Raw genomic sequence first — 72,089 nt, forward strand, 5'->3', positions numbered from 1 at the left:
TCCTAGGGATTCCAAATTGCTATTAGTAAATACCAATATATGTATACAGCGCTCCAAAAACAATATACCAGCAATAACTTTACCCACACAGAGAAATATAGCAATCAGAATATAAATGCAGGGGAGTCGGAGAGTTCGGCTCACATTCCACACATGCATACTACGGGCTGGGACAAATTGGCTGCTAAGCATTACAGGCAGTGGTGGCAAAAACACCCAGCAGGCCAGATAAATGTCCTCGGAGGGCTGCATGTGGCCCACGGACCACAGTTTGAGGACCCCTGTGGGACTAGAGGACACTAGAATTTATTCTTCCAATCTCGCTCTACTTTAGTAGCCATTAAGAAAAATCTGACCATCTTTTTTCCTTGACTTGCTTACCCACATCTGATAACTGTTATTCTACTCTACTTTTCTGAGATTAACTTTCTTAGTTTCTGCATGTGAGTGAGAACATGTAGCATTTATCTGTCTGTGCTTGGCTTATTTCACTTAATATAATGTCTTCCAAATTCACTAATGTTGTCGCAAATGACTGGATTTCATTCTCTTTTTTTTTTATGGCTAAGTCAATTCAATCATGTATATAAACCATAATTCCTGTAGCCATTCAATTCCTGAATATTTAGTGATTCAGTATCTTAGCTATTGTAAATAGTGCTGCAATAAGTGTAGGAGTACATACATCTCTTTGACATACTAAATTCAATTCCATTGGATATACACCCAGTAGTGGGATTGCTGGATCATATCATAGTACTATTTTCAGATTTTTGGGGAATCACCCCATCATTTTGCATGATGGCTGTATTAATTTACATTTCCACCAACAGTGTATAAAGGTAACCCTTTCTGCACATCCTCACAAGCATTTCTCATGACTTTAACACTTCTTTTCATGCACTGTTCTTAATTTGTTCATTGATCCTTGGTCATTCATGAACATACTGTTTAATTTCTATTTATTTGTGCAATTTTTAAAGTACCTCTTCTTTTTTATTTCCAGTTTTATTCTGTTGTGGTCAGAAAAGATAGTTAACATAACTTCTTTTTTCTTTAGTTTTTTAAGACTTGCTTTGTGGCTTAGCATCTATCAGAAGAAATTATTTGACACATGTGCTTCCACGTGCTGAGGAATGGTATGTGTATTCTGTAGTTTTTAGATGAAACATTTTGTAAGGCTATCAGGTCTATTTGTTCTAAAATTCAGTTAAATTAAATCTAATGTTTCTTTGTTGATTTTCTGTCTAGATGATCTGTGTAATGCTGAGAGTAAGGTGCTGAAGTTCCTAGCTATTATAACATTGGCGTTTACCTCTCTCTTTAGACTTACTATCATTTAGTTTATATGTATCTGGCTGCTCCAGATACATGTTGAATGCATGTATATTTATAATTGCTATATTAACTTGTTGAATTGCTCTCTTTATCATTCTTTAATGACCATCTTTAACACTTTTTGACTTATGGGTATTTTTTATCTGATATAAATATAGATACTCTCACTTATCGCTTATGTTTCTTATTATGGAATATCTTTCCCAATCACTTCACTTTCAGTCTATGTGTCTCTATATGTGAATTGAGAATCTTGGAATCAGCATATAGTTGGATCATGATTTTGTTGTTCTTTTGGGTTTTAGTCATTTCATCTATATCTTTTATGTGTGGAATTTAACCTTTTTGCATTCAAGGTTATTATTAAAAGAAAGAATTTACTCTTGCCATTTTGTTAATTTTTTTCTTATTTTGTATGCCTTTGCTATGTTCTCTTATTTTATATCATTGCAATTTGGTGGATTCCTGAAGTGCAAAATTTTGATTTTATTCTCTTTCTCTTGTATATATCTGTTCTACCAGTCAGTTTTATACATTTATGTGTTTTCATGGAAATGATCATCATTCATTTGTTTTCACTCCCTAGGTTATTTGTTATAAGGCTAGCCTACTGGTGGTAAAGTCCCAGTTTTGCTTCTCTGAAAAAGAATTTATTTCTCACTCATTTCTGAAAGATATATTGCTGGTTATAATATTATTATTATAATACTCTTCCTGGAAAGTTCTTCCTTGCAGCACTTTGAGTATACCATTTTTTTCTCTCCAGGTCTGCTCAGTTGGGTTGATAATCTTGCTGGGAGTCTAATGGAGATTTACTTATATGGGACTTGATGTTGCTGTTTTTAGAATCTCACTTTGTCTTTAATTTTTTGACAATTTGACTATAATGTACCTTGAGGAGGGCAAATTTGTGTTTAATCTTTTGGTGATTTTGAGTTTCTGGCATCTGGATGTCCATACCCTTCTCAAGACAGGAATTTTTTAAACTATGATCTTCTTAAAAGTTTTATATATGTTGTCCTTTCTCTTCTCTTTCTATACACATTTATTTACTTAACTGTGTCCTATAACTCTTGTAGGTTTTCATATCACTTTATATTTTCATTTTTATTTCTTCCACTTCCTGGGTTATTTCAAATAGTAGCATCTTCAAATTCAGATATTCTTCTGCTTAATCAAGTCTTCTTTTAATTTAATTTATTGAATACTTCAGTTTTTTTTAAGATTTCTGAATGGTTTCTGTGTTTTCTTATACCTCTCTAAGATTTCTTAAAATCAGTTTTTTAAATTTCTTTTCTGGCAACTTATTGATTTTCTTTTTGTTGGGTCCTCATACTAGAAAGTTATGTTTTGGAATGATGTTGTATTTCCTTGCTTTTTATTGCATTTGGTGTTAATTTATATGCATCTGGTAGAGAAATTAATTACTTCTTAAACTTCCTAGATTGGCTTTTATAGAGAAAGACTTTCATTTGCTGCTGGATTTTTGTGTTTTGGTTAGGAATAATGTGATTACTATTGGCACAGCTCCAAACCATCATCATACTTGATAAACTTTTCTCCTTCTGGACAGGAGCCTCTGTGGAAAGCTGGCTCCAGTTGGCCATCTTGCCTCCTCCCCCATATTCAACTTTACTAGTGTTAGAGATTTTTAGCATTGCTGATATCACTAAGTATTATGCATGTAAAGCAAAGAACATATAGTTGATCTTACAGGCAATGTTATTTTCTGTTTTAGCATTATAAATAAAATATACTTGCTATTCTTCTGTTGTCTATTAAAGTAAACAGATATGTATTTCAATATAAGTACAAAAAAGGGCACTACTATAGACAACAATATTGCATATTCAGCTAATTTTTCATAGGCAAATCTATGAGGCATGCTTCATAGCAAGCAGGGTTTAAAATATTTCCAGCTTATGGTTAAAAATTGTCTTGACCATATGATTATATGAACTATACCGAGAAAGTCTGATTTGATAACAATACACATGCAGCAAATCATAATATTATATAATAGCTTATCCTTATGCTTGCCATGTATATTTTGCTTAGTTATGTCTTGATGCTAAAATCTACTTTTCAAACATATTTTTATAGAGAAGTGGAAAATTCCCTGATGATATTTCTGTAGGTTGAAAAAAACACTGGTAGTCCTTTTACCAAAGCATTAAATGAATACAATAGTTTAATAATTTGAATTTCTCTGTTATCTCTTAAGTGCATAGCAAAGGTAAAACAGATAAATTCGATAAACAGATTGTTACATAATTATTTCTTTATGCTGGAATATACAACTATAATGTGTAAGGTCAAATATGAAGCAAAGTTTAAATATGTGTGTGTGTACATACACATATACATTACACACACACACACGTACACGCACATTTCTTTCTGTCATTCAGTATGGAGTAAAATAGCACAGTCATAGCTCACTGAAGCTTTGAACTCCTGGGCTCAAGTGATTCTTGCATCTCAGCCTCCCATGTAGCTAGGACTATAGACCCGCATGACCATGCCTGGCTATATTTTTTTAAATATGTTTTTGAGAGAGTTTCACTATATTGCCCAGGTTTGTTTCAAACTCCTGGCCTCAAACAATCCTCATGTCTTACCCTTTCAAAGTGCTTGGATTATAGACATGAGCCACTGTGCCCAGCCAAATGTTTACTGATGAGTCCAACATAAACAATTTATCTACTCACAATAATTTGTCTGTATGAATCCACTGCAGTAAATATAAAGGAACATAATGTTTTAGGGATCAATTAGCCATATTTAAGACTAAACAATTTGCAAAATTTTAAAATCTACTCGTAGAAGTTATTGCGATAGGTTTATTTAGAGATGCAATGTATAATAGATTTAAGAAATGGAATAGAGTACTTTATTTAAAGTAAAACTGTTATAAATTATTTAAACTTTTGTGTTAAATAGAAGTTCTGTGTTTTAAACTTTTTAGGCAAAAATAAATTTCAATATATGCAGATAAGTTGTTTAACATAAGTAAAGAATAAAAGAAAAGCAATTAAAGCAAGACTGAGAGAAATAATGAAAATCTCTTTAATTTTAACATTCTTAAAATAATTTTTTCAACTTCAAGTAGTAGAATTCTCAGGCCAATTATTTTTATGGAAACAAAATAGGGGGAAAAAGATTTTTACATCCTTATATATCCAAGGTATTTCTATGCAGATTCTCAACTCTAGATTACTTTAAACTTCAATTTTGAATTTATCTATATTACTTTCAACTTCAATTTTAAATTCATTTTTCATAACCTAATTACTCCAGGCTTTGATAGTGCAACAAATAAGTACTTAGCATATTGAAAATTTAAGTCAATCCATTTATAGCCTTACCTTGAATATCTTTCTTTACTTTCATTTTTAGAACAGAAGAGAAAGATTTCAAGTGCTTCTATTTTTTGCATAATGCATATATTCTTTTTTTAAATTTATAAAATCTGCAATACTCATATATGGTCACTGCAACCATATTGATTTTTGGTATACATACAAACATGAGGCAGACATGGATTTGAAATATTTTATTTGCTAATATTTTTATTACTAAAAGGAGGAAGATACCACCTCAAGTCTCCTAGGTAGGGGGTACATGGCTATAGTAGAGTTTGTAAGTATTCTGCTCACACCCCATTCCATGTCTATGAGGACAAATTTTGAATGATAGCATCTGCATTATTCTTTTGTTCGATATCTTTCTGGCTCTCAAAATCCACTTTACTAGTTTGTAGGGGAGCTCAGAATTAAAGATCCTCATTCCCAAATGACTGATAGCAGCTAAAGAATAAATATCCAAACTCCTGTACCATTCTGGTGACATAGCTGTCAACCATATTTTTACACATTGCTCTGAATTCCTTAGTGGGATTATACTCCAGTTTCCCAGGAGCTAACTTTTTTATTGGCTTATTTTCCTTTGCTTTCTTATCTCTCGGCTCACAATTGTTTCTTGGAATAACCACTGAGATAAATTGGACACTCCTCATCTCAGAGCCTGTTTCAGGGAAAACATGAAGGTAGAAATATTATCTTTAGACCAAATTGGCATTTTCCTCATGGATAGAATGAGAAAGAATAAACTCACCCTGAACAAAAAAAAATACAATTTAGGGCAAAATGCCGGTATTCATTTAAATCATTGAGAAATGCCCAGAGAAGTATTCTCTAAAAAGTATCCCTAGAAGATTGATTGGTGAACAAGATGTAAATATGAAGGAGTGGCTGATGCTGGAAATGTTCTGCTTTTGATTGTCAGCTACCTCCTAGCAGTGCAATGTTTGGACTATTTCAAGTACCTCACTAGGTTCTTGTGTGAAATTCATTCTCTATGTCTCTCAGTTTTGATGCCGAAATATTTTCCCTAAAGCTTTGGAGATCATAACTTCACGTTCAGTCCCAACATGAACATGCAATAGAGTTAATGGCTCTGGGGATTCCTTCAATTAAATAGTGTTAGGCATTAGTGAAAAAATGCTTCAATCCCCTACCACTACCTAGACAATTCCAGAGGGCTCTTCAGCGGATTCTGAGAAGGAATGGGCTCTCTCTTGCCCACAGTTAGTTACCTATTAATCCTTTCTTCCATCTGATTTTCCCATTTCCTTATTCATGCTTTCTGAGATCCTCTCTTAAATAAACTTCTTGAGCTCAAGTTCTTGTTCTGGCTCTGATTTTGAGAAAAAAAATTACAACAATGGACCAAAAAAAAAAAAAATCTGCTTACATAAGTGATGCCAAAATGTCCAATTAGAAAACAAATGGTCTAGAAAAGTACTGAAAATCTGGGTGGCGCCTGTGGCTCAGTGAGTAGGGCGCCGGCCCCATATACCGAGGGTGGCGGGTTCAAACCCAGCCCCGGCCAAATTGCAACCAAAAAATAGCCGGGCGTTGTGGCGGGCGCCTGTAGTCCCAGCTGCTCGGGAAGCTGAGGCAAGAGAATCGCGTAAGCCCAAGACTTAGAGGTTGCTGTGAGCCGTGTGATGCCACGGCACTCTACCAAGAGCGGTACAGTGAGACTCTGTCTCTACAAAAAAAAAAAAAAAAAAAGTACTGAAAATCAATGGTATGTGAGTTGGGAGTGGAGTAATGAAAGCTCACATTTTTGAAGTCCATGTATTATTCAGAAGTAAGATAATTTTATAAATTAATGATAGTAACGCTATAATGTAGTTTAGATTGATAACAAATGAATTAACAAAGTGTGTAATTATACTTGAATAACAATGTGAAATAAGGGAAAATAATTTTTAAAAACTTAATAAGAAAAGATACACAAAATAAATTCAAGGGAAATATATTTTTATTTTTTATTTTATTATATATTTAAAAAATATATACAAAATAAATACAAGTTACAAAAAAGGCCAAATATTTCAAAAATCATACAAAATATAATAGGACTTAACATCTTGGTTAATAAGGTAGTTATTACATTAGAAAATTTCACTCAATATTATTTATGAAATACACACCTAAAATACAAAAAAAATCACAGAATGATTGAAAGGCAAATCATGTACAAAGATAGACAAGGCAAAAATTAATATCAATCTGATGGTTATATTTTTAATAGTGAAATAGGCTTCAAGGCAAAGAAACTTCCCCCAATGCTTATAAAGATGATTACAATACAATGATAAAAGTTTCTTTTAAGGAAATGAGAAGATACAGCAATCCAAAATATCATGTCATTAATACAGTCTTAAATATAATACAAATTTATAGAGCATTAGGTGGAATTGATAAATTGTTATGAGTATGAATGAAGTAAGGAATAAAAATGATAAAGTAAATTAGAAAGAAATGTTATATAAATACCTATGTAGAAAGAATAAATAAGTAAATACGTATGGAGAAATTTGATAATTAAAAGGTATTAAAGAAAAAATAAGCATCATGTTCTTAGATTAAAAGAACATCATGAGATGTGAATTCTTTGCTAATTATCTATAGATCAATACACTTGCAATAAAAATCTTAAAAGGTTTTTTAATTTTGTTTTTATATTTATAGAACTTGAGTAAGGTGGAACTACCTGTCTAGATCTAAAGACATATTCAGAGCTATGGCAATTAAAATGCTCTGCCCTACACCTATGGAACATAAAGCAGATAAGCAAAACTTAAAAACTCTCAAAAAGAGTGAGATGTGAGTTTATGGAAAGTACCAGATAAAGAAACTTTTATGTAAAATCAGTTTTATGACATTGTTAGAAGACAATGTATGGGATTATATTTGTGGCTTTGAGATAGCCCTAATGCTTTAAAAAAAGGATAGCAAATGTACTGAAATTCATTAAGAAAATCTATTGACAAAACATGAAAAAGAAGAAAAACATAAGTAAGATATTGGTATGATATGTCAACAATATAACTGGCAAAATAGTAATATACAAAATATATAGAGGATGCCAAAAATTTGTACATATTTTAAGAAACAAAAATACTGTATTAAAATTATAAGTCTCTATACAGTGATAACAAAAGGTGAATGCAAGCCACCCTGGAGCACCTCTTGGGATTGCAGAAGTCAAATGGGATGTAAGTATTACAGTTTTAATATTGTTTTTTCTCCCTTAAAATGTGTATACATTTTTTGGACTCTCTGCATACTGATCACCCCAAAATTATTAAAAACACAAATATTCTAATATAAAAAGGGCAAAATTCATGAAAGTATGTTTAATAAAATAAGAAATAAGAATGTTCAACAATCACTTAAAAGTAGTCAGACTTACTAGGAGGTCAGAAATATGTAGATTAATCACACAATGGTAAATACATCTTGACCTATAGATGAGCAGAAGTTTAATATACACAGAGTTGGAAGAACTGTAGAACAATCAAAGCTCATGCAGTGTTGATGGGAATGTTAATAGCAATGGTCCCTTTGGAAAATCAGTATTGCTTTTTAAAGTTTACTCCATTTATATCTTATATATTCATTTCTTCCCTTGGGATTGTTTAAAATAATCAGATATTGGGAAAAACTAAAACATTTATTATGGGTAATAAAGGATACATAACTGTGGTATGTACATGGTAAGGAATGGTATACAGCTATCAACATTAAAATAAATAAAATACATAACAGATTGGAGACATCTTAAATAACATAAGCAAAAGAGGAACTCAAAGCTTATGGTTGCATCCCCTGTATGTAAAACTCAAAATGGTAAATTTTAATACATTTTGAATAATATTTAAAATATTAAATAATAGTCTCTTTTGGCTGAATAACATGGTGGTAAAAATTCTAAACTCTATTTTATTTAAAATAATACAAATAAAACTGTTGAACACATCTGAAAATACACCCTGCTGATATAGTATCCTTATTCAGTGATAAATGAGTTTGATATACAGTATTATTATTCTTAGTTTAACTCTTAGAAGTCACACTTTATTTTCTTTAAAGGTTTCTTGAGAGCCTATGGATACTTCCTAGGTACTGAAGTGTCAGTAATCATAGAATGTGACTGACAGTCAAATTTCTTTGACGGTGGGGAAATAACTGTCATTAGATAATGGAGTTATATTTTAGGTATGCTAAGGAAAATAACTGTTATCTAGTCTATTATGAACAAACTATCTCTTATTAGAAAGACACGTTTTTATTTTCTATCATTGTACTTACTGAATTTTAAAAATATTTTTGTCAGAAAATCGAATAGACAGAGAAGGAGGGAGGGGGTGAGGGAAAGGAAAAAGAAGAAAAAAAGAAAAGAAAAGAAAATAGTGACTAGTTCTCACATAAATTGGATTTAATTTTGACCAAAGTACATTAATTAAACATTAATTTTTAATTCAACTTATTAATATGTTGTTTAGGATATTGCATCTCATTTATAAGTGAAATATATTTGTAATTTCCCCTTTATAATAATATATTTTCTCCAATTTTAATATCAGGTGTATCTAGATGAAGTAGAATGATTTTGAAGTATTTCTTCTTTTTCTATTGTCTATAAGATTTGGTATGATCTGTTTTTTGAAATTATCTTTTATTTATAAATATTAGTTGTCTATTTTTTGAGACTTTGGAAAAAAAATAATAAGAAGAAGTTAACTGATGACTCCATACAGAACCTCAGAGTCAAAGCATTCTATAATAGACATACTCTTATTTGACAATGTGAATGTTACTTTCTTTGCATTATTATTATTATTGCTTAATATTTCAATGTAGCAATCATCCAATTTCTTTTCTGAATGTATTTGTCATTCATTCTTTACGAGGTTTTTATTTCTAGTCCTTATCTTAAACATTGTCATTGTTATTAAATTTTAAGCCTTTTTACTTTTGTGGAGGCAAAAAGTGGAAACCTAATAAACACATGCATATGTAAAAAAAATTAAAAAAAATATAAGAAATGCCATAGCTCTGAATATATCTTTAGATCCAAACAGCCTAGGATGAACAAGAAAGCTAGTGAGCCTGAAAATGACAGGCTTAGGCCAAGATTAAGTTTCAATAAATACATCTACTTCTAATATATAACAACAATAAGTAAAATTTTAAAATAAAAATGAAACGTGTCATGCTTTAAAATACTACAAATGTGTGTGTATGTGTGTCTAAATAAACACAGTATGTCTTACCGATGTCATGGACACGTAAATTGCTGGTTCCTTACAGGGGCAGTAAAAGCCAAGACAGAAGTTCTTGCAAGGCACAGGGGACTGTCAGTGCCTCATGAGAGACAGAGAGTGTAATTCCTACCATTTTCAAAGATTATAAGCAGTGGCCTAACAAATACAGGAAATATTGTAACAGTTGCACACTTAAAGAGGTAGAAATACCTCGTAACAAGTAAGTCAGCCACAGTTGTGTTTCCAGGATTGATTATTCCTTTCCCCCAAACAGCTCTAGAGCAATAAATCCAAATGGGCATTGGATGGCATTTGAATCTATAATAAAACTGAGGGGCTGGATGGAGACAACTGTAAACCAACAAAGAAGTGTAAAAACAGAGGGAGCAGAAGAGGGAGAGCATAGGGAGAAGCACAGGGAGAGGGAGGAGGGAGATGGGGATGGGGGAAGGGCGAGATGTCCATGGAAAATGGTTATAAAGTGAAATACTCAAATCTACAAATATCAAATGGTAAGAAAAATGATAATAAATTTTAACATATATGCACACCAGCTATAATCAATTCATAAAACACTTTAATAAGGACTTTAAAATAAGTACACTTGGAGTGTTCAAATAAGTTAGAAATAGTTAGCAGTTGGAAATTTTTTAAAATGTTGAAATACTCAACAGATGGAATGGACTTTAAATTGGATTCAGATGAGGAGAGAACATGAGTAATGATATATAAGACTAAAGAAAGAACCTATAACATTGCAAAGAAAGACAAAATTATAAAAGAGCAGGGAAGGATCTGGATACAATATGGAGAAGTGGAATATTCCAAAATGTATACCCCCAAAAAGGAATGGTAAGTAAAATAAAAAGTGATATTGGAAAATATCATTTTGAAAATTTCCTTAAATTGGGGGAAAATATTGGTTTGCAGATAAAATATGAACTTCAAGTATCAAATAAGGTTAATACACACATTAAAATCAAAACATATTATGGTATAACTAAAAATCAAGAAAGCTAAAGAGAAAAAAAAAGAAAGAAAGAAAAAAGCCTAAGTGATAACCATAAAAGCTCTACAGAGGTGGGCATGGTGCAGATTACCTTCAAAAGAGCAGTTAGACAGTATAAAGTTTTCACAATGGGAAATGAATTCCCTACTATGCTGGCGTGATACCATATATGTGTTGAAGGGAAAAAAACTGTCAAATAGAACTATATATAGCCAACTATCATACAAGAATGAAGACAAAAGAGTAAAGTTTTAACATGATACTGGAAGAGATTACCACTCACTACTCTTTTAAAATTGTGTTCTGCAACATTCTTCATTATGGAGTCAACTGAAAAAGACAAAAGCTTGGGACTAAAAGGAACAAAGTCACATATAAATTTATAAATTTATTGCAAAATGTATTTAAACCATATTGTAATAGTTTTCACATATTTTTGTTAAATAGGTAAAATAGAAAAGAGGATAACAGTTTGAAGAAGTGTTCATTTTGTTTTATTCTGGTAGAAATCAGGGTATCAAAGCCCAGTAAGTTTAGATTTTCTTAGAAAATATGCTGTTACTTCAAAACATTAAAGAGAAATACTAAAACATTGATGTAGTAAATGTATTTAAAGCTTACATATAAAGAAGAGAAAAAGAAAAGAATTAAATCTAATCCAATGAAAGGCAGAGAGGGATCAAGAAGGATCCAATATAAAGAAGGCAAAGAAACATACAGAATGTAGGCCAAATGCGGGAGCTAATACCTGTAATCCCAGAATTTAGGGTCATAGAGGATTGCTTGAGGCCAGAAGTTAGAGAACAGCCTTGGCAATGCAGGGAGACGCTCCTCTCTATTAAAAAAAAAAAAAAAAACAAACCCAGACCAGTCACTGTGACTCACACCTGTAATCCTAACATTATGGGAGGCTGAGGGTGATGGATTGCCTGAGCTCAGGAGTTTGAGACCAGCCTTTAATGAGAGTGAGATCCCCATCTCTAAAAGTAGCCAGGCATTGTGGCAGGTGCCTGTAGTCTATGTTACTTGGGAGGCTGAGGCAAGAGGATCACTTGAACCCAAGAGTTTGAGGTTGTTCTGAGCTATGATGCTACGGCACTTTACCAAGAATGACAAAGTGTGAGTCAGTCTTAAAAAAAAAAAAAAAAAAATCAGCTGTGGGGAGGCTGACGCCAAAAAATTACTTGTGCCCAGGGGTTTGAGGCTGCAGTGAGTGAGCTAAATTTGTGTCACTGTACCCCAGCAAGGGGGAGAGAGGGAGACTTCCTCTTGAAAACTTGAAGAAGGAAAGGGAAAAGATAAGGGAGAAGGAAAGGGAAGGGGAAAAGAGAGAAAGAATTTCAAAAGTAAACATGAATCAAAATTAATTTGAAAATGTACAAAGTGACATGGTGCTTATTGATGACACACCAAAATAAAAATCACATGAAAATATCTACATTATGAATTCCAAGTCATTATTAAGTAAAACTTAGAAAGATCTAAAAACTCGAGGAATGTTCAATATTTGTACCCTGGAAAACTAAATGAAGGAAAATTGTGAATTATGTTTGTAGTAATCCATGTGTATTTAATTCCAATTGAAACCTTAGCACAATGTGGAATTGTATGTGTGTAGGTGTGGGTAGAGGTCTGTGCTTTTGTACATTTGTGAAGGCATAGAAGGGAACTGAATACTCAGTCTAAAATTTATTTGGAATTCAAAGGGTAAAAATTGCTATAGAAATTTGAAAAAGAAGCACAAAAATGGAAAACACACTACAAGATGAGATCCATTAGAAAATAAATTAATTAGGCAATTAAATGATTGCATAGAACTAGGATAGGCAAACTCAATAGACATTACACAGGTTCCAAAATTCATCTATTTGTGTGAATGATAATACTACTTTGTAGAAGAAAAAGAAGTATATTTCCATAATATTGTATTAGTAAACTGAATATTCATTGGGAAAAATGTGTATCTTGATTAGTATTATTATGATAAATAAAAATAAACATGAGAGGAAATTAAGATGTATTTATAAAAGGTGGAATAGTAAGGCTTTTTGGAGAAAAATATAGAAATATATATTAATACCTTGTTTTAGTGGTTCAAACCTGTAATCTCAGTGCTTTGCAAGGCTGATGGGGAGGCTTGCTTAAGGCCAGGAGTTAAAGCCAAAAGAGATTTCTTAAATGTGATACAAGAGTTATTGATCATTAGTTTAGAATGATTTTTTTATTCTATATTAAAACTAAAAATGCCTGTCCATTAAAAGAAACAAGGGTGAAAAACCTATGTAATGATAAAAGGTATCTGCAATATAGAGCAAATATTATTACCCAGGATGTGTAAGAAACTCAAAAGGAAAATGGGCAATAATTGAACACTCTACAAACGTATATTATATCTAAATAGTCATCAACAATATAAAAAAGACTTCATTTATCATTTAGCAAATCGCTATTTTTATTACGAGATCACTAAATATCAAAAAATAAGGATATAATGAAACAGAGTTAATACCAAGTTTGGTGAGGATGTGACCAAATAAAATCTTTTGATTATCTACTAAAGCTGAATTTATGCATATTTTGTGACCCAGCTTTCATTCCTGGGTATATAAACAACAAAATTGAGTGCATTTACTCATCAATGCATATGTGCAGGAATGTTCATAGAAGCATAGTCCATAATTACTAAAACCGAAAAGTACTGAAATGCCCATTAATATGGAAATAGGTAATTATGGCATATTCACACAAGAGAATAATCTATAGCAATAACAACCCCCAAATTTGCACAGAAGTAAAAATTGTCTCAGTTTGCTCAAGCTGCAATTAAAAAAAAAAACAACTATGTTGATTCAACAGTCATAATTTATTTTCTCAGATTTCTGGAGGCTGGAATATCCAAGGTCAGTGTTCCAGTAGGTTCTGTTTACACTAAAGGCTCTCTTCCTGGTTTGCAGATGGCAGCCTTCCCATTGCAGCCTCATACGCCGTTGGAGAGAATGACAGAGCAGGCACCCTGTTGTCTCTTCTTTTAAAACATTAACCTTAGTTAATCAGGGCCCATCTTTATGACCTCATTTAATCTTATTTATTTCCTGAAGGCTTTATTTCCAGTCACAGTAACATTGTGAGTCAGAGCTTAAGCTTATTAATTTGAGAGACACGTGTTCAGTCCACAACATGAACGCAATTTCAAAAACATAACACTGAACAACAAAAACCAAACACAAAAGAATGTGTGCTTTATAATTCCATTCCAAAAAAGTGCAAAATATGGCAAGAAATATTTTTGCTATTTGACCATACCAGGTACCCTTGAGGAAGGAGCTGGCACTTACTGGAAGGATATGTGAGCTATTTCTGTAGCTATTAATACCCAGCACAGATTTTTTAAAATAAAAATTAATCAAGGCCCAAATGATAATATATGCATTTTCTGATTATTTTTTTGCTAATGAAATGTTTATATAAGTTATTTCAGCTGTTTGATGACAAACACACATGTACTTTAACTCATATAATTTTTGGTCAAGGTACATTAAAAACTGCTGTTAAACACAATATGTTTAAAATATTAAAAATGTGTAAATTTTGAGAGTAAATATTTAAAAAAGGTAAAGTCAACTGGGCTTAGTGGTTCGAATCTGTAATCCCAGTGCTTTGGGAGGCTGATGGGGAGGATTCCTTGAAGCCAGGAGTTTAAAACCAGCTCATGAAAAGTAGGGAGACCTCATGCGTACAAATAATTTTAATTAAAAAAAAAAATAGTCAGGTGTGGTGGCACACACCTATAGCCCCAGCTACTTGGGAGGCTAAGGCAGAAGAATCACTTGAGCCCAGGAGTTTGAGGTTTCAGTGAGCTATTTTTGTGCCACTGCACTATAGCCTGAGCGATGGAATGAGACTCTGACTGAAAAAAAAAAAAAAAGAGAGAGAGAGAGAGAAAAGAATAGGTAAATAAAGTTGGCAAATATCACGATAAACCTAATGTGACAATTTTGATATTGGACAAATAGAATTAAGGTTACAAGTATAAAATAATCATGAATTATAGATAAAAACAATAATCAAACAAAATATATAATAAAGTACTGTTTTATGTTGTCAAAGATAGTAAAGATAGTCTTCAAATATGACAATTAAGAAATACCAAATTCGGCTCTGCACCTGTAGCTCAGTGGCTAGGGCGCCAGCCACATACACTGCAGTTGGCGGGTTTGAATCTAGCCTGGGCCTGCTAAACAACAATGACAACTACAACCAAAAAATAGTTGGATGTTGTGGCAGTGCCTGTAGTCCCGGCTATGTGGGAGGATGAGGCAAGAGAGTCTCCTAAGCCCAAGAGTTTGATGTTGCTCTGAGCTGTGATGCCAGGGCACTCTACCCAGGGCGACAGCTTGAGACTCAGTCTCAAAAAAAAAAAAAGTAGCAAAATCACAAGAAACTGGCATAGCCATGGGAATAGTGGGAAAGGTTAATATGTTTGTACCAAAAGACAGAGAACCTACCAACTAAAAAATAAATAATGTCAACATATTAAAGAGTTAAATAAGAAAATTATCTAGCTTTTTATAAAAAGCTCTGTACTAAAAATATCTACAAATAACACAAGCAATGGAAAGAATCATTTTTGAAATGAATGAAGAATATTTTCAAAATCTGTCAGCAACTTTTTATCAAAGAAAGTCACAAATATAAATGGAAATATTATATAAATTATATGCTGTGAAAGACAGTAAAAGGGGGAAGAAAAAGTAGTCTAAAAATAAAAAACAGAATGTGAAAGGAACTAGTTCCATGAAAAGAGAATAACAAATTATACCCTTTGCTTTGAAATGATTGTTAAAATAGAGGAAAGGTACGCAAACAAACAATAACAACAATAAAAAAATACCATCCCGGGACAACTTTACTGGTGTGAATGCTATTACTTACCAAGAAACCTAATTATATTGCTTTAAGTCAAGTGTTTCTGCAAAAATGTGGAATTTTTTTTTTTTTTTTTGGCCAGGGCAAGGTTTGAACCCACCACCTTTGGTATATGGGGCCGGCGCCCTACTCCTTGAGCCACAGGCTCCACCCTATGCAATTAAAAATTACTAAAATGTATACTTAAAGTTTATGAAAAGATCAGAGTTATTACTGAACCACTGAATTAAAATAATACCTATTATGGTGTGGTCCTGGATCTTGCCAAGTACCAAAATCTAGGTATGCTCATATCTCTTATATAAAAAGTCATAGTATGTGGATGTAAGTTACTCACATCCTCCCACATACTCTATATCCTTTAGAATAACTCTAGATTACTTTCAAAACCAAATACAATGATACAATGTACATGTTCTGTAAATAGTTGTTACATGCTTTGTTTGTTTGTTTGAGACAGAGGCTTACTCTGTCTCCCTGGGTGGAGTGCCAAGGCATCATAGCTCACAGCAACCTCAAACTCTTTTACTCAAGTGATCCTCTTGCTTCAGCCTCCCAAATAACTGGGACTACAGGCACCTACCACAATGCCCTGCTAACTTTTCTATTTTTACTCAAATTGCTCTCTCTTGCTCAGGGTGGTCTGGGACTTTGGAGCTCAAGCAATCCACCCACCTCAGTCTCCCAGAGCACTAGGGTTACAGGTGGGAGCTACTGTGCCCATCCTTGTTACACTATCTTAATTATTATTTGTATTATTTTTATTGTTGCATTGTTGTATTTATTTATTTAGGAACATTTTTGATTCATGAGTGGTTGAATCCCAGCATGTAAAATTCACAGATAGGGGGAGCCTACCCTAAATAAATTATTATTTGAGACTGTCATTTTCGTTATGTCTTTTCTAGCTCTAATCAAAGAAGTGAGTTTGACATTTATCCTTATTGCACAGACGTTGCCTACATGGAAAGTGTAGATCACACATATGAGTGAGGAAATAGAAAGATGCTTGAGAAGTATCTTTTGAAAAGACACAGGTTCCAAATTAGGAGTTCCTCACTATTCAAATGATGACTCTCAGATCATCAAATAAAAATAAAAATCATGTTTAACCAAAACAAATTATATTTATGAATAGAAAATGCTAATTATATTTAAGTTGATTTGTCTTTAAACCACAAGAACTGTATTCAATATTCCTGTTCCAAAGGCATTAGTGTTGTAGTTCAGTGATTTTTCAACTGGTGTGCCATCAAAATTTTTAAAGATAATTGATTAAATTATTTTCAAAAGAAGTTCAAAGCACACTAAACGTGTTCTTTTTTTCTTTACTCTTTTTTTTTTAATCAACATAATTTAAAGTGTACTGTGGAAGTTTACAGGTTCAAGTGTGCTGTGAAGTAAAGAACATTTTTGATATAAAAATTCATTATTACATCTTATGTCTTTATAAAACATGTCATCTCATAAATAACAATTTCTAAAATGCCCGTGCATTTAGTTAATAAGGTCTCTAATGTGTGTAGATAACAGGGAGAATAGATTAACAGATTACTGCCCAAAGAGGAGACTTTTTTTTACCTTATACTTGTATAATGATTGACAAGGAAGAACTGTTAATTTTTATACTTTCATTATTAAACAACAAAATCATTGTAATAAAATAGCCAAAACTACATAGATTAATAACAGCACAAGCAATTAATCTGACTACCTTCATTAAATGACAGGTTGTTCTCATTTCTGGCTTATTAAAGACAAAAAAATCATTATGCAAGTAACTTTTATTATACCATTAATCATATGATGCCTGGTTATGATATTAAATATTTATTAAAAGCTATTGAGGGAAAGGTTAAAAAGTAATATCAAACACATTTCTATAAATGAATAAAAAACCTCATGACATTAAAGAAAGAAGGGGAGTTTTTATAGACATGGGTATTAGAAAAGTTGCAGCTGTGAAATGCTGAAGAGAACTTCCATCTGAGAAACTCAGAACAGAAAATTATTTTGAGAAGGAGGCAAATTCTACTGCAAATAAACGGTTTTCATTTTTGGCCATTAACTGTCAGAACATTTTTCCCTTCTTACAAAATCAATTGAAATATATTTCAGAAATGAGTGTAGGTTATAAACAATGATATAAGTAATAATAATGTTCAAAATTGTACAATTTCATAGGAAAAAGTCATCAGTAAATATATAAAACTTTACTCAAAAGTGTATAGTATCAACAATGTCTAAGGTTTCTTTTATCTGTGCAGGTGATGTAAATGTAAGTAACTAAAATGATAAAAATATTAATGTAGTATAATTTTTTCATAAACCAGACACTATGTATGTTCTGTTTTTTATATTTGAGAAATTTCATTTACCATTCCTCTAAATGCTTTCTTAATACACTTATGTCTATAATTTCTGCAAAGTATATTTGAAATTCTTTAAGCTACACAATTATTCTTATTATAAGCTTGAATTTAACATTTTATCTAGAAAGATGTAATTATTATTTATACCAAATAAGTACACACATATTTCTTTATATGTATTCAGTGGCATACCGCATGGCCCCACTGTCTATATTATGGCTTCATTAGTAATTATTTAAACAAGATGATAATTGTGTATCTGTATTGACATTTTGTTTGAGAAGAGAGTTATAATTTCTTCTTTAACAGATCCAAGTGCCCAGATAATGCCTAAATCTTAATTATGAAGTAGTAAAATTATAAACATGTTATCTAGAGACAGGGGAATAAATACCAAAAGGGTATCTTAAAGTCTAGCTCTGGGATGGAGTTGTATGTGGGAATAATGTAAGAGCAAAGGAAACATGTGAAATAATTTATGTAATTTGGGGGCAAATCAAAACTAAATTGAACAAACATAATGATACATAACATGTACATCAATTATTAATTGTATGCTACTTTGTGAGTGTACAATACAAACATTATTTAGTTTTCTTGTATTAACAATTATGTACAAAAAGCAATAACTCGAGAAATGTTCCTCTTGTACTGCTATAATTTCTGACACAGATACCATGAGTAGTTGGATTTCTTTCGCAAGTTATTAGGTTTCCCTATGTTGTCCTCTTTCTTTAATTTTTTTTTTATTTTTACAAATACATGTGTTTATTAGGTTTCCATTTTTTGCCTTCACAAAATTAAAGAGGCTTAAAATTTAATAACAAAATCCTCTCTTTGTTGTCCTCTTTTTAAGAAATGCCAGCAGTTTGTTAATGTCTAAGAACTAAAGCTGATGAGATCAAGACACGTATCCTTTTTGTTCACTAAAAAACAAATAAGCAAACAAATGAAGATGAGTATTTAATAGAAACCAGCCGAGATAGCAGCCAAAGGCGTCACACAATACATATAATCTGCCCTATAGAGGAGATCTATTTTTCCCAAATAAGCAAAGGCATGTGCAATGAAGTTGCAGAATTCAGTCTAATGTTCTTTCTCTCCAATATTTTTTTCGTGCAACATATTATATCTGCCTTTCTTTCACTTCATTAACCAAAGGAAGGGTCTCCTTGTATTTTTGTAGCATATTTCCTAAGATTATGATTAATTCAGGCTAATTGGAAAGACTCCACTCTTCCATAATAAGACTTTGCATCTTTCTTACAAGTTAATAATACTCAAAAGACAAATATTTCAGACATTTTTAAAACTTGAGAAGTTCCTCATGAGCCTTCAAGACCCTCAATATGTTATAATTATTTTTTTATTCAGGTAGCTACCAACATTGATTTTATCCTTTATTAATTTTAACACAAATATTGCTTTTTTTTTTCAATTTAAAGATACAATATTAATAAAAAAAACAAAACATTTTTATACCTGGTTTCATTTCAGTGGAATTGTTATTTACAAATTTAATGTCGCTAATGCACTTTCTTTCTTTTATTGTGAATATTTCCAAATGACATTTTAAGTAATTTCAAGCAATTTCAAAGTGAAAACCAAATTGTCAGCTTGAGCCTCTCATTCTTGGTGAAAAGTAAGCTCATTATTTTTTCAAGGAAAAGAGCATAGGAATAGTTACATCACACTTTGGATGTGGCACCTGTTCTTGCCTAATTAAATTAACTTTAATAGACATGATATATTCATTTCCAACCTCCTTCTCATTCTTTTTTCTTTCCTGTACCACAAAAAAAACTCAGAAAACATCTTGAGTATCACATGACTGGGTATGGACTATTTTTTAAATTTTCTCATCTGAAAATTATTTTAGGTTGACAAAGTCTCGTATGTTCATTATTTTTTGTTATAAAAGGCCTTTTTAGAAACCTGTGAATTTAAAGAAACATGCAAATGATTATACTTATGTCAATGATACGCCATCATGAATATGTTTGGGTTTTTTTGCCTTTTTTTTTATTAAATCATAGCTGTGTACATTAGTATGATCATATTTGAAACAAGAAATAATTTAAACAATTTTCAAAGGACCATGATGGTATCCTTAAAACTGAAAACATCTCTATAATTGAATTGTGTTCTTTGTAACAATCTAAACTGTGACAAATTACCGAAATGTAAATTTGCTGCAAAAATGTAAAGAATTATAAATATTTGAAGAGTTATCTTGGGATATACTTAATATTTTCTAAGTGTATCTTAATCCAAGGAAGTCACAATGAATGGAAGCATAGGAAGTGCTAAGATAAATGCTGTTTCATAAAAAAATATTAATTATTTCAGTTCCAGCAGAATTATCAAGAAACCTTGAGCACAGAGGAGGAAAGAGATAGATAAAACTCAATAACTTAAATGTACTCTTTCAATTAAACAAACATTAAAATTGTTCAATTTATGCCATAACTAATGTCAACTTTGCATTGAAAAATAAACATATACTGCATATATGTATAAATGCAGTAAATTTATATATATGTATATATAAATACGTATATTTATATGTATAAATATATTCAGTATATGTTTATCTTGTATTTTTATCTTGTAAAATACTTGAAAATCTTGTAAGATAAAGCATACACTTTATAATGTATATGCTTTATCTTATTTCTTATATGAGAAATTATACATCATTTTTCAGTATAATATCAAATAAAATTTAATTATAATAACTGCAACAAAGACACATTCAATTTTTTTCTTATAAAATAAAAGCAAATTTGACATATTTATTTTCTTTCATAGAGACTTTCCAATTATAAATTTAAGGTGTTCTGAGATGTTATCCATAGGCTCCTTAAAATGTTTGCTAATGGAATACTTATGTTTCAAATAGGAAATAATTATTGACTATATAAATGTAAAAATCATGTAACCTCACATGAAAGACTCTTTGCTAAAAGTTGCATTGGATGAATCAGGTGAAGTCTTCTACTTCGCCTGAAGACACACTGTAAATTTTGCTTTTCAGTTATCAAATCCCATTAGAAAGAATGTAATGGACCAAATTTGCCAGCTTGTGTCTCTGGAATGTTGTCATTAACATGGAAGATTGTGCTCAGTCAGGCGGGGAGGAACATACAGCCTCAAGGCCACATCAGATCCCTCAGTGCAGCACCTCAACTGAATCCAAATTTTACAGAACAAATCCCTTTGTTAAAAATATTTGTTCTGTAAAATTTCTATTTAGTCAAAAGCCATGCTTAAAGATCCAGAAGGTCACAAGTTGTCCTAAGGTTACAAGTTCTGTTCCTAATTTGGGGAAGATGAGTTAACAAGATATATAGTGTCTGAACAGAAATCTTTTCCTCTGTGGCATAAGGTTAAAATATAGAGAGAAATCATTAATAGTCCTTCCAACTCTGAATAGATCATTCCAGTATTTATGTACTATTGGCTTGTTTTTGTAAAATTCTCAATCAGTATTAAGAGAGCAAAGTATATATTTAAAGCTGCTGCTACAAGGCTTCAGTTCTCGTCAGCCCCTTCTTTATCATATTTATGAGTCTTTAAGAATATGCAGTAATTTTCACCAAGAAAAGATATAAAATTTAGGCACCCAAAGAAAAGACTCTTCTACTTTTTAAAATAGGAGGGTGACAATGTTTACATTTCTACCGAATTTGCTTATGCTTGTAAGAGATGTATATTTTCACAAATTACAAACTTTGATTTTTATACTAATGTGTTACATCTGAAACATGAAAGGAAAAAATATGTAATGCACAACCCTGTATTCTATTACTTTCAAATTATTTCTCACCTCTCAAAGCATAAGAACCTCTTAAAGTATATTCAAAGTGCTGAATGAGGAGAAAGTAAATTCGAATTTGAGTACACATGGGGCTCTTGCTGATACTTATATACATATATTTTAAAAATGTATAGTTTAAAAATGTTGTGATTTGAGCTACCAGGACACATATCAAATTAGTAACATAATTTGATAGCATTTATGATATCATTATTTCTCATGCTAATTATATATATCAATGTCAATTTTTACTTCTATTTTATTCAACCAAAGCCTATATCATGAACATTCTTCTTCTTTTTCTCTGTATCAGAAGAAATGGATCCAAATCATCCAATGATGTAAATAATTTTAATAGAAAAATAGCCAAGACTAGGGCGGCGCCTGTGGCTCAGTCGGTAAGGCGCCGGCCCCATATACCGAGGGTGGTGGGTTCAAACCCGGCCCCGGCCAAACTGCAACCAAAAAATAGCCGGGCGTTGTGGCGGGCGCCTGTAGTCCCAGCGACTCGGGAGGCTGAGGCAAGAGAATCACTTAAGCCCAGGAGTTGGAGGTTGCTGTGAGCTGTGTGACGCCACGGCACTCTACCGAGGGCCATAAAGTGAGACTCTGTCTCTACAAAAAAAAAAAAAATAGCCAAGACTTCAAAAGGCTACAAAGTTCTGACATTCAATATTGTGATATAATTATCAGAACATCCTGTCTGCTCTGCTTCTTACAGTCCTGCTGAAAGCATTAGTAACTGAAAATGGATTTTAGTCCATGCACATTAACTCATATTATTCCTGTCTGTTGTTTGAAGGCTAATACAACAACAACAACAACAACAAAAAAACATACAATTATATTGCTCTTAACAGGTATCTCAATACTTGATAAAGTGGTCAATAGGAGAACCACCATGCCTAAAACCCAACTTCTCCACTGTATCTTTATTTAAAGTTATTTGACTGAAAAACGTAGACCTAAAGATGATTAAGGAGAAAGCCGCTATGATAATTAATTAGACTGACAAACTAACTGACCTCAAACATAAGAGGAAAAGAAACATCTCTCCTTTGGAAAAAAAGACCACATGATTTAGGATCCATCTAGGTAGGGATCTACCTGTAGGGTAAATGAAAGAAAGGAGCTGGTGGGAAGTGGAACCCACCAGTCAAACCAGCTCTGATTAAAGTTCTGGAAGCAAAGGGTGCTTCCCCATATCTTGATAGTGGGAATACAAGTGAAATTTCCAACAGATATATTATTTACTGCCTGTTAACAATGCCAGATTTTGGTCATAAATACATCTGGAGAAGTTTTATTCCTGTTTAATTTAGCCCAGTTCTGTCCCCCTAGGGACATAAGAGCATATCATCTTTCCAATACACATTCAAGTTTCAAAAAATGCTCAGTTGTGTTTGGGAGAGATGCTTGCAAAACCCCACATCCAAACATTTAGGCAGGTGACACTGATAAGGACTATCTCAAAATGAATTGTTTTGCATTCATGGAAAAATGATAATTCTTAAATTAATGAAGATATAAAACACACGGGAGCGACCGCACATCTCCCAATGTCTAAACTCCCACCCTACTCCTCAGGGCTGATTTCACTTTACAAACAAAGTGTTATGAGATATAAAATCTATGAGAAAAGTTAACATATTAGAGCCAACATGTAGTATACCATATAGTAGGATTTTAGTAAAGGATCTAAATAATAAAGAGAATTTTATAGGTATTAAGCCATTTTCCTTATTACCACCTTTATGTCTCACATTCCATTATTGGAATGGTAGTGATGTGGGAGTTATTTATATCCTACTTCTCAAAGTCATCACCTCCAAAGACTGATTTTTCACACATATCTGCCTTCCCAGGGCACATGTTATCACATGTGCACGGTGTTAATCACTGCTGCAGAGACTGATGTGCTGAATGCTTGTCAAAAAATCATGCAAAAATTTCAATCTCCAGCATAAATGGGTGAAGAGTTAAGTTCAATTTTGTGACTCTTCTGACCCAGATCTAGTCAGAGGTTTTCAAACTGGCTCCCTTTCCTTCCCTTTTTTAATTTCAGAATTTTACAGGGGTATACATGTTTTGGTTACATAAATTACTTTTGTAGATTTTAGGTCAAAGTTATAAAGATGCCCTTCATCTAGAATGTGTGCATTGTACCTGTTAGTTGTGAATTAACTCAATCCATCCTCCTTCCTCTCACCTACTTTATTCCCATTGAGTTATACTTACAAATGTACATGTAAGTGTTGATCAACTGGTTGCAATTCAGTATTAAATATATGTAGTGTTTGCTTTTCTATTCTTGCAATACTTCACTTAGAAGAATGCTTTCTATTTCCAACCAGGTTGTAACAAAGATACTAGACTGCCATTTTTTTTTATAGCTGAGTAGTAGTCAATGGTATACATATACCATGTTTTATTAATCTATTCATGTATAGATGGGTATTTGGGTTCTTTCCACATCATTGCAATTGTGAATTGCTCTACAATAAACATTTTTGGGCAAGTGTCTTTTTTTTAATAAAATGTCCTTTTTCTTTGGGTAAATGCCCAGTAGTGGCATTGCTGAATCAAGTGGTAGGTCTACTTTTAGGTCTTTTAGGTATCTTCACACTACTGTTCATAAAGGTTGTACTGGCTTGAGTCCCACCAACAATGTGTATCTCCACATCTACACCAGCACTTGTTGTTTTGGGAATTTGGGTAAGAACCATTCTTACTGGAGTTAGGTGATATCTCATTGTGGTTTTTATTTGCATTTCCCTGATGGATATAGATATTTAGCATATTTTTATGTATCTGTTGAACATTAAACTATCATTATTAAATAAGTTTCTGTTCATGTCTTTTGCCCACTTGTTAATGAGGTCACTGGATTCTTCCTTGCTTACTTGGTTGAGTTCTTTTTAGATTCTGGTTATCAGCTCTTTATCAGATGTACAGCATGCAAATATTTTCTCCCACTCTGTAGGTTGTCTATATATTCTATTGATTGTGCCCTTGTTTGTGCAGAAACATTTTAATTTGATCAGGTCCCATGTCTTTGATTTCTTTGGAGGTCTTGTTCATGAATTCTTTCCCTAGGCCAATATCTATAAGAGGAAAAACTCTATAAGAGGAAAATCAAATTTCCTCTCTAAGAGGAAAAACTCTTATAGATATTGGCCTAGGGAAAGAATTCATGAACAAGACCTCCAAAGAAATCACACAACAACAAAAATAATAAATTTTTTTCTTCTAGAATTCTTATAGTTCCCTCCCTTAGGTTTAAGGCTTTTATCCATTGTGAGCTTATTTTTGTGACTGGTGTGAGGGGCAGATTCTCTTTCAGTCTTTTACTTGTGGCTGTCCTGTTTTTCCAACACCATTTATTAAATGGGAATTGTTTTCTCCAGTGTATATTTTTATCTGCTTTGTTAAAAAAGAGATGGAAATAGGAGGATGGTTTCATCTCTGGGTCTCTATTCTGATCCATAAGTCTATGTCTCTGCTTTTGGGCTAGTACCATGTTGTTTTGGTTACAATAGCCTGGTAGTATTGCTTAAAGTATGGTATTGTGATGTCTCCTGTTTTCTTCATATTACATAAGGTTGTATTGTCTATTAGGAGTTTTCCAGGTTTCATATGCAGTGTAGATCTCTTCTATACAGACCTGGAAAAAACATGGCATTGGTATTTTAATGGAGAATTGCATTGAATCTGTAAATACTTTGGGTACTACTACCATTTTAACAATGTTGATTCTGCTGATTTATGAGCATAATGTATTTTACAATTTGTTTATATTCTCCACAATTTCTTTCCTCAGTGTTCCATGGTTCTCCCTATAGACATCTTTCACCTCCTTTGTTAAGTATATTCCTAGGTGTTTTATTTTTGTTGTTACTACTATGAACGATATCATGTCTTTGATTTCATTCACAGCTTCATTTATTTGCATTTTGCAGCCTGAGACATTGCTGAAGTTATGTATCAATTCCAAGAGTTTGTTGGTTGAATTTTTGGGGCTTTCTAGATATAAGATCATCTGATGAGCAAAGAACAGTAGTTTGACCTCTTCTTTCTCCACCTGGATGCTCTTGATTTTCTTCTCTTGTCTGATTGCTCTGGCTAGGACTTCTAGGGCTATGTTAAATAGAAGTTGTGATAGTGAGCAAGCTTACCTGTTTCCAATTATTATCAAAAATGCTTTCATTTTTTTCTCTTTCAATATGATATTGACTGTGGTTTTGTCATATATGGCCTTTATAATTTGGGGGCATGTCCCATCTATACCAATTTTGTTAAGCATTCTTACATAAAACGGTACTGAATTTGTTCAAGTGCTTTTTCTGAGTCTATTGAAAGGAGCATGTGGTCTTTGTTTTGGCATCTATTTATGCAGTGAATCACATTTGTAGATTTGTATATGTTCAACCATCCATCCATTTCTGTGATGCAATTTCATCACTTGGGTGTGATGAATTTTTTTAAATGTTTAATTGAATGTAGTTTGCTAAGATTTTATTGGGGATTTTTACATCCATATTCATAAGGGATATGGGTCTGTAGTTCTCTTTTGTAAGTGGTGTCTTTTCCTGGCTTTGGTATCAGGGTGGCATTGGTTTTGTGGAAAGAGATAGGGAGGATTCCTTCCTTGTCAATATTATGGAATGACTTCTGCAATGCAGATACAAGTTCTTCTTTGTAGGCCGGTTAAAATTTAGTTGTGAAACTGTCTGGTCCAAGATCTTTTTGTTGGAAGAATTTGTGATTGCTGCTTCAGTTTTAGTGCCTGATATTGGTCTGCCCAGAGTTCTATTTCTTTCTGATTGAGAGTAGGGAGAATTTTTTTTTTTTCCCCAAGAAATTTTACTTTCCTCCATAATTTCAAGTTTATGAATGAAGAGGTTTTTACAATATTCCAAGGCAATGTTTTATATTTCTGTGATACCAGTTATGATTTATCCTTTTTCATGATACTCTCTGTCTTAGTTGGCCCTCACATGGAGATCATTCTATACAGAACACAAAAATACAAATTTATTACTTTTTAAAATGTACATCTAATATAATGTTTGTAAATGTCTTATTTTTCTCAGAATAGCATGGATAACAGAGTATCTTGCTAACTATTAGCTTTGCACACAACTTCATTTCTATTGCCCTGTCCTGTCCCTGACTAAGATTGTAGAAGCCTGTGGGTAAGACTGCTCAAATACCACGGGGATTACTGAAGACATATTCATTTATTTGTGTGTATATGTAGATGTTAGCTGAATACTGAATAAATCTTGCAAATAAGAAGGCAAGTGTGACAGACCAGAAATGAGAAAAGAAAAAAAAATTCAATTTAATTCTGCTTTCAAAAGGTTTATCTGCACAAGAGAATGATCACTTTCCCCACACGTAAAGCAATAAAATACTTTAAAGTAATACTGTTACATACCCTGTTTCCCTGAAAATAAGACATCCTCCGAAAATAAGACCTACTTACAGGAAAGATAAGACATCCCCTGAAAATAAGACCTAGCGCATCTTTGGGGGCACATCTTAAAATAAGACACTGGGGAAACAGGGTATTATCTTTTCATGTCTTTTAATAAAAATTAGTTAAGTGGAAAAGAGAGAAACTTAAAAAATATTGTTCAGACTATGACCAACAATAGTAAAAATAAGCAGATTAGAATTTTTCTTAGACTCTAAATTCTGGTTCAGGGGGCTGTTTTGTTTTTGTCTGCTAGTTTTTTAGCCTTTTGCATAGACAGAAACAGGCATTTTAAAGATATATGAAAATAGATCTTTGATTCAGTCCTGTTAGCATGTATGTATTCTATGCCACAAATTCTATTGATTTAGAAGTAAAAACAAATGATCTTTTATCGATATCCTACCTTCCAATAGTTTCATGAGCTTATAAATGCCATTCAATCTCTACGTTGTGATTTTTTTATTTCTAACCCTAGAATATAATCTTTTATTTCTCAGAGTAGCTGAGCAGATCAAAAGAATAATTTTGAATGTATTTTTGAAATAAAGGACATAGAGATGAATGATCTCATGAACACTGTTAAATATTGTTAGGTATTGTTAGGTGATTTGAATGATAGCTTTCTCGCTCTCTCCACATACACACATGCACACATACACACACGCATATATATATATTTAAGGTTCACAGTGTTGATAAGGAACCAAGGTAAATATTCAAGGAAATTAGCCAACAAAGAGAGAACAATGAGTTTTAATACATTGACTGCAACAAAAAAGAAAAAAAATATCTTTGGTGCCATGTTGTTTTATTAGGAAAATAAACTTTAAAAGCAAAATGATCCTAAAACACACTTCAATAAAAAAGAAATATAAAAATTTTTAAGTGTAAAAAGTAATAGTCATAACTTACATGGGAGTTAATGTGTTAACCTTGAATCAGTCTATTTGTAATTGTTCTTACTATTTAGGAAAAATCCCTTTCTTAATGATCCCTTCAAGCATCTTAAAACAGTAGGAGAAAATGTACTTCATGTAGGCTCTTCACGTGTGAGAATTATGCAGTTCTAATGAGGAACTTTCTCCTGTTTTCCCTCTGATTTTAAAAGAGACCTAACACGCCTCTGAAATTAACAAGATGCCTGACAATCTGTAGCCTGCTGCTTTGTTTAGCATCTTCCAACAGGTAGATTTTCTGTATTATTGATCTTTGCACTGCATATTCAAGTTAGTGGAGCCATTCCATTTCAGAAAAAAATGTTGGCAAACATTACATGGAAAACAACAGATACAACTATGTTGATGTTTTATTTGTCCCCCATTGGTCTAAGATTTGTATCTTTTAACAAAATACACAGGCACATAGAAGGAAAATGTAGTTATAATCCACCAACTTATAAAAAAGAATATAACGAAATGTACAGTAATAAACGTATTCAATATATCTGACAAACATTAAAATAAGAATAAAAATCAAAAATCTAAATTGTGAAAGTTAGAGGTCAAGGAATGGTAAGAATCAGAATATTATTCTACTGGCAAATACAGACTTTTAATTCGGTGCCTACGTGTTCAATTATGTGTTGATTTTAGCCATTCATTTTTTTTTTTTTTTGAGACAGAGTCTCACTATGTTGGTCTCAAAGAGTGCTGTGGCATCACAGCTCACAGCAACCTCAACCTCTTGGGCTTAAGTGAATCTCTTGCCTCAGCCTCCCAAGCAGCTGGGACTACTGGCACCTGCCACAACTCCCAGCTTTTTTTTGTTTGCTTTTGGGTTGTTGTTGTCATTGTTGTTAGACAGGCCCGGGCTGGGTTTGAATCTGCCAGTTCCAGTGTATGTGGCTGGCAACGTAGCCACTGACCTACAGGCACTGAGCTGATTTTAGCTATTCTTGTCATGCCTGGATCTTGGTGTGTAATCTATGCTTGTTGGAGAAACAATTATAAGGGAACTCCAAAGAAGCATTAAATTTAGATCTATTTTTTCTGCTTTCACGAGGAAGAAGTGAAAAAAATATAACCTGATACGTATTTCACATACATAAATTTTACTGATTATTAAAGGAATTTGCAATGTGGACTAAAGTCTTATTTTTGAGTGTTTGTGAAAATATTAGGAACCCCCCATTGACTGAGGTACTTTTCTATCTTGTTTTGGTTTCTAGAATAAAATGACTAACTTTCTTTCCTAGCTGAAGTAACTGGAGCGGGAGGAGAAGGTTTTGACTATTTTACCTGAATGCATACAGAGGCAATATGTGCCTCTCAATACAATTGATGGATATTGAGAAAGAACTTATCAGATCAAGAGACTAAATGATGGAGGGGAATTAGTAATTTGTACCATTCATCATTTGATTTATGTTTCCCAAAAGAATAATGAAAGTCTCTTAAAAGATGAGATTTGTCCTAAGGCAATTTTGCTTCCTAATTTAAATTTATTATTTCCCAACATCATATTAAGGGTCCATTGCCATCTCTGATGACTAGTGCATAACCTGGAAAGAGACATTTGCATTTCATTAAGTTTTTATCTGGTGATAAACTAATTTAACCTAACACAATTCACATACTTGCTGGTCCTAATTACCTTACCAATGCAATCTGCAGATATAAACACCTGCAATGCTATCATTAGAAAAAATATCAACTAATTCAGTAAAATTAATTTTCCCCTTCATTACACAATAACTGTCTTTGTTGACAAATTATAGTGTGGCTTAAGGCACTTCTAAAAATATTAACACAATTTTCTTGCACCTATGATTTGAACACGGAACAAAAGCACTGTTATTATGATGTTATTTAAGAGTGTAAGTTAACTATGTTAGCTGGAGAGTAAGTGGTAGTGATGAGTAGATAATGCTTTATGCACGTTAACTTCTACAACTCGAAGAATGATTTAAAAAGAGCAGGACATGCGAATGGGAAGCAAATGGGAATGATTAGAGGAACATACTTTTAATTTTCCCAGCTTTCAAACATTTAGAAATATTATATTCTGCCATCCAGTCATCAAAAATGTAAGAATATATTACTCTTTTCTTATTATCAGCCCACTGTTTTTAAAAAATCCTCATTTAAAATCCTCAGTGTAACCAACTGCCCTGGATACCACCTGCCACCATCTTTTTCTGCCTGCTGGGTAAATAATAATTTAGCTGTATACAGAATGAATTGCTGTGTAAACCGGAAAAAATATGCTAAGTCAGGGAATGAGTTAAACAGTATAATGAGAGGAAAACATTACTAAAAGCTAAAAATATTCCAGGTGAGTAACTTTTATATTAAAGCATTTTATTTTATATATAACACAATTTGTGTGTATTTTTTTGTTGTTGTTGTTATTGTGAGGGTAAAGACAGCTAGGTTGCAATATTTGCATTTCTTAGGTGGAGTCCCTATTGTACTACTATGGTTGTGTTCCACACCTAAGAGGGATGCCATATACACTTGCATCGTATCCATTAAATGGGAGTACACCAAATTCTTCCCATCCTCCCCTCATGCCCCTCCCTCATTCTCCTTCCTCCCAACTTGAATTGGATGGGGTTTTTCTCTTATGTGGGAGTGTATTATCTCCTCTACTGGCTTCATATTAGTATTGAGTACATTGGATATTTGCTTTTCCTTTCTTGTGATACTTTACTAAGAATAATGTGTTTCAATTACATCCAGGTTAATACAAAATATGTAGTGTCACCACATTTTTTAACGGCTGAACAATACTCCAGGCTTTGCATGTATCAGAGCTTGTTAATCCATTCCTAGGTTAATGGGCATTCAGGTTGTTTCCACATCTTGGCAAATGTAAATTGAGCTGCGATAAACAATCTAGTATAAATGGCTTCATAATAAATGAATTTTTTTTTTCCTTCTAGTTAGATGCCTAGCAATGAGATGGTCAATTGAGAGGTCTAACTTGAGTTCTTAAAAGAGTCTCCATACATCCTTCCATAGAGGCTGTATTAGTTTGCAGTCCCACAAATGGTGTAAAAGTGTTCCCCTCTCTTGGCATCTGTGCCAGCATCTGCAACTTTGTGATAAGCTTTTCAGTTAACTCCCATTTGTTTACTTCTGTTGTTGTTGCAATTACCACTGAAAGCTTTATAAAATGTTTCCCTGGGCTGACATCCTAAAGAGTTTTTCCCACACTTTCTGCTAGGATTTTTATCATTTCATGCTTTAGATTTAAATGTTTAATCAATCCATGTTGAATAAATATTTGTAAATGGTGAAAGCTGTAGGTATAATTTCAATCTTTTACATGTGGTTGTCCAGTTCTCCCCTCACCATTTGTTAAATAGGGATTCTTTCCACCCCTGTATGCTTTTGTTTGGTTTATCAAAGATCATATGGGTATAAGAGACTTGTTTCATCTCTTGATTTTCTGTTCTGTTCTATATGTCTATGTCTCTATTTTTCTGCCAATACCATGCTGTTTTGATCACTGTGGACTTGTAATATAGCCTAAATATGGTGTAGTGATGCCTGTGACTTTATTTTTATTACTAAAAATTGCTTTGGGTATGTGGGATTTTTTTTCTGGTTCCATACAAAATGAGTACAATATTTTACCAGTTCTTCAAAGAATGATGTCAGTATTTTAATGGGTATTGTGTTAAATCTATAGATTGCTTTAATCTGTAATATAGACATTTTAACAATGTTGAACATGGTATGTTCTTCCATTCGTTAATGGAACATGGTATGTTCTTCCATTCGTTAATGTCTTCTGCTATTTCTTTTCCCAGGTTTCATAATTCTCTTTGTAGAGGTCCTTCACTTCTTTTGTTAGATATATTACTAGGTATTTCATTTTCTTTGAGTCTACTGTGAAGGAAATTTGATTAGCTTCTCATCTTGGCTACTATTGGGGTATACAAAGGCTACTGATTTGTGGACATTGATTTTATACTCTGAGATGTCACAATATTTCTTGATCAGATCCAAGAGTCTTATGGCCAAGCATTAGCAAAAAGCAAGAGTTTGAACTCTTCTGCCCCCTTTAGGATGTTCTTTTTTTTTAAATTTTATTTTATTATTAAATCATAGCTGTGTACATTAATGAGATCATGGGGCACCATACACTTGTTTTATAGACCATTTGACATATTTTCATCACACTGGTTAACATAGCCTTCCTGGCATTTTCTTAGTTATTGTGTTAAGACATTTATATTCTATATTTACTAAGTTTCACATGTACCCTTGTAACATGTACTGTAGGTGTGATCCCACCAATCACCCTCTCCCCACTCATCCTCCCCCCTCCCTCTCCTTCCTCCCCCCCTTCCCCATATTCTTAGGTTATAACTGGGTTATAGCTTTCATATGAAAGCCACAAATTAGTTTCATAGTAGGGATGAGTACCTTGGATACTTTTTCTTCCATTCTTGAGATACTTTACTAAGAAGAATATGTTCCAGCTCCATCCATGTAAACATGAAAGAGGTAAAGTCTCCATCTTTCTTTAAGGTTGCATAATAAATAGATCTGCCATTCAATCCTATAATTGTATAGATCTGCCATTCAATCCTATAATTCCTCTACTAGGTATATACCCAGAAGACCAAAAATCACATCACAACAAAGATATTTGTACCAAAATGTTTATTGCAGCCCAATTCATAATTGCTAAGTCATGGAAAATGCTCAAGTGCCCATCGATCCACGAATGGATTAATAAATTGTGGTATATGTACACAATAGGATGTTCTTTATATTCTTCTCTTGCTTGACCACAGGATTATGTGTAATATTTTACTTAATGTTCACAGTAATACCCTAAAAAAGATATGGCTCAGTGGTAAATTAAAAACCTCCTAAATTTTTTATTAGTAACAAATAATGAAACTTATTCTTTACTTTAAATCATTTAATTGCAAAATATATTCTTTTTCCCTTGCCTCTTGAAGCTTTGTATCATATATTAGATTATTAAGTACAAAATATCTGATATCCTTAAGTACTAAGTTTGATGATTGATATCTTTGACATTTAGATTTGACACTTTTTTCTTATTATGAATCTACATCCTTATTATTTAAAACACACACACTGGCTTGCAATTATCTTTCAATTTTTTAAGAACATTTTTGTGAAACCCTGGATATGTCAAAAATTTGTTCCATTTGTTCCAAAAATTTGTTCCATTTGTTCCAAAAATGAGTTCCATTGTGGAACCAATGCAGCATGGGCAGCTTAAAATATCAAGGAAGTGTTTGGCAAGGATGTGGCTAATGAATGAACTGATGGTTTGAGACAATCTGTTCTGGTGATTTTCATCTTGAAGTTTGTGATCTTAGACCAATGTGGATAATGAGAACTGAAAGCTGTAGTGGAAGGCAATCTGTTTTAACCTATACGTGAATTAGCAACAAGATTTGGCATTAGTATTCTAACAATATTGGACTGTTCGAAACAAATGGCGAGCAAAGAAGCTAGATATTTATGAAAATTGTGTTTACTCTATAGATTACTTTGGATACAGACATTTTAACAATATTGGTTCTTCCCAGCCATAAGCCTGCTATGTTCTTTCATTTGTTAATGTCTTCTAATATTTCTTTTCTCGGGGTCTTATATTTTTTTTCTGTAGAGATCCTGCATATCCTTTGTTAAGTATTCCCAGATATTTCATTCTCTTTGAAGCTATTGTTAACGATACTGTGGCTTGATTAGATTCTCAGCGTGTACATGAAGGCTACTGATTTGTGAACATTGATTTTATATCCTGAATGTTATTGTGTTTTTTTCACCATTTCCAATAGTCTTGTGGTTGAGTTCTTGGGATACGCTGGATGTTATTCTCCTGTTTGGGTCCTTCCTGGGTGATTAACTACAACTTCGTCTTTATCTTAGAAACACAAATGACGTAACCTAATTATATGTGTCAGCATATTAACTTGAAATTTAAACAAAAAAGAAGAAAAAGCTGGATAGGTGCGTTCTATGTGAAATAAAGGGGCATCAGAAAAGAAATAGTCTTGAAGCTTGCTTTTCTTTGCTCTCCTGACATAAAGGTGAATCATTTCTATACCATATTGTTACAAGTTGTGAAAAAAATGGATTCCTTTTGACAACTGAAAGTGTTCAGCACAATGGTTGGGTAAAGATAAAATGCTGAAATACAGTTGAAAACTGAATATTCATTAAAAAAAGTTAATAAAGTCTGTTCAGTGTTTGAGTATTGGCATTATCCACTACAGCATTGTGAAACTTTGTCAATTGATTTTAGTGGATGTCTATTGTAGCCAAGTGGATGCAAAGATGAGAATCTTTGCAATGAAGCAGCCAAAATTGTTAAATGGAGACAGGCCTATCTTCTTACAATACACCACTCTTGAGCAAACAATGCTGCTCAAACTATAGAAACTGGACTTGAAAACTTTTTGTCATCTACTGTATTCACCAGACCTTGGACAAACTGAATACTATCTTCCAGACTTTGGACTATTTCTTACAAGGAAAAATATTCAATTCTCAATAAGCCGTGGAAAATAATCTTTACAATGTCATTGTCATTCATTTTCCAGTCTTCCTGCCTTCTGGCATATACAAGCAACTCTAAGATTGCAAAATGATATGGATAGTTTAGGCTCATACTTTGATTAATTGCACTGCTTCTTATATGATATATGATAAACCAGATTTTTACTCAAAAAAGGATATTTCAGCTTTAATGAACTAATATTTGAAAATTCCTAATAAGACCTTTTATTACATATATTTGTACTCATCTAACCACAAGCACTATATACTTGTGGTATATACAGATAAATAGCATAGGCACATACATACACCCTAAACATACACTTATAAAGATTATTCCTTAACTTTCAATAATTTGAGACATAAGTTTTTGAGTAGTCAGTTATAACATTATATATGTTTTTCAATAAACATTAATATTTGTTTCCATGATAGTGTATACGTAATTTAATTATTCATAGTGCTAAAAGCTATATTTTTCAAACTGCTATTATGTTTTCATATCAAAGTAGAAATTCACAATGTTTCCCTACATTCAGAGGAAAATGATTTTCTCCAATTTCTAAAATAAGTGAGCCACAATGAATTATTTCCAGAGAGATATATTATTGTGTTTGTTTCTCTACTTCCTTTTGTGAAACCTGAATTATAATTATTCATCTTCTCATGCTTGGACCAAGTTCATTTTTCAAATCCCCAGGACCAAGGACATACTGAAGAAAGAAATTCTGGTAACATAAGGACAGAATCCTAGAAATTCCCATCAGAATTATCCCCCACAGATGGCCATAATCTTAGTCCATAACCCTTGGTTACATTCTTTCAGTTGAACCAGGTCATATAACTGTTCTTAGTAGGTTTATTTTGTCCTATTTTATTTACAAACTTGTGATGAGATTTGATTGAATTCACTTAACTTTCTATTATTTATAAACAATATGTGGTCAGTCCAATGTAACTTGTATTAAGGAAGCTCATGGTAGGTTGTAATGAACACTATCTTCCATTTCCCTTCTTCCTGGTTCTCAAAGCCTATCTCTTTAGGAATAAGTAAACCTACATTCCCCATAAAACACAATGTTTTGTTGTTTTTACTGGTCGATCAAAACGTATCTATCACTTGTAGATAATGATGACAATGATAGTAATTTAACCTAACTAATTATCCATTTAAAAGCAAAAAGTATGACTTTCTTGACAAATAGGGTATTCTTTTTTTTATCAACCTATTGATAGTCACTACTAATGTAAATCTTTGTCAGACTTAATGCTAAATCTCAATCTAAAGCTAGTCTTTGATGAATTAAGTTCTCCACAGGTCATAAAGTTTGTTATCATCAGATATTGTAATTTATGTTTGACGATTTCTCTTTTTCCATTTTAGGTTGTATTATTAAATACATTTATTAAAAACCCAAACTTTAGTTTTTCATATTTAATGACTTCACTATGTCTTTCTAGAGACTTGAAGAAATCACAATTCAACACATAACACAAAATCTGACTTCATTAGCAATTCAATAAATACTACATCTTTACCCTCTGCAGGAGAAATAACACAAAAAATACAATATTCTCAAAAATAAAAAGTATCACTATGCTATAACATTTCAACAAATATTGTCCAATACCATATACCTCTCAAGCTTGTTTTTACTCCTACTATGCCTGTTAACGTAATGTAGTAAAATTGACTTCCTGGTGGAATTCTGACAAAATGTCTCAGTAAAATTGGGGCTGATGTGTTAAATCACATCTATTCTAGAGTATATTCAGGTTCCTGTTTATCTACCAGTTAAACAAGTTTTATGTAGTGACAGGTGAGAGCAAAAAATGAGGAAAAAGTTGCAAAAGAAAAGTTGAAAAACCTTTAGTCAGAGCACAATCAAATCTTCAGTTTCTCATAAGTTGAAGGAAAGCACTTCATCCAAAATGTTGAAAAGGGAATAAAAAGAGAGAAGAAAAAATAAACAGATAGGTATCCAGCGGTTCTATGCATATAATAAACTGGCTTGTAGGAGTAGATGACACTGGTTTTATTTTATGAAAAAGTCTTACCTAGAGAAATTTATTAAACTTACTTACAAAGCGTGTAAAGAACCTTTTTGAAATCTATGCTTGTTTTAAAAGGCACACTTTCTTTGTTAAGACAGAAGTTTGTTTTGTTTTTTATTCCTGCTAATCCATCTTAGTACATAAAAAGAAAACATCACTTTGAAAACACATGGAATAGGGGATTTTGTTGACAATTTTTACCTTACCTGCATTCCTGCTTATGAGAATTGTGGCGTTCAAAGTGATCTGGCCTGTCAGGAAACCTGCGTTCTAATACTAGACTTTTACCACATAGCTACCACAGAGGAAAGTCTGTAATTTTTGAGCCTTAGCCTACTACTTTTAAATTTTAGTAATTTCACTAAATTGTCCTCACAGCCATTTAACAGTAAGTACGTTTGTTTACTAAGATGCTGGAACAAACTGTTTAAAAACACTTTGAGCATCTGTATCTAGCACCTAATTATATTATTCAGGGTTTTTCAGGAGAGAGAGATACAGATGATAAAATAACCAGAGAAAGAGATAAGAGATATACAGGATGGGATTTATTGGGGTAATTGATTCATGTAAATTATGAAGATTGAGAAATCTCAAGGAAGGCTGTCTGCAAGCCAGAGAGCCAGAGAAGCCTGTGGCATGGTTCAAGTCCAAAATCCTCAGAATCAAGGAAGATGATGATGTAACTCTCAGCACGGAGACCTGAGAAACTACAGGGACACTGGTATAACTTCCAGAGACCAAATATCAAAGAATTTGGAGTTCTGATATCCAAGGAGAGAAGAAGGATGTATCAGCTTCCAAGAGAGAGGAGAGAGGAGGCGGGGAGGGAGAAAGATAGAGAGAAAGAGAGCGAGAGAGAGAGAAAGGGAGAATAAACCATTAGTTAGCCAACTGAATAGTGCCTGTTCATCTTGGCTGAAAGTGGGCCGTCCTTATTGAGTTCACATGTTCAAATGCCAATTTCTTCTGGAAATACCATCATAGACATATCCAGAAATAACTTTCAGCAGATATCTGGGTCTACCTTAGCCCAGTAAAGTTAACACTGAAAATTAAGACTCACACCAATAATCAATACAATCCTACATACACACACATACACACACAGATATATATATCCAATGTATTTAATAAAATAAGCAGTTTAATGTCAATAGTCAATGGATAACATATATATTCTTATAGATACTTTAACTTTGGTATTCATGTAGCAAAACCAGATTTGTAAATGCTTCTAAAATTTATGTGGCTGTTGATCACTACAGATTCTTTTGATAGATTATACAATTCATGAGAATACTTTTTACACTATAGTCCTGGATTTCATCTTATTGTATTTATATGGTAGATATATATATATATATATATGTATATGTTATCCATTGACTATTGACATTAAACTGCTTGTTTTATTAGATACATTGGATATAGTCTATTGTATAGATCTTTTTAAGAAAAAATTACAATTATGAAGTTCATGAGCTCAGGTAGTAATTTTGCTGGCTATACATAGCACAGGTTAAAGGAGAGATTTTATCTTGTTTACAGAATTAATTTTGGCTCATTACATCATGATAAGGTTCCTCAGGAAGTCTAAATAACAGATACACAAGATTGTCTATGGGTATATATTCATAAAATATTTATTTCCACATGCATCCCAATTAATGTAAAAATATATGTTTGAGACATAAAACAGACAAAATTAATTTTTAATTTTTATATAGAACATAAATGTAATTTTGCTTTCCTAGTTTTAAAACTGCTTCACAGTTTTCCAAATTTTGAAAAAGCATAAATTCAAAGAAGTCGCCATTGTTAACACATTGATAGATTGACAGGTAAAATATTGGTTGCATTAGCTGTCATATCAAATTTCCCTTTTCTCAGGAGCTTCTTCTCTGGTTTTAAGACCGAGAACATTGGCCCATTGATCTCTCCAGGCGGCTGTACCTGGCACCCCATATATCCCGTTTCTGTCTCTCCTTTTAAATCTTATGATTATATTTTGCAGCTTTGTTAATGACATTCTGAGTTACATCATTAGTCTTTATGTGAATTTAAAAAAAGGCCTACAAGGCAGGTTTGGTTCCGGTCATAATTATTGTATAGGCTCATACGATTTTGTTCCATTTGTTGTGAAGCATTATCTGCAATGATTAGAGTGGTGGCACTCCGTTGTATCAAGAGGAAATAATACATTTATCCAAATAGATGTGCAAGCGTGAAGCACATTTAACTTTTGAATTACATTCGCTAATCAATTTGACATTTATTGAGTGCAAATATTTTCCTTCTATGAAATATAAGTGGTATATAATAAATACAATAAGGAAAGTTTCACAGAATTATAAACATATTCAGAAATTGCCCAGTGATGTTGATAGTCATTAGCATGATTTAAAAGGAAATATTGCAACATTGAGTAGTAACCCTATGTATTAGCAAATATTTAAAAATTCACTAAATCATCTGAATTTTGTTTTACCTCATTTTTGTCAAATGAATTGTGAAACTTTTTCACGAGATATGCTTCCAAATTACTAATACTTCTAACTACTAATAAATTGGTATTTATTTCCAAATGAGTAATGGTTCCACATTACTAATAACAATTGCAACAAGTGAATTTTATGCTTTAAATATTAAAATAGATAAATATTAATCAGGGCTTATGTCTTAATATATTTTATAAGTTCAAGTCATTAACCATTTCAATTACAAAAGGGAATGTTAATTATGGACTGAGTAAATCATATTTGCACTTTTAAATTTCTTCATAATTTGCATAAAGTGAATATAAAAGACAATTCTTCACTCGAAAACATTTTGTTTATAGTTAGATAAATTAACATTTTTAAGGTGAAAGCCAGACAAATATCACCAAATTTATATATTTCAACATAATGTAAAAATGAATTTTCATTGTGTTCTTCCTGGCTATTTTTATAAAAATAATATACATTCAAAATATAGGACTAGAAGAAAGTAACACCTTTATTATTCCAAATGAGTAAAGCCTTGAAAATGAGATCAAACTCATGCCCATATGTCAAAACAAATTTTATTTTTACTCAAGTAATTATTGTCAGCAGTCATACAATGCTATTTGTTACCCTCCAGAATTAAAGCTAATAAGAAATGAAAGAATCCACAAACAAAACTCATTTTAAGAGCATATTAAGTATATTTAATTGGAATTGAGGATTTTATAATTCATATAATCATTTTAAATCTAAAGGGACTTCCTTTATCCTGCTCTGAAAAATAAATGAGAAAATGAAAAGCAAGGGTAAAAAAATCTTTAAAGCTTTAGACAAAAACTAATCTGTGTGTGTGTGTGTGTTTGCGTGTTGTATATATTTCAACCCCAGGATTGAAATATATGGCAATGTCTGCTATGGGTCTTAGAATGTTCCACAAAAAAATTGTAGCTGCAAAAGTTATGGGTGGGGGATAAACCGTATTGTTTCTGGTCCATTACTTCATGATAAGTTTCTTCAGAAAACCTGAATAATGGAGATTCAAGGTTATCTAAGGTTACAGATTCATAAAATATCTGTTTCCATAAGCATATATTTTTAAAATATATACTTGAGGAATGAAAAGGAAAAACAGTTTCAAAACACTATAGAAACTTTATTTTGCCTTTAAAATTATTTTTCCATATTGTCACATTTCTAAAAATTATCAATTTTACAACAATTAACACGAAAATCTATGAAATCTCTAGAGGCCATGTAACTCAGTCAGGCTGAAATATTAAGTGAATTCAAGAGGAAATAAATGATTGTAGAAAATTTAGAGAGCATAAATGAATTTTAATTTACTTTTTATATCATGGCTCTCATTTGTTACAGATTCCTAACTAGTCCCCTTTAAGAAATAAACCTTGCTATTTTCATTTTTTTTAATTGCATAGGTACAATCAAAAGAAAATTTAAAAAGGTATAAAACACACCATTAAAAACTTGAAAACTAGCTTCTTTCAGCAACCCCAGTAGGTTTGGTAATACTGGGGAGCAGGATTTGTGTGTGAGTATTATTCATTTATTTTTTTTTTTATTTTTTTATTAAATCATAAGTGTATACAATGATATGATTATGGGGCATCATACACTCACTTCATAAACCATTTGACACATTTTTATCCCAGTGGTTAACATAGCCTTTCCGGCATTATCTCAGTTACTGTGCCAAAACATTTATATTCTACATTTACCAAGTTTCGCAAATACCCCTGTAATATGCACCACAGGTGTGATCCCACCGATTCCCCTCCCTCTACCCACCCCCCCCTTTCCCACTTCCCCCTATTGTTAAGTTGTAGTTGGGTTATAGCTTTCATGTGAGAGTCCCAAATTAGTTTCATAGTAGGGCTGTGTACATTGGATATTTTTTCTTCCATTCTTGGGATACTTTACTAAGAAGAATATGTTCCAGCTCCATCCATGTAAACATGAAAGAGGTAAAGTCTCCATCTTTCTTTAAGGCTGCATAGTATTCCATGGTATACATATACCACAATTTATTAATCCATTCGTGGATCGATGGGCACTTCGGCTTTTTCCATGACTTAGCAATTATGAATTGGGCTGCAATAAACATTCTGGTACAAATATCTTTGTTATGTTGTGATTTTTGGTCTTCTGGGTATATGCCCAGCAGAGGAATTACAGGATTGAATGGCAGATCTATTTTTAGATCTCTGAGTGTTCTCCATATATCCCTCCAAAAGGAATGTATTAATTTGCATTCCCACCAGCAGTGCAGAAGTGTTCCCTTTTCTCCGCATCCACGCCAACATCTCTGGTCTTGAGATTTTGTGATATAGGCTAGTCTCATTGGAGTTAGATGATATCTCAAAGTAGTTTTGATTTGCATTTCTCTGATGATTAAAGATGATGAGCATTTTTTCATATGTCTGAAGGCCGTGCGCCTGTCTTCTTCAGAGAAGTTTCTCTTCAAATCCCTTGCCCAGCCTGCGATGGGATCCCTTGTTTTTTTCTTGCTGATGCGTTTGAGTTCTCTGTGGATTCTGGTTATTAAACCTTTGTCAGAGATATACCCTGCAAATATCTTCTCCCATTCTGAACCAAGAGATGAATCCAGCTACTTACCGCTATTTGATTTTTGACAAGCCAATTAAAAACATTCAGTGGGGAAAAGATTCCCTATTTAACAAATGGTGCTGGGTGAACTGGCTGGCAACCTGCAGAAGACTGAAATTAGACCCACACCTTTCACCATTAACTAAGATAGACTCTCATTGGATTAAAGATTTAAACTTAAGACATGAAACTATAAAAATACTAGAGGAGAATGCAGGGAAAACCCTTGAAGAAATTGGTCTGGGTGAGTATTTCATGAGGAGAACCCCCCGGGCAATTGAAGCAGCTTCAAAAATACACTACTGGGACTTGATCAAACTAAAAAGCTTCTGCACAGCTAAGAACACAGTAAGCAGAGCAAGCAGACAGCCCTCAGAATGGGAGAAGATATTTGCAGGGTATAACTCTGACAAAGGTTTAATAACCAGAATCCACAGAGAACTCAAACGCATCAGCAAGAAAAAAACAAGGGATCCCATTGTGAGTATTATTCAATGTAAACAATCTATAGTAAATGGCATTAGCAATGAGAACTTTTCATTTCTTTTACCATACCCACCAAAACATAATAACTCTTTTTATTGCAGATTGAGTATAAAGAGCTATTTTATATAATCCCAAAAGTTTCAAATGACATGCTTTTCTAATTCCTCGAAGTGCTCCAAAAGTCAAAAAGTTTTGTTTACATTTTGCATTTTAGAGAATTATATTCGCAAATATAATACCCTGACATAAACTTGACGAGCAGAGTGAATTCTCAGTATCTTGAGTGAAAACATCCTTTATGGTTTTTACTATTACATCAGTCCCAGGTAAATGTTTCTTCTACTCTTTATCTATTATTTTTTTCCATCTAAAAGGATAATTCACATTCTGGTAATATTTGCACTAATAATGTAATAGCACATAAAGAAGAAGCAAGAATTGTGACTATCAAATCATAATTTTAATATTTTCTTTCCTCCTTACTATCCACTCCATGGATATACTGCATTTACTGGGGACATGCATTTTTAACAACAAATTTAGACTGTGTAATGGGATGTTCAGTTGAATGCTTAAACGTACTCTCAAAACCTTGTCAATTAGATTTGTTGGGAAATGGTGTTTCCCTTAGGCTACTGAGAACATGAATTTTAATGGGTGTGACAACAGCCTAAATACGGGTACTGCAAGCTCTCAGTAAGAATGCATCATTTAGAGATTAATATGTTGGTAGAGAATTGCACTATTTAAATGGGAGCTATTTCAATAGAAAGCAAAGGTGTAGGCAGCAGGCACAAGGATAAATTTCCCAGAATGATATTTGTTTGTTTTCCAATGTTATTGCCAGATAACAACTTGTATAGATTTTTATGTTAACTGTTGGAGACTTAATTAGATAGGAAAATTTTACTGAAAATATATTCAGGACAGAATTGAATTTGGTAGCTTTAGTAGCTGTTGTGAGAATTTAATTCTGAGATTGGAATATTACTATTGTAAGGTTAAATATGTGGTCCAGGAAGGTGGGAACAAATACTGTGTACCTTTTATGTGTAAATCAAAATCTCCAATGGTTGGGTACTACAACTTGGTATGTGAGACTATTGTTAATTGCATTTTATGTGTGGTCAGTCAGGGGGTAGAGAGAGAGACAGGGAGAGAGATTGAGAGAGAATGAATAAATAGAGAAAATGAAGTGTTGGGACTTGGCACTTGTGGCTCAAGTGGCTAAGGCGCCAGCCACATACACCTGAGCTGGCACGTTCGAATCCAGCCCGGCCGCCAAACAACAATGACGGCTGCAACCAAAAAATAGCCAGGCATTGTGGCAGATGCCTGTAGTCCCAGCTACTTGGGAGGCACAGGCAGGAGGATCACTTGAGCTCAGGAGTTGGAGGTTGCTGTGAGCTGTGTCATGCCACGGCACTCTACCAAGGGCCATAAAGTGAGACTCTGTCTCTACAAAAAAAAAAAAAAAAAGCTAAGAGACTTAAAACTGGAGGCAATTTATAACAATCTACAATTCTCATATGAATCTAAAATTAACAATAAATTTATTGATGGTTTATTTATGGTTTACAGAACCCACATATTGAATGGGTTTGAGTTTACCATAGGTGGTGCTTCCCAGAAAAATCCCAAAGAAGAAAGTTTAAAATATGAACACTCTCACCTATTAAAAACCATTTTTTCTCACAATTGTATTTCTTTGGTCAAAATTTCTCTTTTCAGAATTGTAGATATGAAGTTTGATAGTTACATGATATAAGCTATAACTATCTGGTAACATGGGTTTTCTTACTTGAGAATTATTAATACTATGAAAAATAATCATTTTGGGTGGTGCCTGTGGCTGAAAGGGATAGGTCACCGACCCCATATGCCAGAGGTGGCAGGTTCAAACCCAGCCCGGTCAAAAACTGCAAAAATAATAATAATAATAATAATTTTGTTTTATGTAGAGAAGGTCAATTTTAACCTTTTTAAGAGTGTAATATTTATTTATACTAATCACCTTTATTAGTGATAATTATTATTTTAATTTATAATTATTATTATAAATTTTATATAAATTATTATGTAGACAATTTAACCAGAAAAGATATATTTAGTATTTATCTATTAAAATAAAATTCAAGCTTATTTTTTATTTATTTATTTTTTTTACTATAGGAACATTTCTTCTCATTTTGTTTCTGAGTTAAATTTTGTATTTGTACCTTTTGGAAAAAAGGACTATTTGAATGTAAGAGAGGGAATTACTTCTTACACTGTGTGTATTTTCTCTATATAGTTCACAAATTCTCAGACACGTGGCTTTGCTATTCGAAGTCACATCATATATACTTTCTCTCAAACCCTGGAGATTACTGATATTTATCTTTCCATATCCACCATTCTTATTCCTCTCAGTATCTTTAAAAAGTCATTCTGCTTTCATAATGACAAAGACGTGGAATCAACTCAAGTGCCCATTTATACAGAAGGGATTAATAAGATGAGCTGTATGTGTTCTGCGGAGTACTATTCAGCCTTAAAAAATGGTGAACTAATACTTTTTGTGATAACCTTGATGAAACTTGAGACCATTCTCCTAAGAGAAGTATGGTAGAAATGGAAAACAAACTTTTAAATTGGAATAAATTGATCAACTCAATGTTGAAACAACATTTCATTTGCACTTCTGATAATAAAACTCAAAGTTGAAAACAAACTTTTCAATTGGAATAAATTGGTCAACATCTGATAATAAAACTCAATGGAGAGCAAGCACTCCCTTGTGGGAGGTGGTGAAGGAGAGGGGTAAATTCATACTCAGTGAGTGCAGCGAACACTATTCAGGCCATGGGCACACCTATATCTTTGACTCAAACTATACAAAAATCCTTCTCTCCTTTTTTTTTCAGTGTTCTTAATGGCCAGGGCTAGGTTTGAACCTGCCACCCATAGCATATGGGGCCGGCAATCTACTCCTTGAGCCACAGGTGCCACCCCCCAAAATCCTTTTCTTCTTACCTGAAAGTCTCTTTCTCATTAACTAGACAGACATATCCATTCTTCAGATCCAATGTTGAAATCACTTTCTAATGAAGTTCTCTTTCTGATTCTAAACACAGATGAAAATACTGTAATGCAGCTTTACGCTTTTGCTTTTTTGAGCCCTTTGTTACGTTTCACAGGGGAAGGGATTTTTTTCTTAGTGCCAAGTATCTCTACATGTTTTCTGCAATGCTTGGCACAGAATAAGTGCTTTAAGTGCTTGGTTAGATAGCAAGGACCACCAAGACTCTCCTAATGGACAAAGTGGGGGTTCTTCTCCCTGAAGCAATGACCCCACCAGGGAAGAAGGAGAATTCCCCCAATCCCAATGCCGCCCCACCTAAACCCTGTCAAGAATGACTGCCATATCTAGTGGGGAGGGAAAGCCCTGAAAATATACTAGTCAGAACCTAGCATGCCAACTGCAAAAGAAGGCAGAAGACTCTCTAGCCAATGAATCAAGTAGCATAGCTGCCATAGAATCTGGAAAGTGAGTTAGGACAACCTAAGACTAATTGCCATGCTGTTAGCTGCACCTCAGAGTTGTTCCCTGGGGAATGGTGACAGTGACATCTGAACCATGGGGAGGGGACATTCTTGACACTAAAAGAACGAGACCCAGATCATAACCAAGTCCTTTTTTCTTTTTCTGTGACATGGGGATCCAGTCGTCATTGGCAGCATACGCATCTCACTCTTTCTCTGTAAACCTGTATCTTGCTCTTACTCTATAATCTGGCTCCCCTCCACCAATCCATTTCACTTAGTGCTTGCCTTACTTCGGTGTGCCTGGTCACTCTTTGGCCAAGAGCACACCAAGACCCGAGAACAAGATTGCCAAACCTGACATAAATACCAACCAATGTGGGTCAAGTAAACTGGTAAATAAGTGAACGTGTTTGTGTATATTTGTAGAATCCTTAGGTAAGCATTTTCAGGTATGAAATTTCCCAGTACATGTGATTCCTGTCTAGAGTTACTATTAGGTATGCTTTGATAAGGGCTGAAAAATGTAGCAAAGATAATCATATCCTTTAAAACTATATTTTTCTTGGAAATGTTCCAAAGGAGAAAAGGTATCTTTTAAGAAAAAGAATCACAAAAATTTATTTTAAAAATAAATATTATTGATTGGTACAAACTTTACCTTATATTTCTTTGGATGACCTGACCAAAAAAAAATTAATTTTATAATAAAATTGTATATTTGTATATTTATTTTTTATATAATAAGTATAATCTTATTTTTTTCTTTTTTATTAAGTCTTTTGTACATAGATCATAAATACGTTTATGCCATTTTCATTGTGTTGATTATTTGTACAAATTGGAGTGCTAACATCATAGTAATCAACATAGCTTTCATGTCATTTACCCAATTATACCATTAGGACATTTGTGTTCTACACATAATAGATCCAACTTGTACTTGCAATGTGCTCCATAGTTGTGGTCCCCCTATTATCTCCTATTATCCCTCCCACCCCCTCCCCTTCCCTCTCCCTCCCCTTCCCTCCTTAATCCTAGGCTAAAGTTGTGTTTCATTTTTCATACGCAAGTGTGAGCTACTATAAATTGGTTCCACAGTAGTACTGAGTACGTTGGATACTTTTTTCCCATTCCTGAAATACTTTACTAAGAAGAATGTTTTCCAGCTCCATCCATGTAAACATAAAAGAGGTTAAGTCTACTTTTTTTTTTACTACTGCATAGTATTCCCTGGTATACATATACCACAATTTATTAATCCATTCATGGGTCAATGGGCACTGGGGCTTCTTCCATGACTTGGCCATTATGAATTGAGCTGCAATGAACAATCTGGTGCAAAAACCTTTATTGCCTCATTTTTTCTAATCTAACTTCTCTTGACATTATTTCACAACTGGTACTTGATTATTCCTTTAGTTTCCATTGCCCTCTCAAATTAAAAGTCATTTTAAATTTATACATAGCAATACTTTTGCTTATATAATCAACAAAACCCCTGCATCAGATATCGTACACATGCAAATACATTATCTGTGTACAATTATATTGTAAATCATATGTATTTTATGACAGAAGATGATTACATAAATTAAGTGAAAACCAACAACCAAAGTTGGCCAAACGCGAAAGGACCGAAAAGATCACTTATAAAAATACTTTCTAAATATCTAGATGGGAGAAAAAAACATAAAAACAGCATAATAAATTCAGAGATTTCCAACACAAATGATTATCCAAAATCCCACTTTTAGTTTTAGATTATCCCAAATTCCATGTAAAATTAAGTGTTTGAAAGAAAAGTAAAAATGATCACTGTCAATAATAATAGCAAAGTTAAAAAATCAATTAGATATTTTGACATCTGATTTTTCTACTTATTTAAGAGTTTTTAAATTAACTTTTCCAAATGACATAATTTTGTTATAGTTAACCAGTTTGGTGGTTGATATACTTCAATGTATCCTGGAGTGAATTCCAATTCCACATAATAAGACTATCAGAACTACTTTCATGTGGAAAAGTTATAAAATTGGAATAACCTATAAAGTAACTTATTTCTTACTTTGAGTTGGAGACATTTCTGTTACATTTCTGTTGGAGACTGAAGACTGAGCTGAGATCATTAAGAGAAGAAAAGTGTGGAGCTAAACTCACATTCACTCGCACTACATGTCTAGGGTCACAGGCCCAGTGAACTATGACATGAAATGATCACCTCCCTGAGTACAGGAAACAGTGATTGGAAGCTTATGCTGCTAAAATGGCTAGAATGTCATAGGTTCTTGGACTTCCTACTGGAATATATATATATGTTGTGTATTCGTGGGGCGAGACTTCAGCAGGTACACACGGACAAGTCACTGGGTGAGTATAATGATGTGAAGTTTCATTAGACATAAAGTAAGAGGAGGAGACAAAGCCATCTCTAAGTCAGAATGGAATTAGGCTAGAGCCCATGAAAAACTTGGATGTTAAATAGAGACATCGAAGGTATAAAAAGGTCCAAATCTAATGTTTAAGCAGTGGTTCTCAACTAGAAGTGATTTTGCTCTCATCTCCCAGGATATTTGTAATATTTGAAGATGTATTTGAATATTATATATTACAAGATGATAACATTGAGGTTAAGAAACTTGCTTTAGAGAAATAAAACAAACAAAAATACTCCTAAAAACCTAAGGGGAAAATTACATGGAATGGAATTAAGAGCAGATTAAACAATTCAGAATTATGGTTGTTTGAAAATCCTTATGAGATAATTTTTACCATATGATTCTTCTCCATGTTGGTGTCAGTTAGTTGTCTTTCCCTGAGAATCAGAGATGATTTTTTAATTTTATTCTGGATATTTTAACTATTATGTTGTGAGACTTTGAATCTAATTAAAACCTTTTATTTAAGCAGCCAATCACCCTGTTTAAATAAACATCATCATCATTTGCATTTGACAGAAACTGAAAGCAAAGCAGAGAAATAGTGAGAGGACAGGAGTGACTCCATTTTGTACAAAAGTTGCCATTTTGCATGTTGTGTGAGCCACCTGCAGATACTAAGAAAAACCACAGCTTGACAGTTAGACACATGCCTAACCACAAGCTGCCCTAGTTAGGAAAGTACCCCAGGCTCAGCCAATAAGCAAGTAGCCAAGTTTGCCCTTTGAGGATTAGCCAATCCCAGGGTAGCCTCGCTGGAAACCCCCTTCTTCACTGTAACCACAATAAAAAGCCCAGACCCCCAGAGTTCAGGGCTCTCAGCCAGGACCCACTGTGCTGGGGCCACTGAGAGTCCGAGCTCGAGTTTGAATAAGGGCTCTTTTGCTTTTGCATTAGACTCGGCTCCCTGGTGGTCTTTGGTGACTTTGCAATCTGGGCACAACAGTAGGAAAGCTTTATAGGGAAAAAAAGAGATGGCTTCCAGTATACCTGATTGGAGGCTGTTGAAATAGGAAACTTGGAGGTGGGCTAACTAATAAGATAGTAGTAAGGTGTCTTAAGTGGTTAGTTACAGGCGCATATTTGTATTCCTCCAGTTGTTCCTAAATTGGAAGTGGGGAAAAAATTAGGACACCTGTTAGTTGTTATTCAAGTTCTATCATCTGGAGCTGATTGCTACGGAGGTTGTAGTTCAGCTTCCTGGATGGTATGTGACAGATTATGTTTGTCTTTCAAGCTGATTGTTGCAGACTGTGTACTGCGGTTTGGCTTTATATTAATATATAGTCTGACTATTGTCTGTTTAGGTATCCAGTTGCTCAGAGGAGAAATAAGGACATTCTCAGATGGTGGAAACCTAATTTGTCTTCATCACATTTAACAGTTATGGAATGGCTAACGGAAGTTCTTAAAACAAAGGAAATGGTAAACTCTAACTTTAGTAAGCATGACAAATGAAGAAAGAACAATGGAAAGAGGATACATATCTTAAGTAGAATAGACCACGGGTGGGGGATCTTTTCATGTTGAAAAGCAACATTCATTTAGCTGTAATTTAATAAGGCCAATATTCACGAAACTTGAATTAGATGTTGTTAAAAATATACAATATATTTGTAAAAATCTAACAAATATGTACTTAATAATATTAATAAAAAGAAAACTATTTGTTAATTTTTGAGTTAAGTAATCTTTTAATTAAATGATAGGGTCTACCTTTTTGAAGAGCATTTGAATATTTTGTTGCAGCTCAGAGGTCTACAGTTCTAGATGATCCTTTGAATGGTTATCAGACATTTGTGACCTTACAGGCATCTTGATTTGGGTTAAGTAGGAGATGTAGAATTGGAGCAATAAATGTTTTATAGAGAAAAATTATTTTGGGGGGCATGTTGCTGAAGATATGCACATTCCACTGCATTTTTCCATATTCCAATGGATCTTTCTTAGCATCAAACCATGACTTTGAAACGTCATCCATCTACTGACAACTCAATTAGTCTATTGTAGTTCTTTAGGCTCCTTGGTGATATCAAGTAAGTGAGGCTGAAATGCTAATTTGAGTGTGATGTGATTCTCCATCTCAGTGAGCCTTTCATTATATTCTCTTATTCTCAGATCTATGACAGCTGCATATTCTTCAAATGGTTTGTATCTATCCTTGTGCTCATCAGTCACCTTTGCTAACAGGAGAAAATATTCAACTGAAATTTCCTATTGAAGAAGAAATGTTTTGAAGAAAGATAGCTTTTTTCTAAATGCTTGCATTTTTATTTTATTTTATTTTATTTTTGCCACATGTCATAGTTTTACCCTGCAAAGAAATATTCAAGTTATTTTTATTTGGCATAATATCACACAGAAATGCTAAATCCCTATAGAAACCTTCTTCCAATATTTTTATATTGCCTATTCTGTGCTTCATAAAATCTGACTATTTTTTTCTCCCAGAGATAACATTTTGGCTGACACTTGTCCTTGTGATAGCCAACAACTTTAAAATGATATGGCAAGTCCACCCTGAATACGTCCCCATTCAACTTTAGTATGCTAAAAAACTGTTGATGCCATGTTACATTTGTGTGAATATAGTTAATGATGCTTATAAATTGTTGCAAAGTGTCACTTAAAAAAGTAGCTTTAGCACAGACATTTTCCTGATGCAAGATATAATGAAATGAAATAAGAGCATATGATCTGCTAATGCTTTACTTATTTTTATTTTATTTTATTTTTTCCATGCATTTTAAACACATTTATTTCATCTGATTTGGAGAAATTTGAGTATTAATAGAAAAATCAACTTTCTTATGTAGGAGATCAACACAATGATAAACCACAATTTATAAGAAAATATATTTGGGAAATGTACATCTGATAAAGCACATGTATTTGGAAAATGGTAAGAACTCTAGAAATTCAATAAGAAGAAAATTAGCAACCCAATTAAAACATGGGTACAAGATGTGAGATGATACACAGATGGCAAAAACCTAGGAAGGCGCTCCACATCATGTCATTGGGGGATTGCATATTAAAATAACAATAACATAGCACTACATATCATTTAAATGGCTAAAATAAAAAATAAACGATAACAATACCAAATTCTGGCAAGAAATTGAGCAACGGAAACTCTTATTTAGTTCTAATGAGCTGAAAAATAGCACAGCCACAGTAGAAAATAGTTTAATAGTTAGTTTCCTACAAACTAAGCATAGCCTTACTGCTATGGTCTGAATGTCTGTGTTGCCCCAGAATTTATATGTTGAAGTCCAAGGTGGTGGTATTAGGAGATGGGGTCATTGGGACGTGATTAAGTCACAAGGACAGAGCAATCCATGAATAGCAGCAGCCCTCCCCAGACAACAATCTTGAACATTGATCTTGAACATTTTATCCTGTGAAATTATTAGAAACAAACTTCTGTTATCTATAAGCCAACTAATTTATGGAATTTTTCTTATTGAGACAATAACATATCAAGATATCATGTTTTTTATTTTTATTTTTAAAGAGTCTTAAAATTTAATAACAATAACAATGTTTAAGATAAGGACTAGAAACAAAAACCTCATAAAGAACAAACAAAAGATAAATACGATCGGAAAAAAAATCAGATGATTGCTGCAACAAAATACTGAGCAATAATAATAACAACAATAATGCAAAAAAAGTAGCATTTAGATTGTCAGGTAAAAGTATGTCTATCATAGAAAGCTTTGACTCTGAGGTTCAGTATGGAGTTATCAGTTAATTTTTTTTTTGCAGTTTTTGGCCGGGGCTGGGTTTGAACCCTCCACCTCTGGCATATGGGGCCAGCACCCCTTTGAGCCACAGGCCCCGCTCTTTTTTTCTTTTTAATCTGGAAGTACAACTTCCAACTTCGCTGGAAGTTTACAATGATAGCAGAATAATAGCAGAAGACTGTGATAAAATGTTTTTTTAAAAATCTGCACAATAATGTCTTCCTGTATGGAAGGTGTGCCATCTGTACATACACTCACTATATTTAGCAATTGCAGTCCAAATGCATGACATTTGTCTTGAAAGTTGTTGAAGATATCTATTCTCCATATTCTGTTCACAAGAATGCCCAAAGTAAGCAAAGAAAATCATCTATTATGACACAAATGATGTATGAAGCCTGTTGAGTGGAAGAAGCCCAAGTGCCCATCGACCCATGAATGAATTAATAAATTGTGGTATATGTACACCATGGAATGTTATGCAGCCTTAAAGAAAAATGGAGACTTTACCTCTTTCATGTTTGCAATGGTTGGAGCTGGAACATAGTCTTCTTAGTAAAGTATCTCAAGAATGGAAGAAAAAGTATCCAATGTACTCAGACCTACTACGAAACTAATTTGAAATTATATGAAGGCTATAACCCAGTTATAACCTAAGAATATGGGGAAAGGGGAAAGGGAGGGGAAGGAATGGAGGAGGATGGGTGGAGGGAGCATAATTGGTAGGACCACACCTGCCGTGCATCTTACAAGGGTACATGTGAAACTTAGTAAATGTAGAATGTAAATGTCTTAACACAATAACTAAGAAAATGCCAGGAAGGCTATGTTAACCAGTGTGATGAAAATGTGTCAAATGGTATATAAAACCAGTGTATGGTGCTCCATCATTGCATTAATGTACACAGCTATGATTTAATAAAAAAATAAATAAATAAAAATAAACAGAGAGAAAAAAAGCCTGCTGAGTCAATAATATCACTTAATTCATCCAAAGTGATTAAAAGATATATATTTTCTTTTTGAAGTATTGCATGAATTTGTTCTGTTAAGTTGGAAGCTAATTCATGCTGCTGATCAGTTATGTTTCTATGTTTCTCCTCGAAAGAGGCAGCTTTTTGTACTTTGAAACATAATTAGGGTCTAAGCATCTGAAAGTTCAACTATGCATTCTTTTACAATTTCTATACCACAGAATGATTTCCCTTTTTTCTCAAGTCTGAATGTATATGCTACATCAAGTTGCTTCCAGTGGCATCATTTCTGCTTGAAGGAATCTTTGCTTTTCACATTTTAATTTCTGTAATATAACTTGTCATGCCTCTCCCTCTAATTTAAAATATATGTGGTCCTTATGAGTGTTATGATGATGATGAGCATGAATTTCTTTAATGTTGATATTACAAGTGTCACAAAGCAAGCAAATCATCTCATTTTTAGAAGCAACAAGAAGATATTGTAATTTCTAATCTGCATTAAAAATCTGTCTGCTCCTTTCAGCGTTCCCTTGATCTTCTTTGACATGATGGGCTGTTAAGCAATCAGAATTCAAAAAATACTGCCATGCTGTGCGATTATTCACAAATCCCACTTCAATTAGAAACACACTGCACTATTGTCAATAGCTGATAACAAAATTCCATACTCAACCTCATAAACTCTCACCAACAGCCTCTGGTGTTAATGGCACCAGTAAGGCCAGGAAACTTAGAACTAAAAGATGATGACTGTTAACAGCTGTCCAGTTAGCTCTTGTGGCTTACTAATATGCTAATTGTGCTAGTAAGTCTGGGAGGACTATTTGTTGAATTTTGTTTTATTCCTTGGCATTTTAAATATGTTTATTTCAAAAATAAAATAAAATATAAAAGAAAAACAAAAATGTATTTAAAAAATAAAAGGAATTGTTCTGTGAAATTTAGATTCAGTCAAAAGGCTGCACTTAAGTACCTAGAAGGTCACATGTGACCTTAGGACCGCAGTTTGCGCATCCCTGGAACAGGCTATATTTTTCTTAATGATATTTCTAAGTTAAAAAGAAAGGAAATATGACAAAAATAAACACAATAAAATTAGAACCGAAAAAAAGAATTAATGCTCAGAACAAATAATCTTTAAAATGTAAAGACACAAAAATGGCAGTAAGGTTTTCATACTTCTCTGGAAGTTTACAATGATAGCAGAAGACTGTGATAAATTACATATGTCTTTTGTATAGTAAGTCCTCCTTCATTGTAGTTAATTGTTTATTTAAAACTGTGACTTTACACACAACAGTATATAACAAACTATTTGTCCTTCCTCAAATACTATAACAAAATGACTTTGAATGAAAGGACATTATTTGAGGACCTGCTATATGTCATATCACTCAAAGTCTGTTTTCAGGAGCTTATCTACAACTTTAAGTGAGGATATCCTATAGTCTTCTTAGCCCTCATTAGTGGAACTACACAAAGTGATGTAGTCCAAAACATTGCAATGCATTGAACATAAACTCCAAAAATGTGTTTGTGTAAAATTCACCAGAAAATGCAAAGAGAAATAGAAACACAGGCAACAAATAGGAAACAGATAATAAATGGATGGAGAAAATAAGCAAAGTTCATGAACCAACATTTATCTTGTGTGTATAAATATAAATAAACACATAAAAAGATGTTCACCATCATTGACTATTAAAGAAATGAGAATGAAAGTATAATGAGATATCAGTACACAGCTACCTGAATGGTCCAAATAAGAAATGGTGACAATACCATACGCTGGCCAGGATGTGGAGAAACGGAATCACTCATACCCTGCTGTTAGGAATGTAAAATGTCATTTCAATAAACATTTTAATAGTTCCTTAGAAAACTAAGTATGCAACATACAACCCAGAAGTTGTGTTTTTTGGAATACATCCCAGAGAAATAAAACTTATGTTCAGACAAATTCTGTGCACAAGTATTCATAGATCTTCTTTCATAATAATTACAAACCGTAAGCAAACTAGATATCCTTCGGTGAGTGAATGGTTAAGTAAACAGTAGTCCTTCTATTGTTCTCAGCCACAGTAAGAAATAAGCTTTTGATGTATTTTAAAACTTGGTTGAATCTCAAAGAAATTGTGCTGAGTAGGAAAAAAAGTCAAAATAGTACATATTGTGGGATTACATTTGTATAACATTCTTTAAAATTAAAAACTGTAGAAATGTAGAGTGGATTAGAGGTTGTCAGGATGTGTGAATGAGATGGTCGGAAGGTGGAGGCGGTAATAAAAGAGCAATGAAAGGACCCTGTACTGATGGGATTATTATTCTGAGCTGGTGGTGTAGTACGCAACACTACACATATAATATAATTGCATAGCACTAAACACACATGCACACCCACACAAAGAGATAATGTACAACTGGTGAAATCTGAGTAATACTGGTATGGTGAATTGCAGCAATTTCAACTTCTCTGTTGTGATGTAATTTTAAAGTTTTGCAAGATGATACCATTAGGGGAATCTGTGCAAAGAGTACACAGGATTTTTGTGTTATCATTTTTTATACCTTATAACTTAAATCAGATATGTTCCCAGCCCTAAAAGAGCCCAAGATCTCAAATCTGTTTTCTTCTTTACTGATGCCTTGTGACAAATATATTGTAGTACAAGGCCTCAATTGAATTTAAGCAATTTTGTTAAATTTACTAAGAAGATTCAGGTTCCATTCCCAATCCCATCTCCCCCAAAATACAGTAAGACAAAATTGGCTGGTACAATTAATAGTGAAGAGGATAAATGTCGCTATCAGTATCACTTTTTCATGTGGGTCTTGTAGGAATTAACCTGTAATTAAATATATACTATTTATTGAAGCTTTTATCTGCTGAAATGAAAAATGCTAATATGAATCACCAGCATTTAAACAGTTAACAACCTCTAGTTTATGTTAATATTTACATTTTTTAGAATCTAATAACATCTTAATCAGCCATAATATAAGAAAATAAGCATCTATATGAATAATAGCTAATAACATCATGATTTATAAATAGCATCCTTTTTCCCCCGACCTTTTTCAAGTTAACACCAGTCAGATATCATTTAAATGAGCAGTGGAGTTTCATAATCTTTAGATCTAATTTTAGGCTTAGCCTAGCAGTAACTGAAGCATCCATTCCTGTGAAAAAATTAATAGAAAAATATGCTTAGTTCTATTGCACAATTTTTTAAATTGAATATATTTTCCCCCAGTAATTAAAATTTAAACATTTTATAAGTAGCTATGCAAAATAGCATTTTAAGTAGGAGTGAATAATGCCTTCATTCTGATTTGTAATATTCCTGAGATTTTAAAAATCTATTTATAAAGCAGTTTCCTAAATCAGTAATGTCTAGAAGGCTTTTTCTTATGAGTTATATGGCTTTTGTTCACCCATTTTGAACAAAAATCTATGTTTATATCCTATGTAGTCTCTTGTGTAAGCAGCTCGTAATTACTCACCATGGTTAAAGAAGCTCAACACCAATAATGCAGAAAAGTACTTACATTCAGTGTATTTTGTTGCTGTGAGTTTGCAATTCTACAAAAGGCGTTAGTCCACTAGCAGCTCACAGAGCCAGAATACATGCAGACATGACATACACATGAACTATAAACCAAATTATCTCCAAACATGTATCATCACTCTGATCATCCCTCCAAATACTAAAGAATTTTATGGAATACATTCATAAATATCCTACGAGATATTTTTAGTGATGTGCAAACTCCTGTAAGATGGGAATTAATTTAAATTACGCACATTCTCCAAAAACTGATACCTTGATATTATATGAAAATTTTAACATGTGGAATGTTTTGGCTGTTTAATGTCAATAATGTTGATCAATGTCCATTTAAATGGAAAGGTACAATGATCATCATCTAGTTGTTTTCCTTTTCTTTCTCATTTTAAAGAGACAACAAATTATTTATTGTTCTACATTATACAATACCATTGTAAATACTTGAACACAAAGTTTATAAACATTTTCCAAATATATCAATTGAAGAAAAATTTAGGATCAAATGCAGTTATGGATTTTATTTTTAAATTTTGAGTTTTAATTTTAAAATGTTTGACTTTTAATTTTCTTATCAATAAGGAGACTTTAGATAAATATTCTTGAGATATGACATTATTCGGTTAATTTAATTCTTAATTCCCAAAAATCCTCACTAGAAGCACTATCATTGTTCTTTACTTCTGTTGCTTATAATTTTAGAGGACAGGTAAGAGAAAAACAATGGTATTGTGGGTTTCCACTCATTGTCTAGAAAATACAAAGATGGTAAAAAACCTTGATATAAATCTCTTAGTACAGACTAAGATGTCAATAATCAAAGTTTCAGAGTTGTTTTTCACATTGAATGTACAAACGTTATTTTTTATTTGTCCAGGAATTTTTATTTGTCCAAGAAATGAAGGACAGGGGATATCTTTGTCATATATGAAGAAAACAAACAGAGAATGTGTTGTGAAATATGTAAAATATTTTGGTATCCTAAAGGGTGACTAATTAGAATCTAAGTAGCCAACAGCAGCATGCTTTCCATTTCCCATTTACACATTAATTGATGAGATCCATGTTCTAACACACATTTTACCTTTTTTTCACTCTGACCAGAAAGTTATGCATTATAGCTATACATATTCTTTGACACAAAAAAAATTTATTAAAGTTTATGTGTATATATACTCACAAATATGCATATGTATATATATATATACACATGTTAAGGGTATGTGTCTATTTATATATGTCCTTCAAAATTTGTAGGTCAGAATTATGTCATGAATAAATAGAGTTTAGGGGATTTTTCTTTTCTCCTTGGATATGAATGGACCTTAGAATTTAACACTCCAATCTGACAACATGAAAACCTTAACAAGCTAATAAATAAATTTTATATGTGAACCATCTATTATGAGTTCACACGTGAACCTCATCTAAACAGTGACATTGAGACTCACAAAACCAAAATATCAATATTATCTTTACCTACTAACATTTTCTAAAGTAATAATAAAAGGCATAATTATACTAAAACATAGGCATATGTTATAAATATCTTTTTTCTTTAAAAGCATTTTGCATATATGTTTTATAATTAGCTGAGGGGAGTCATCTTGAAATATCATTTCTGCATATTATAATTGGTATTTTCCTTTTTCCAAGTTAATGTGCTTGCTCTATAAATTATCCCTATCATATGGTTACATAAAATTCACATGTAGTTTATTTTTTCTATCTCTCAAGAAGAATTTATTCTACTTCAAGAAAGATAAAGATATGAGTCACACTCATAAATATGGTGTCACAAATATGCACATTAAAATGTTATCTAACCTAAATGTGTGTGTATATACACACAGATGAGTGCAAATGAAATGGGAAATCTGAATAAGACAAGTAGGTTGCATCAGTTAATTTTATCTGGTTGGGAGTTTATATTATAGCTATGTAGGATTTTACCATCAGGGGAAATTAAATGAGGACTCCAGCCTTCCTTCTGTATTGTTCAACACAACTTCTTATGAAGGTATAATTATCTCAAAACGAAAACTTTAAAAGTCACACGTGTGTGTGTATATGCATAATATATATATTACATGTATCTTAAAATAAAAATTTAAAAACTTTTTAATATAAGATATAGATACAACACATATGATATTACATGTAAATGAGAGACATTACCCAAAATAACTCTACATTATCATCTATCAAAACTTTATCCCATTCATCTGGGCAACATATTTCCTTTTTTCTTTTCTAAAACAATTCCTCTACGTAAGGTTGTAAAAGGATCATTTATTCATATTCTTCAGCTGTATTTTTGCTGAAATTTATTTAAGGAAGCACCAACAGAGATTTTAGTTCATTCTGAACTCCCTAAGACCTCAATCTCCTGGGTCTGAAGATTATGGGAGGAGATTCAAAATTAGTTTGTCAGGCTTGAAGTCATATATAATTTTAAGAATGACTATTTCAAGTCACAATAGGGTCCCCTTATTAATAATAATCCTTTTTTAAACTCTTTCTCACCTATTCATGGAAAGATTTCCTAAACTATGTCTGGTGAAAAGTACTGAAAGGGACTACACTGATTCTCTATGGGTACGATCATTCCACCTTTTAAACTTATGTATATATTAAAATAAAGTACATTTTCCTCCAGGGTTAATATAGAATTTATTTTTATGTTAATGTTTTATTTTATTGATAAACAATAGATATAAATAGTTTGGGGGTACATATAACAACAGAAAACACTCATATAATTTGTAAAGATCCAACAGTGTAGCTAGAATATTGATTGAACGTAATTTGTTTTTATTTTCTGTTTCTGAAGTTCTGTGAGTCCCAAATAGTTAAATTCTTACCACAAATTGAAGAATTGAACAACAATAACCCCAACGTAATGGAAATCTATTATTAAAAAGAAAAATCTCTGAATCCAGGTAGAGTATGTTTAAACTTCTCCTTTGGCATTTTTTTCTCACTTTTCCTTAGCAAACGTGCCCTCCTGCAGTTGTTGGGCTACTTGTGTTGAGTAGAAGCCCTTCCTCAATGCCTGCTGCTTCCCCAGGTAGCTCGAACCAGGTCATGGCTTTACTGATCTTATGTTTGTGGCTAACTCACAGGTTCTGATCCTCCTCCTGATGTTCCAAATCTGAATAGCCAGCTGTCCTATTCAAATTGGCGAGGCTATTATAACAGGCACTCTGATGTTCTGACAGATCTCTCTTTGGGAGTGAGAGGGGATTCTAGCTGCCAGGAATCATGCCAGCATGAAAGCTTTAGCTTTCTGTCTTTTAGGAGTGGATTCAGCTGAAGAGAGCCATCAGTTTCAAGAACTTTCCCTCTAATCAGGGCTGCTCACATAAAAGATAAATGTCCGGAACTCTCATTCCATCTTTGGCAACTATTAAAGTCTATCCCCTCTCAACAGCCTCTTCTAAGATTCTATTTCAAGGCAACTTCCTTTGCCTAATTTCACTTCCTTCCATTACTTTCCTCAGGTGGTTACACCAAAAGCACCTCCTAACACATATTCTGAACACTCATTCATCTCATTCTTGCAGCTTGTTTCTGAAGAAGCACAATCTGTGGTAATTAGTACCAGGCATGGGCCACTGAAATGTATGCTAAGATTAGACTTCAGGCTGGATCACCTTACCCACTTATTAGTGAAGGTATTTTTGTTGGCAGTGGCATAAACTCTGGCACTGAAAGTCTTTGGCACGAAATAACAGGGGACTTGCTTAAACTTTTCTAGCTGATAAATAGGATGATATTATGACAGAGAAGAATGCACTATTGCTCCTGCGATATATCAAGCATTTGAGAAATATCAGAGAATTAATAATTAAGGGCATAGAGAAATTTGATGGTTATTACTAAGATTGATGGATCATTGAAGTAATGGACAAAAAATAATGGCTGAGAGTTCTTCATCAGCAATTTAAAGCTGTGAGGCCTTTTTTGTAAGGCCTTCTTAGTCGCATGTATTATCTCTGGAAAAGAAGAATGAAAACCAATTTTTGGGCTTGATCATGATAGAAAATTTAGAGAGATCCAAAAAAGGATAAACTTACAACTAATGCTCAGCTGCTATCTGGAGCTCTAGTGTGCGGAAATTGTAGTCCCTACATGTGCAATGAGAATATCTAGGTAGATGCACCTAAAACTCTTGACTTTCCTAAATCTCTACCACTGGTTCTCAACCTTCCTAATGCCACGACTGTTTAATACAGTTCCGCATGTTGTGGTGACCCCCAACCATTAAATTATTTTCATTGCTACTTCATAACTGTAATTTTGCTACTGTTATGAATCGTAATGTAAATATCTCACATTAGGCAACCCCTAAAGGGAGTTGAGACCCCCAGGTTGAGAACCACTAACCCTAAGAAAGATGTCCACTGCTGCCTATTAGAGACTAGCATTGCACCTTCCTCTCCCTTGAATACAATGCAGCAGATACCTGTAAGGTCATGTGGCCTATCCTATCCCATCGAGGTGTATGCTGGGTTCCAAAAAGAAGAAAGTGGACTACATGTCAAAAGAATGATAGAGCCTAAATGACATGTACTAACAGGGTCCAGTAAGTATCCATGGGTCTAGATTCTGAAGGTGCAAGGTCAAGGGGGAGAAGAGTTTGGATAAGGTTTGTTGGATGAGGAAGAATTTATTAATGTTGGAGTACCCAACCAGGATTCAAGATTCAATGCAATGGCAAGAATCTTGGGAGGTGGTGCAAACATGCTGTACAGGATGCCCAAAGAGACCTGGAAAAATAAATTTCAAAATTTATTTGAGACATCGGAGGTGGAACATGATGGCGGACAGGACTGACGTGTAGCCCACCTCTCCCAAGCCACCAGGTGAGAGGAAAGGCGGTCTGGACCTTCCCTGTGTGTGGATTATTGGAGTGGACAGACAGCTGGAGATGCCCAGCGAACTGGCGGTTTGCTATACATGAGGGGTAATTTAAAATCACAGACTCCGTTGTAGAGAATCTTCCCTGCTCCTCAGTGCCGGCCAGCAGGCCCCTCCCCCACGGAGGTCAGCAGCTTGTAAATGCTGACAAAATCCAATTGACAAGTAATTAATCCTGAACTGAGGGAGGCATCCAAAAGGAGAGCCACTCAAAACCACAGGGAGCTGGGCTAACTGTTGGACAATTGAAGGGAAGGGATCCTGCCCGGGAAACAGACATTTTGAACTACCCAAAAGGGTGGGCACCTTTCCCCCAGGTGTTGGAGGGGGCTGGCGGTTCAGACTGCGCAGCGAACTGGCGGCCGCCCATCCAAAACTCTGAACCATAAAACTCAGAATAAATCCCACAAGTGCTCCAACCACGGAATGGCTTGAAGCCTAGGACCTGGCTTTGGCTTCTGGGGCCGCGGAGCAACTGAAGCCACGGACCGGCTTTGGCTGCTGAAGCCCCGGGAACCAGATACAGGAGACACCGCACGAACTCAGCACCACTCCCCTTATGGCCGATTGCAGTCTCCAGTTTGCGGGGGAACCTGGGAGCAGAGTGGAGGGACTTAGGAAGGGTGGACACCTGCACTGAGTGGGAGGGTCGGTCGCAAGTGCTGTCCGGAGGAGAACAGCAGAGGTTGCACAATTCTTAGGCGACAAACTTTTACAGAAACTCCAAAATGGCGATCGGCCATGGAAGGTGGTTACCATGGTAACGGTATAAACTATAAACCAGGTATAAGTCTCAAAAACCACTCACAGCGCCACCTGGTGTCCAGAAAGTATATTGCAGTATGAATATATTCCTAGGAAAGTTGATCCCTACAGCAGACATATAGACATTTATAGGTATATTTCTACCACAAGAATATTTTTGCAGTTGGTGCCTTTTTTTTTTTTTTTTTTGGTTTTCATGGGGGTTTTTTTGTTTTTTTGTTTTTTTTTTGCTGTTGTTTTCTTTTTGTCTGATTTTTCCTCACCATTTTCTTACAGGAGATTTTGATAATTTTTTATTATTACATTTTATATAGATATATTTTTATTTCTATGTCTTCTAATTTCTTTTTTTTTTATTGTTAGGGATTCATTGAGGGTACAATAAGCCAGGTTACACTGATTGCAATTGTTAGGTAAAGTCCCTCTTGCAATCATGTCTTGCCCCCATATATGTCTTCTAATTTTAATTTCTTCTTTCTTCTCACTTAACATTCCTTCTAACACCACTTTTTTCTCTTTTTTTCTTCCTTTCAATTATTTTACGATTATCACTGTTTTTATTGCAGTTGTTCTTATATTGCTGTTGTCGTGTCTATTGCTTGTATGTTTATGTGTTTCCATCTATCTCTGTATCTATGGGCCCATGTGCCTGGTAACCTTTGTATCTGTTTATTTGTTCATTTGGACTCAATGAGCTTGGTGTTATGACCTGTAACCCTGAGCTCCTAACACCCCCCTCCACTCTCACTCCGTGATCTGGAGACCTGCCCCCTCAGGAGTCCAGATTCTTGGCTGAACTCTCAAGAGGTATAGACAGGACCTGGACTGCAGCTGGCCAGTGCTGACACTGTAGCAAAGGAGCAAGAAGACAACGGTCGGCTGAGAGGGAATTACACTGGAGCGGTGGTGCCCCGAGGTGCAGAGCAACAGCCATCTTCAGCAATAACAAGGCCCACCCCCAGATATCCCATAGCCTCTCCGCCTGTCTTCCTGGGCAACCAGATGAGGCCGAGCATCTTCTCAGATGGCAACCACCATGGAACAGACCTGGGACTGAAACACAGGCCCCGTGAGTAAAGGGTTTTCCTGAGACGGTACTGACCTGGGTGGAACACGGGGACTAGAAAACACAGCCGCAGAGCCGGGAAACTCCTAGGGTGGGGCTGACCCAGAGAACCGCTCTACTGAGCCTAAGACACACCTGGCCCTTAGGGGATCACCAGCCTATAGACAAAGGAGGCCAAGAGGCTACAGCCAACAACTGATCGTGCTGCGAATACAAACCCGCAGGACTAAAGACAGGGCCTGAGACACAGGTTCTGGGAACTCAAATCAGCCTCTCCTCTGCAGAGGAATCTGGCAAGATCAGAAACAAACTCCCACAGGGTTGTTCCCTTCACCCAGTAACATTAACTAAGGGTGGGGCTGGAACTGAGTGAACACCTCCAGCCTCCATCAAGTGCCCGAGGTTGACAGGCCACACCAGTCCCTACTGGATAAAGACAGAGAATAGTGGCCTAGTCGAGCAGACACAGACTACCCTGTGACTTAGGCAGGTGCAAACCCCTGGAGTAGCTGCTTACTGCAGACAACTGACTGGGTCACAGCCCTGTGCGGCTAGCAGAGACTGGGTGTGACAGAGCTGCAAGGTGGGGAAGGAGGCATCATTCTTCCCAGACTGATCTATTTACTGGTGACTCTTCCTGACTCCACGCAGCACTGGAGCAAGCCATTTTAGAGCAGCCACCAGACCCCTGTGACCCAGTTCCCAGGGACCTCTTGAACTCTCCCACCTGAGGCAGCTGCTGACTGAGACAATTGACTTGGACCTTTTGAACTGAGTCACTCACCTGGGGACTATCCAGGTGGTGCCCTGGGTGTGTGGTTGTAGGAAGGTTTGATTTTCCTTTTCCATTTGTTGCCTGTGGTGGGTGGGGTGACTTAATTGCTGGTATTTCTCCACAGCTGAGACTTCAACCCAGAGTAACTGTTTTACTAGGGTCACATAGAAACCAGCTGAAAACAAGTCAGAACCACTTAGCCCCTCTACACCAAACAGGGCCCCAGTTTCTCAGGCCACAGCAGTGTACGGGTCCTCGACAAAGCACCAGAGGAAAATCAAAGGGAGTAAAACAATCATGGGGTGGAATCAGCAGAAAAACTCTGGTAACATGAATAACCAGAATAGATCAACCCCCCCAAGGAAAGATACGGCAGATGTAATTGAAGATCCCATTCACAAACAACGGCTGAGATGTCAGAAATCGAATTCAGAATTTGGATGGCAAACAAGATTAACAAAATGGAATTAGGAATTCGTGGAGAAATTCAAAAACTGTCTCAAGAATTTAACAAATTTAAAGACAAAACCACGAAAGACTTAGACACACTGAAACAAGAATTTGCAGCCCTCAAAGATATGAAAAATACAGTGGAATCCCTTAGTAACAGAATGGACCAAGCAGAAGAAAGGATCTCCGACATCGAAGATAAAGCATTTGAATGCTCCCAAACTCTCAAAGAGGAAGAGAAATGGAGAGCAAAAATGGATCACTCACTCAGAGAGCTTTGGGATAACTCAAAAAAGGCAAATATCCATCTCATAGGAATTCCTGAAACAGATGAAGTGGCCTCACTGGGCGCAGAGGCCCTTCTGCATGAAATTATGAAAGAGAATTTTCCAGACATGCCTAGAGAACCTGAAATTCAGATAGCAGATAGCTTCAGAACCCCAGCACGACTCAACCCCAATAAGACATCCCCCAGGCATATCATAATTAACTTCACTAAAGTTAATATGAAGGAGAAAATTCTCAAAGCTGTCAGGAGAAAGAAATCTATTACCTTCAAAGGGAAGAACATTAGAATGACTGCAGATCTCTCTGCTGAAACTTTTCAAGCCAGAAGAAGGTGGTCATCAACGTTTAATCTCCTCAAGCAAAATAACTTTCAACCCCGGATCTTGTACCCAGCTAAACTGAGTTTCATTTACGATGGAGAAATTAAATACTTTAATGACATACATATGCTAAAGAAATTTGCCATAACTAAACCAGCTCTTCAGGATATTCTCAGACCTATCCTCCATAATAACCAACCCAATCTTCTACTACAAAAGTAAACTCACTCAGAAACTTCTGATCAAACTCTAACTTCCACAATGGCAAAAGGATTAAAAATGCCCACTGGACTTTCAAAAAACTCAATACCCCAAATTTCACCAAACTTATCAATGCTCTCCATTAATGTGAATGGCTTAAACTGCCCTCTAAAGAGACATAGGTTAGCTGACTGGATACAAAAACTCAGGCCAGACATTTGTTGCACACAAGAGTCACATCTTAACTTAAAAGACAAATACAGACTCAGGGTGAAAGGATGGTCATCCATATTTCAGGCAAATGGTATCCAGAAAAAAGCAGGAGTTGCAATTTTATTTGCAGACACAATAGGCTTTAAACCAACAAAAGTAAGGAAGGACAAAAATGGTCACTTCATATTTGTTAAGGGTAAGACTCAATATGATGAGATTTCAATTATTAATATCTATGCACCCAACCAGAATGCACCTCAATTTATAAGAGAAACTCTAACAGACATGAGCAACTTGATTTCCTCCAACTCTATAATAGTCAGAGATTTCAACACTCCTTTGGCAGTGCTGGATCGATCCTCCAACAAAAAGCTGAGTAAAGAAATTCCAGATTTAAATCTAACCATCCAGCATTTAGATTTAGCTGACATCTACAGAACATTTCATCCCAACAAAACTGAATACACATACTTCTCATCAGCCCACGGAACTTACTCCAGAATCGATCACATCTTAGGTCACAAGTCTAACCTCAGCAAATTTAAAGGAATAGAAATTATTCCATGCATCTTCTCAGACCATCATGGAATAAAACTTGAGATGAGTAACAACAGGAATCTGCATACACATACAAAAACATGGAATTTAAATAACCTTATGCTGAATGATAGCTGGGTCAGAGATGAGATCAAGAAGGAAATTGCCAAATTTCTGGAACAAAACGACAATGAAGACACGAACTATCAGAACCTCTGGGACACAGCAAAGGCAGTTCTAAGAGGGAAATTTATAGCACTGCAAGCCTTCCTCAGGAGAACGGAAAAAGAGGAAGTAAGCATCTTAATGGGACATCTCAAGAGACTGGAAATGGAAGAACAATCCAACCCCAAATCCAGTAAAAGAAAAGAAATAACCAAAATCAGAGCAGAACTAAATGAAATTGAAAACAAAAGAATAATACAACAAATCAATAAATCAAAAAGCTGGTTTTTTGAAAAGGTCAACAAAATAGATGAACCTTTGGCCAACCTAATCAGAAAAAAAGAGTAAAATCTCTAATCTCATCAATCAGAAATAACAAAGATGAAATAACAACAGACTCCTCAGAAATCCAAAAAATCCTAATGAATATTACAAGAAACTATACTTTCAGAAATACGAAAATCTGAAGGAAATCGACTGTTACTTGGAAACGCGTCACCTTCCAAGATTTAATTAAAAACAAGTGGAAATGTTGAACAGGCCCATATCAAGTTCAGAAATATCATCAACCATACAAAATCTCCCCAAAAAGAAAAGCCCGGACCAGATGGTTTCACGTCAGAATTCTACCAAACCTTTAAAGAGGAATTAGTACCTATACTACTCAACCTGTTCCAAAAGGTAGAAAAAGAAGGAAGACTACCCAACACGTTCTATGAAGCAAACATCACCCTGATCCCCAAACCAGGAAAAGACCCAACAAGAAAAGAAAATTATAGACCAATATCACTAATGAATATAGATGCAAAAATATTCAACAAGATTCTAACAACAGAATCCAGCAACATATCAAACAAATCATACATCATGACCAAGTCGGTTTTATCCCAGGGTCTCAAGGCTGGTTCAATATACGTAAATCTATAAATGTAATCCAGCACATAAACAAATTAAAAAACAAAGACCATATGATTCTCTCAATCGATGCAGAAAAAGCTTTTGATAACATCCAACATCCATTCATGATTAGAACACTTAAGAAAATTGGTATAGAAGGGACATTTCTTAAACTGATAGAGGCCATCTACAGCAAACCCACAGCCAATATCATATTGAATGGAGTTAAATTGGAATCATTTCCACTTAGATCTGGAACCAGACAAGGCTGCCCATTGTCTCCATTGCTCTTTAACATTGTAATGGAAGTTTTAGCCACCGCAATTAGGGAAGAAAAGGTGATCAAGGGTATCCACATAGGGTCAGAAGAGATCAAACTTTCACTCTTCGCAGATGATATGATTGTATATCTGGAAAATACTAGGGACTCTACTACAAAATTCTTAGAAGTGATTAAGGAATACAGCAGTGTCTCAGGGTACAAAATCAACATTCATAAATCGGTAGCCTTTATATATACCAACAATAGTCAAGTTGAAAAAACAATTAAGGACTCTATCCCATTCACAGTAGTGCCAAAGAAGATGAAATACTTGGGAGTTTATCTAACAAAGGACGTGAAAGATCTATATAAAGAGAACTATAAAACTCTAAGAAAAGAGATAGCTGAGAATGTTAACAAATGGAAAAATATACCATGCTCATGGTTGGGAAGAATCAACATTGTTAAAATGTCCATACTACCCAAAGCAATATATAATTTCAACGCAATCCCCATTAAAGCTCCACTGTCATACTTTAAAGATCTTGAAAAAATAATTCTTTGTTTTATATGGAATCAGAAAAAACCTCGAATAGCCAAGACATTACTCAAAAATAAAAACAAAGCAGGAGGAATCACACTACCAGACCTCAGACTATACTACAAATCGATAGTGATCAAAACACATGGTACTGGCACAAAAACAGAGAAGTAGATGTCTGGAACAGAATAGAGAACCAAGAGATGAATCCAGCTACTTACCGTTATTTAATCTTTGACAAGCCAATTAAAAACATTCAGTGGGGAAAAGATTCCCTATTTAACAAATGGTGCTGGGTGAACTGGCTGGCAACCTGTAGAAGACTGAAACTGGACCCACACCTCTCACCATTAATCAAGATAGACTCTCACTGGATTAAAGATTTAAACCTAAGACATGAAACTATAAAAATACCAGAAGAGATGGGCGGCACCTGTGGCTCAAGGAGTAGGGCGCCGGTCCCATATGCCGGAGGTGGCGGGTTCAAACCCAGCCCCGGCCATAAAACCAAAAAAAAAAAAAAAAAATACTAGAAGAGAGTGCAGGGAAAACCCTTGAAGAAATTGGGTTGGGCGAGTATTTTATGAGAAGGACCCCCCGGGCAATTGAAGCTGCTTCAAAAATACACTATTGGGACTTGATCAAACTGAGAAGCTTCTGCACAGCCAAGAACACAGTAAGTAAAGCAAGCAAACAGCCTTCAGAATGGGAGAAGATATTTGCAGGTTAAGTCTCCGACAAAGGTTTAATAACCAGAATCCACAGAGAACTCAAACGCATTAGCAAGAAAAGAACAAGGGATCCCATCACAGGCTGGGCAAGGGACTTGAAGAGAAACTTCTCTGAAGAAGACAGGCGCATGGCCTTCAGGCATATGAAAAAATGCTCATCATCTTTAATCATCAGAGAAATGCAAATCAAAACTACTTTGAGATATCATCTAACTCCAGTGAGACTAGCCTATATCACAAAATCCCAAGACCAGAGATGTTGGCGTGGATGTGGAGAAAAGGGAACACTTTTGCACTGCTGGTGGGAATGCAAATTAATACATTCCTTTTAGAAAGAGATATGGAGAACACTTAGAGATCTAAAAATAGATCTGCCATTCAATCCTGTAATCCCCCTACTGGGCATATACCCAGAAGACCAAAAATCACACCATAACAAAGATATTTGTATCAGAATATTTATTGCAGCCCTATTCATAATTGCTAAGTCATGGAAAAAGCCCAAGTGCCCATCGATCCACAAATGGATTAATAAATTGTAGTATATGTACACCATGGAATATTATGCAGCCTTAAAGAAAGATGGAGACTTTACCTCTTTTTGTTTACATGGATGGAGCTGGAACATATTCTTCTTAGTAAAGTGTCTCAAGAATGGAAGAAAAAGTACCCAATGTACTCACCCTTATTATGAAACTAATGTAGGACCTTCACATGAAAGCTATATCCCAGTTATAACCTAAGAATAGGGAGAAAGGGGAAAGGGAGGGGAGGGAGGGGAGAAGGAGAGGGAAGAAGGGGGACTAATGGGATTACACCTGCGGTGCATCTTACAAGGGTATATGTGAATCCTAGTAAATGTGGAATGTAAAGGTCTTAGCAAAATAACTAAGAAAATGCTACAAAAGCTATGTTAACTAATATGATGAAAATGTGTCAAACAATATATGAACCAAGTGTATGGTGCCCCACGATCATACTAATGTACACAGTTATGGTTTAATAAAAAAATAAATAAATAAAAAATAAAAAAAACAAAATTTATTTGAAAAATAAATGACTCAAAGTGGGTCATAAAATGACAGAATTGCTATGGAAGACTTGGAAGTGATGTAAAGGGCCTCCCACTGCTCCCCACCATAGGACAATGGCAGTTCTGTCCCAGCTTCGAGCTCCCTACGGTGTGTGCAAAGGCCTTCACTACAAGTGCACAGCCACAGGCCACTTTCTTTCCTTTATCTAATGCTGCTGTCTTCCTTTCCAAGGGTTATGATTCTGGAGTATTCTGGATACAAATTGCTTGCATCTAATCGTTCATCTCATTGTTTGGTCCCTGGTGCTGAATCTGCAACTCCTGTCTCAGGGATCTTAAATATGTCTGAATACAAACCTTGATATATCAGCCTAACCATTGTCTTCTTATAAACTCCATGCTCATACGATGGCCTTATTGCTCATTCTCTTACGCTTAGTAGAACCCTATGACACGGCTCAACACGGACCTCCAGTTCATTCCCCATATATACTCTGTAAGCATGTTCTTTCAATTTCACCTGTTGTATGTATTTCAATTTCACATACCCTTCTCAATGTTCATTTCCTTCCTTCAAACCATACAGAACTACGTCTCCCCAAAGAGTTTAGAATCAATTGGCCCCATGAAATTCAGTATTTATTTCTCCACTCTATTATCAGAGTGAAGCTTAAAAAAATAGTTTATTAATACAATCTTAGACCTTAAATAGAATTATTTTGTTTCTATGAACAAAATCTTTAGGATGGCTTCAAATCGCTGCATAATCTATCTTCTTTCATTTTCTTTCACTGTACATGCTAGCCCTCATTGTTAGTGCTTGAGCTCAGAGAGTCAGAACCTTAATACATTGCATCAGGCTTCCTTATTATCAGGGGCCTTTTACCATGCACATCCTTTTGTTTGGAGATTTCCTTCCTCTGTGCATTGTTAACCACATTTTATCTTTATTCTAGGAACCCACTATCTGTAGATTAAAACCTTCTTTATATGACCTAATTTTATTATAATTCTTCCCTTTTTGTTGCTCATTGCATTTTATTTTTAATGACTTTTTTAGTATCTAATATCCTCCATATTGCAAATTCTGCAAGGACAGTGACTATGGCTCTCTGTTGTATTACAGTGTTTTTGCATATAGTGGATTCTTAATTGTTGAATTAAAATGCCTTTGAGTAGTATTCAAAGAAAAATCTTATACAGTTAATATCTATTTAACATAAATTTGAAGGAGTGTCTTAAGAAGGGAAATAACATAAGAAGCATCACAGAAATGTACATGGACTCCTTGATGCTTCCAGGTACTAAAAAATTACAAATAAATAAAAAAATGTACACATAAGATAACCCAGAGAAAATGTTGGCAGCTGTTTAGAGGCATGATTCCTTGATGATAGGTATATTTGGTAGTAGACTAAAACATAACTAAATAAAGGTTTATGGACAGCTCTGCACAACACCTTTCTGATATTGTTTTTTATTTTCTTACAACATTCTGTGATATCTTCAGGTGCTTACTAGTCCTATAGCCTTTTGAGGCCATGTTATCCCCAAATATGAAATCCATGTGATAGCAAGTGTTCTTAAATTAACTTATAACAAAACTGGCATTAGTGTTTGGATTGGGTGACATGGTATAAAAGGCAAGGAACTTTGTGTCAGATTATAATTAGGTTCAACCATATGTGTGTTGTGTATCCTGGGTCAAACTCCTCAATATCTGGGATTTAGAATATTACTTACTGCCCTCCCATGTACAACAAAGGTACACATATCAAAAAATAGAAAGTTTACTAATAAAGGATGATTTCATTTTATTTTTCTTCTTTAATTAACCTTTGTATTTTATAGAATATTATACTATTCTAATATTACTATCACCTAATTTTCTTTTGATTTAGATATAATACATTTGTAGATCTTTTTAAGAATGGAACTGCACTGAG

Source organism: Nycticebus coucang, chromosome 2 (assembly GCF_027406575.1).
Source record: "Nycticebus coucang isolate mNycCou1 chromosome 2, mNycCou1.pri, whole genome shotgun sequence".
Classification (NCBI taxonomy): Eukaryota; Metazoa; Chordata; class Mammalia; order Primates; family Lorisidae; genus Nycticebus; species Nycticebus coucang.